The sequence below is a fragment of the Typha latifolia genome, chromosome 12 (genome assembly GCF_019914945.1).
Source record: "Typha latifolia isolate L0001 chromosome 12, TyphaL0001v2, whole genome shotgun sequence".
Lineage (NCBI taxonomy): Eukaryota > Viridiplantae > Streptophyta > Magnoliopsida > Poales > Typhaceae > Typha > Typha latifolia.
In genome coordinates, this window is record NC_133097.1 from 5,015,226 (window position 1) to 5,087,314 (window position 72,089).

The window sequence follows — 72,089 nt, forward strand, 5'->3', positions numbered from 1 at the left end:
TGACTCAAAATAAATAAATTAAAAAATAAACTTATAGATTACAGAATGTAAAATCTGTTTAGTCGAATTTAGTGTTAAACACTATCTTCTTAAAACTAATTCGCCCTCCACCAATTGCTTCTAGAACAGACATGGGTCTCCCAAGAATACAATGACGCCTTGCACTCGAAAGGAATCAGCCATTCGAATGCCTTGTTGAACTTAAATTGTGTTGTACTCTCTCAAATACAAACCAATGACTCGAGCAAGATTTGAAAAGGATTGAACCAAATCGTATGTATCACAAATGCAGAAATATGGACACACCACTTCGGGTTCAACCAAAAATTAAATTTGGACTTGACTCGTGCGCACGAACCGAGCCGAGCCGGACCGGGTGGCGCGCGCATGTGTTAAATTATATAATAACATTTACCCACAAAATAGGTACCCCTTATGGGGCCCAAAGCCCATAAGAAGTTTGTCATTTATATACCATACTAACATTTCTCAAATATCCAGTATGGTACTAAACTCACTTGTTTTTATTTTTCATTGTCATGATATATATTTTAGAGCCAATTTTTATTCACATCTCTTTATGGATTTGACTAAGTGAATAGATAACAATAAAATATTCTCTAAGGTAAATTAATTCTACCATTAAACTATCATTAATAATGTGTGAACCCCCACTTAAAACTTTGCTCAAAATTAATAAAAATTTATGTCAAATACATAAATTTTCAACAATCCCCCACATGAATGAATTGGCTGTAAATACATATGAAATGCAGACTTGATTGAGAGTACAACAAAAAGTTACTACATCAGGATAGGTAGCTTTTGGCTTTGAACCTTCCATAGTGAAATATTATCAGATTTATTTGCTAACCAGTGAACATGATGTCTTGAACTATTTAACTTTTATATAAACCAAGACAAAAATACCCATACAACTTCTTTTCAATACAATCATTTTTGTATGTTGTGCCCATTTTGGCTCTGGACCTGCCTGATAATTCTTTGAGTGCTCTAGAGATTTAGCCTAACTATAAAAATGTATCTATGGAATCCACAAATATATCTATAGAATCCACAAATATATCCATAGAATTCATAAATATATATGGAATCCAAAGATAAATTTTTACATAAACTAAAGATGATAAAAATAGTTTTGTATTTCAAAAAGAAAAAGAAAAGGGGGGATAGCATTTCTCTTCTGCATGTCTATGGAGTCCGACTTGGGCGGAATGGGGGACCCAGGCAGGACCCTAGCTTTATTGCGAGCCAAAACACCAAGAAAGAAGAAAAATGGAAATACAGGTGCCAAAGAAGAATGAGAAGAAGCCAAAAAAAAAAAACAAAGAAGAATGAGAAGAAGCTCAAAAAAAAACCTGGGGAAGAAAGCGTCGAAAGCGGGAAGGGAAGGTTTCCCCTCCCCGAACCCCTCCCCTTCCGATTTTTTCAGAACAAGTCCGAGTCAAATAGCAATGATTCACTTCGCTTCTCCAGTCGCGAGAAGGCGAGGTGGCGCCCGTCTAGGCCCAAGACCAACCAACAACACAAATAAAGACCGTACCATTTGGGTACTTAAATATTTACGGAAGCTATAATTATATCTATGGAATTTACAAATATTATCTTAGTGTGTCTCTATGGTTATGCATTTTACTATCAAATTGTAGGTCATAGTGGTTCTCTTCAGGGGTGTTATAGTCATTCTACTGAAAAATTGGGTAAAACTGTCATGGTTTATGGTGCAAATTGCCCCCAAAGATAATCTAGTTTATTTAATAATTAGAGAGAAACGGAACAAAATTATTATAAATATTTATATTTGTTTTGGAATTCTATCGGATCCCTGTTTCAAGAATTTTTATTGCAATATAGGAAGGGAGGAAATACTGTTTAACTTTTTCTCGTCATTGGCTTTACCTTTAGCAGTACTAACAAAAATAATGCTCTTCTTCGGTGGAGATGAACAATGGATAATGTGTGAGAGGACTACAATGGAAGTTATTTAGAAGCGATGTGGAAAAGGAGGAGGAAAAAGAAGTAAACCATTTTATGTACTTATTCTAGTACTTATTGCCCCTTTAGAAAAAGACAGCCATCATTAAATATAAAGCAACTCTCTCTTCACTCTCAGAGGTAAGGCAACGATACTTTGTGAGATGAGAAAGGTTTTTGGATACTTTTACAAAGGAAAAGAAAAAAATTGTGTGAACTTAGTAGAAGTAAGAGAATTTATATGCCATCACCTGGGATTTTATGTTCTCTTCTCATAAGAAAAGGTAAGATGAATCTATATGTTAAAGACTTCTGTTTGGTTGCTATAAAATAGAGAAAGAAAGTATTCATTTTTTAGAGCTTTTCTACTTTTAATCTTTGGTTGCAAAATATAAATTAAAAAACTGACTTACTTATCTACTAAAAACCATTTCATTTTCTCTTTTTGACTTCTTTTCTTAAAAGTTGGTTGGCAACCTTACAAAATTCTGATCTTAAACGACATTTACAAAGAGTCCAGAAAATGAATATTTGGCTTAATGCCTTCGATTGTATGTGCTGCAGCAGCTGATTACATACTAATGTCTTTGATTGCACTTCTGGCTTAAGACAGAAGCAAGTTAGGAGAACAAACATGAAGCATAGCCCTTCTATTACTTGACCATTGAAGCAAGCACGCGAGATATTGAAGAGGATGTTTACCATCGTTTGCTAAGACCATGAAAGAAGCGATGCTTCTTTCTCCTAGAGTGCTTCTGGTATACTCTTGACAAGATGTGTGGCAAAAAATAAACCTGCATCCACAAAGGATAGGAGTCAGACAAGACTTTGAGATCTATCATCCTGGTCAGATAATAAAAGCATAGTTGCTATTTATTCTGCATAAATACAAGAATAATAGATTTCAGCTGAAGTTTACTTTATAAGAAAATGTGGCAATGCAAATTTCTAAAAGACAGAAAGAAATACGAAATACTAAAGGATACATAAATGAAGTTGGTTTTAAGTTTTTAACAGAAATGACACTAGCTTATATTAGTAATTCTTCCAGTAGTTATTTCTTATAGTTCCAATGATACACTTTGATTTATCAAGCTTAAGTATCAGGTTTTGATAGATCTTTTTATCCTTTCTACATCTTCCTGTCTGCATCTTACGGAGAACATGGTACTTAGTGGGCTGGAACATGCTTAGCAAATCCTTTATTATGTTAGGAGTACTAAGAGAATAGTCTCGAGCTATATTTCTACGGTCTTTACTTTAGAAATAAGATCAATTCTAGAATTGGTATCCTCATTGTTATTCTTAAAATAAGGTTTTTATTTCAAGAATAATTATTCATCTGTTCACTTGTATTCTAGAATAAAGACATAATAATTGTTTTTAATGTGATATAAAGTAAAGAAAAGATAAGTAAAATGTGTTTTATTTTTTATAAAATTACTATAAATATATTTTGATTTGATATAAAGTAGATTGATACAATAGATATCAAGAGTAAATTAGTAACTGAGTTAATATTTGTATGTGGTATAAGATATAATTTTGACGAATAGTATTTGTATTCTAGAATAATATTATTATAATATTTAGCTGTTATTCTAGAATAAGAAAAAAAAAATTCTTAAACTACTTTTCGGCAACAAGTTTTGGAGACAAGTTGAAAATGCATATTTTAATATAATGAGAAATATGAGTACTATTAAAGACTATTTCAAACAAAGTTTATTTTAGACCATGGAATTTTGACCTCTCTTTGTTTCCCTTTTAAGCATAGGATACAATTCAGCTCTTAGATAGTTTTTTTCTTGCTGAGGGATTGCATTAGGGAGTGGTTTAAATTCACGAAAGTAGGATTCTCTGGCTGAGGTGTTCGAACACCCCTTCCAGGCATTCAGATGGCCCCAATCTAGCATTTAGGCTATCTCAGGGCAACGCATTCGAATTCCACTACCAGGCATTCAGACGCCCTTGCCAAGCAAACGAATGCCCCGACCCGAGAGCCAGTCAAGGGTTTGGACGTTTAAATACTCGGAGAGGCCATTTGAATTCCCACAACGAGTTTATTTCGTATTAGATTTCTTTAGGGTCTTTAGGACATGTGGCTAGCCTATAAATATGTGTATAGGCATCCTCCATCTCTCTTAGTCTCTCAAACTCTCTTTCTCACTTAATACTCTAGACTCTTTCTTAGTTCCCCTTTATCTAATTGTTCCCCTCAATCCTCAAGGTCAGCCTACTCACAAACTCCATTAACTTACTTTTGCAATTTGCCTTAAAAACTACTAAATAACCATTATCCAGTGTTATCATCTATCAAATCACATTCTTTGCCTAAACCACTATCACCGGCGCTTTGTTCTTCTCATCAATTTAGCTTACTCGCACGCCCTATTGTGCCACTTACTCACACACCCAGCTCGCTCGTGCCCGGCCCGGTTTGGACTAGGCTAAGCTCGGCCTGGACCCGATTTGGGCCTGGCCCGGCCTAAGCCCAAACTACCAACGGGCGACACGGGCCAACCCTTTGCCAGCCCGTTAGGCCCGCTCGTTCGGCCCGCTTGCCCGTTTAGCCCGCCTGTTCGGCCCGCTGCTACAGTGAAAAATAATGAGAAATTTTGTACACTGTACCATTTTATAATTTTTTTAGCCTATCTCTCCCATCACAATTCAGCCCAAGTACAAGTATTGTTTAAATTTTTTAGCTCACCTCCCATCACATATCAGCCCATGTACTATTTAATTTTTTTTAATATACTTTTTTTTAAACAGAGAATAACAAAAATATTTAAAAAATATATGTAACGGTAAATTAGCAAAATATGACCTCCACTTTTTTTACCAATTTACCCTTTTAACAGAAATAAACAACTATTTTATAGGGGTATTTTGGTAATTTTAACTTTACTCATGCTTATAAATAGATGATAAATTTTCTAAATTCATCACACATTCTCAAATTTTCTAATCTCTCAAGCTCTTTTCAAATTAAAGATTTCAAGTTTTTTAGTATTCAAAGTAGCAAATTCTCTCCAATATGGATTCCTTTGATAATCATATAGAATCACAATTAGAGGGCAGAGATTCAATTAATCCTACACTCGCATCTCAACCTCAACCTGAACTAGAAACTCTAACTTCGGCTTCATCATCAGGCAGTTCTAAAAGATTAAAGTCCGTAGTTTAGAAGTATTTCAAAAGAATTGAAACGAAAGATGGCCAAGGTAATGTTATAGATTGTAGAGCTAAATATTTTTAATGTAATCATGATTTTTCTGCATTAACTAAAAATAACACTACTCACCTAATAAGGCATATTAAAGACAAGCATAAAAAATGTCAACTTGATATTGGTCAAATGTTGCTTAATTAAGATGCTTACGAAAATATTTCTAAATTTTCAATGAAATTATGAAAATGCTCGTAAAGAAATAGTTAAATATATTATTCGTAGAAATAAACCTTTTGCTATGGGTGATGATCCGGAACTTGAAGGTTGTTTACAAAGAGGTTTTAATCCGACTTTTAAAAGAATTTTTCGTCATACAATTAGAAGAGATGTTTTAAAATATTTTGCTGAAGAAAAAGAAAAATTAATTTTAGATTTTGAAAAATTAAAATCTAGAATTTCTTTTACTAGTAATATTTTGACTTCATGCCAACGTTGGTCTTTTATGTGTATAACCGCACATTTTATTGATGATAATTGAAAAATACAAAAACAAATAATTTCTTTTTAAAAGCTTGATGAGAGTCATACTGGTGAATATCTTTCTCGTACTATTATTTAAGAGTTAACAAGTTATAATATCCAAAATAAGATTTTTTCTCTCACTCTTGATAATGCATCTAATAATGATTCCATAATTTCTAATCTTCGATGTTTTCTTCAATTATTACATAATAGATGCATATGTCATATTATAAATTTAATTATACAAAGTGGTCTAAAAGAAATAACTGAGCTAATTTATAAAATTAGAGAAATTATACATCATATCATTTTTAATGATAAAAGAGCTAGAACATTTGCAAATATGTATAAATGGTGTGGATTAAAAGCTAAAAAACTTCAATAAGATCTACAACATAGATAGAACTCTACTTATGAAATGTTAGAATTAGTACTTGAATATCTATAATTTCTTATGTTTCTTTAGATATTAATAATGAACTAGAATGTCCTACTGATTTAGAATGGGAAAATACAAAAAAAATAAAATATTTTTAAAAATATTTTTTGATGCTACTAATATGTTATCAAGCTCTTATTCTCCTACAATTATAATTGTTGGCATGCAACTTGTTAATATTGTTCAACTTTTTATTGCTTTTAAAAATGATCGGACTTTACATAATGTTTTACAAAAAATGGAAACTAAATATGCTAAATATTTTGAACCTTTTCTTTTACTTATTGGTTTTGGCATTTTATTAGAACCTCAACTTAAAGAGACCGGCCTTTTCGATATTTTCAATGGTTTATATGAAGATAAACAAGATGACTATGTTTCTCGTGCAATAACTATTAAAAGTTATTTTGAAAGGCTTTTTAATGATTATTCTATTATATATGATTCTTCTTCGTCTACACCTTCATCTTCTGTTATTTCTCCTGAATGTGTAGTACTAAGAAGTATTGCTTGCCCGACTTAAAATGAGGAAAACTTCATCAACGTCGAGGGGAATCACTGAGCTTTAAGCATATTACAATCATTTTGTAAGTGAGGATGAAATAGATACATACTTTAGTATGGTGGACGGCAAATGAGATGAGATTTTCAATTGTTGCTACCATGGCTCGTGATATATTGACCGTTCCTATGTCTACTGTACCTTTAGAATCTACTTTCAGTACAAGTGGGCGATTGATTGATCAATATAGATCATATTTGGAAAAAGAAGCAATTGAAGCACTGATGTGCCTACAAAATTGGTATGTTGTCGAATCTATATCGCAAATGGACGACCATTTTGCAATAAAAAATATAGAATTTGAGTTTTTAGATCTCAATGACTAATGTAATTTTATTTTATTTTTTACAATTAATGGATGGATTATGCAAATGATAGATATGTGGTTAGGTGCCAACCTAGTTGGGATGTGCTCATTCTATAGTGATGCAAAAAAACTCCTCCTAATTTTAGTGTAACTATTTGTTTAATTATAAAAATATTTCTATTTACTCATTTGTTTAACTATTTATTTTTTAAATCTGCTCATTTATTTTTATTTATTTTAATTCTAATTTTTCATTTACTTTATTTACAACGCGTTCTCTGTATGTGCGAACGCCTGTTTTTGCGTTCGAATAGCCTGAATGCATTCTCTGTATGTGTGAACTCCTGAGAGCGCGTTCGAACGCGGTGCGAACATGGTGTGAACACGGTGTGAACGCAGTCGGCCAACTGGCTGTGTAAATTTGGGTGAATAATAATAATGGTAAAATATAGGGTGTTTTTTATAAAACTCTTAAAAAATCCCTCCAAGTGGCCGACAGCCCAAGTAAAAAAAATGGCCAAGTGGGCAGTGGCCAACTGGCAATAGCTGGCCACCACCCACAATGGCACAACTCCACAAGTGACAAGACCACAACTCTCCAATCTCCATGACTCCATCTGCCCAAGCTACCTTGGATGGTTGGACACTTGTCAGCGAACCGCCGCCGCTCGGCGCGCTCAACCGTAGCGAAGAACTCCTCGATCTCGGCCTCAGGCGGCGCCATCCCGGCGGTCGATTCCAGATCGGCCCATTTGTCCCTTAGAGCACTCGTCGGTGTCGTCTCTTCCAGTCGATATACCACAATGGCGGCTCTTCCAGCAGCACCTCGCAGGAGGCATTGCTCGAGCAGCGCGAGATCCGGCCGTGATCTACGGTGAAGCGTCGCCGACCGCCAAAATTCTGCTCCATTCTCGTCGTCCATGGCTTCATCAGGACACTACGACTCCGGAGTTGGAGATAGGAGATCTGGAGCTCTGCCGCTACCCCCGCCTTTCGGCCACGAGATCTCGCCCCCTCCACCGCCGCCAAAGCCAGCGTCCTGGCTCTTGTTCGATATCTCACGAGTCGCTGAAAATCTTAATCGGTAGAGCCCGACCCGGCCAGCCCGATATCTCACAAGCCGATGAGTGATAACGGGCTAGACTATTTTAGCCCGGCCCAGCCCGAGTGATTGGTGGGTCTGGCCGTGGACAAATACTTAAGCCCGGTTAGGCCCGGCCCGCCCGATGATCACGTCTAACACTAGTTGATCACTCATAAACTCTAAATTTAATGTTGAGACGATTCCGACCCTAACACGGTTCTTATCAGCATAGCTAGAAATTTGGCTTAAACATGCTTTGATAAATCTATGTTTTTCCTATTGAAGCTTTTTATTTCAAGGGCATAAGACTATTTCTCATCACTTTAATTTTCTAAATTCTGGGGCTAGGAATTGATTGACATTACATTTGTTAAATACTCTAAACTTAGTACTTCAAAGAAAGAAAATATGGAAAAAAACAAATGTAACGTTATGCCATAGGTACCCTTCTTAGGTACTCTAAACTTCCGAGGGAGCTAAGTCACATTTGACCTCCTAGATGGGTTCATCTCCTAGTGAGAAGTCTGTAGACACCTTTGGTTAGTGCCTTCGTGGCCAAGATAGAGAAATTGTGCACCACCATGGCTGTTGGCCATGGATGGTGTGCTTCTCGTCGTCGATCACCTTGGCCAAAATCCTTCCACCTCGTGTAGGTTACTCAGGTCATGTGGGATTTTATCGCGGGTCTCGCCCTCAAGCTAGCATTGGTAGAGATCGTGGCCTTTCCTTGATTCCTATCATCTTCGAGTTCTTTGATTTTTTTTTTTTTTTTTTTTTTGCATTGTAGAACATTTTGATGTCAGTGGTTTGGATTGCTAGCAGTAGAGACACTCAATAACCACCTCCCCTGACTTGCTCTACTTTTTTCCCCTCCATTGCTTGCCTCTCCTTCGAAGGAGAAGAAAGCGGTATAGGTTGGGCAAAATCCATGTGTTTGTGTGGGTTGGGTTTAAGGCCCAATCCACATTCCCTTCTTTTCGGGTTTGTGTTACGAGCTGGCCTATAGCTCAGTCTTGATCTTATAGGCTGCGGGTTAGTTGTAGCCTAGCCTAGCCCATTAATTTTAATTCTAGAAATTTTGTTTATTGTTAAATTAAGATCATATAACTCAAAATCGGTTGATCCGAATTGGGATTGGTCATAGTTGATCCCGATCCAGACCCAAATCTCAGTAGTATTGGCTAAAACTAAATTTTTTAATATTCAGGTCAAATCTAAAATGTATCTAACTTAGAAGACATTAATAATTGATGTTCTTCAACTTTTTTTCCCAAATTTTTAATTTTTACCCTCTATCTCTTAAATACACTCTCCTCTCACCCCTTATACTTCACCGAGCTCAATCCGCGATTTTCCTGGTGATCCTCTTCAGTTATTCCACACTTTGGTGAACTCGGGTGATTTTTATTCTTTTCTTATTTCTCTATTTCCTCTTTCCCACCCACTTTTTAATTCTTCTTTTCTTACTGCTATAGAACAACAGTGAAAAGATTTTTCTTTTTCACTATTGTTCTGCAGTAGTAATTTACAAATATAAAAATTTGTCAAATTCAATTCAAAATTCATTATACTTTTGAGTGAGTTTTTTCTTTAGTTTTTAGGTTTCATATGTAATTATTATTTTCTTATTTTTCTATTAATGTTTTATAATTTTTTCGAATTTAATTAGTATTTTTAAAAATATTTAAAATTTATGTAGTTAAAAATAGTCTAATTCGATACAATCGATACAGCTGATACGTATTGTTTTTTTTTAACATCCAATTTTTGGAACCTTAATTTTATTGATAAAAGTGATTATTTTTACTTAGATTATTGATTTGAGTTATTCTGCGTAGACCATAGGTAAGTGGATTCATTCATGTTTTCCTCGTCTTGCATTTCATAGTTAACATATATATGCCATCATATTATCTTTGCTCAATTAGTGAGCTAAAATTGTTAGCTCATAAAGCTTTTTTTCACATTTTTTTGTTGATGATCCGAATGGCAAATGTACGTGGTGCACTGGAACATTTTGCCTCCACTTAAAAGTTTAATTTTCCCTTTGGTAGCATTAGTTGTTTTAGTATTATTTTGGAAGACATTGATTGCCTAGTATTAGACTTCTATCTTACCCTTGGAAGTTTTTATTATTAATCGACTTTGAGTCCTTTCATTTATAGACTTTGAAAAGTAAACATTGACTTCATGTCTCTCAAGTTTTATTAGAGTATATGGTCGGTCATGATTCCAAATTTGGGTAATGATAGTGCCATTTGGTTTGACATAAGGCATGCATTTTTCATCCAAGAGATCGAAAGTTCAAGCCTCAGAAAGAGTCTCGAAATAAGATGGTAAGGCTACGCACATCTCCTCTCACAGGACCCTAACTTGTATATTGAAATGCCCTGTTTATTCAATAGAGTTTAGGCCTCATATTTGCAATTTAATATTGATTTTATTGTATACTTGGCACATTATTTCAACTGATCAGTTTTATTTAATGTCCTACCAGCACTAAGAACTATATAGTTTCACCAGATTCATGCATCAGTTGATGCATAATAAATGTATCAGCCAATATAGTGCACTAGCTGATGCAGACAACCAACCGCATCACTAGCAAATACAGCCTTTATCTTTTCAATTTACTAATTCACAAGCCTCATGTGGAATTGCTACTACATAAACTACAAGAATTGAAATCAACAGGAATATGTGACCTTGAGACACCCGCTGATAACTATTTATAGTGGTTTTCTGGGAAAATTGCTAGGCAATATCTCTAGTTGTTAGGAAGCTCATAAAAACAGATAATAGATAAGAATTATACAAAAGATGAGCTTTTATAATAAGAAGTTTTAGACAACTCAAACATATAAAGGGGAAACATTTTTCTCTTCATTTTTACCAAGTATATATTTGTCCAAAGGACCTCGGCAAGTATTGTAACCTTTTAGTTGTCACATGATTGCATAAAATTTGCTAAAAACATATTCAATGTGAAGTACATCATGAAAATTTTGGCAAATGTAGAAGCTTCTCTTGCTTAATAGTTCTTATCCAAAGAACATTTTTGACGAATTAAAAGGCAGAAACTAATTTCCACTTAACCATAGAACACGAGTTACCTTGGAGTTATTACGAATCCCATGAACTGAAAGTGCAGAATCATCATCAATCAACTTTTCGTTATGGTGAGCCAGGCAATAGTTAGCCCAAACATGCCTCCTGCAAAGAGTTTGATTTGCAATGTGATGATTATATAATGAAATGAGAGAAGTATCACTTATTATTTCAGCCATATACCTAAAAAAACAATAACAGAATAACAATTACATAATATACATAATGTACTTGCTGTTCTGAAACAGCTCCATACTCTAGGTGAGAACTTATTTCCACGTATTATAGCATGGCGGTGGCATCTTTTGACTTTTTCCAGGAAGACGAAGCTAATATCATTATTCCATTGAATGGAAGAAAAGAATAAAAATGAGAAAATAGAAACATGAAGCCTTCCCTCTAAAGGACTAATTAGCCATTAATACTAAAACTGTAACACCCGTGTATAAAAAAATAAAAAAAATTAGCGCTAACTGCTAGCGCACGCGCTAGGCGCGTGTGCTGACTGTTTCTCCTTCTCCTCCACCTCTCGCAGGTTATGGGAGAGAGTACGCCGGAGTGGAGCTAACTCCACTCCGCTCTCCTCTCCTCCTCATCCCTATTTAAATCTCTTTCCCCTCGAGCTTTTCTACTTTTCGCAACATCTCTCTCTCGCTCTTCCACCGCTTTCTCTCTTCTCCTTCGAGCCGCCGAAGCCTTCGTCGCGGACAGCGGGTTACCGGAGCGCCGACAGCCAACCAAAATCCCCTCAACTCAATTTACGGGTTAGCCTCTATCTCCCATTTAGTTTAATTTGAATTTTGCCTAGTAAATCATAATTAATTATGAGTATATTCATTACTTCCTTCGCCGGAGAAATTCGCCGACCGGCAACTTCGAGTCGACTATCCACCAGTCCAAGAGGTTTTCCTGTTTCAGCCCCTTGCCATGGGTACTCAATTTGGGTACCCACGGGGCGTGAGGGAGGCGATGCCATGTCGCCTCCCACCGTCGGGTTAATTGGACTCAGGCGGCCACCACCGCCGGTGGTGGCCTCGCTCGTCAGCCTCGATTGACTCACCTCTTCACATGAAAGAGGTGGGTACTCGAGATGAGGGCATTGAGCCCATCTTTTACTGCACTGGGGAGCTCCATGGCCGCCGGCCATGGAGTTCCTCAACTCTCACCAACGGCCACATTGGTCGATGGTTCAAGCTCACCTGCAACCCAAGTCGACCTCGTCGACTTGGGGAGCCAATGGTGCTAGGCTGCCGACGACGGGGATCACCGGCGGCAGCACCACTTCTCTTTTTTTTTTCTTCTCCTCTGTTTTCTTCTCTAGGAAGGAAACGATGAGAAGGGGTGGGAGTTGGCCCAACCCCCACCGCATCCTCATCTAGGCTGTGGGGTGGGCCGTAGCCCATGCCCACAAACCTTTTCTAAGGCCTCGGTGGACTGGGCTCCACCACCTTAGACTCTTGTGGGCGCAGCCCACCTCCTCACCTCATTGGACTAGGCTCTTAAGCCCAGTCCACCACCTTAGACTCTTGTGGGCTGCGGTAGGCCCACCTCCTCACCTCATTGGACTGGGCTCGGGAGCCCAGTCCACCACCTTAGAGTCTTGTGGGCTGCGATAGGCCCGCACCGCAGCCCACCTTCTCACCTTGCTGGACTGGGCCCTTGAGTCCAGTCCAACACCCCTTAGAACTTGGTGGGCTGCGATAGGCAGCCCACCTCCTCACCCTGATGGATTGGGCTCTTAAGCCCAGTCCACCACCTCTAGTCTAGTGGGTTGTAGGTAGAACAGCAGCCCACTTTCTCACCTAAGCAATGCTGGGCCTTAAGCCCAATCCACCACCTCTAGTCTAGTGGGTTGTAGGTGGGACAGCAGCCCACTTTCTCACCTAAGCAATGCTGGGCCTTAAGCCCAGCCCAACTTTTGGACCATAGACTAATTATTATTAGTCTTTTATTTTCTTAACTTTTGTTAGCTACATTTATTGCATTTATTTTATGCTCTCAACCATGTTATTAATAAAATTAGGATCAATACATAATTAAAATAGGTATTTGAATTTATTAATCTTTTCAATTATCTTTGACACTTGCAAATGTGAATGACTCTAATTTTACCATAAATGACCATTTTTAAATTAATACAAAATAATATATTCGGACCTAGAGAATCAAACTTAATTTATACAAGGTAGTTAGTCCTATAAGTTCATCACTCTTATGTTTATTTTATCTATAAATTATTAGACCCATTACTTTGCGGGGAGAATCTCAAAATTCAGGAGGGACCGACTGATTATGAGAGACGGATTCCAGAGATATTCCAAGCAAGTAGAATCCTATATTAGCCTACGAATAATGTATACTTATGTCATTTCGTACCTGCATTAATTACATGCCATTTCTTACTTGCAATAATTATATGTTATTTCTTATTTGTATTAATTACATGTCAATTCTTACCCGCATTATTTACTACTTATTGCACATGTATGATAGGCTCCATGCATTGTTTATAGTACATTGTACATTGATGATCATGAAATAATAAATAATAGAAGTCATGGCACCACGTGCATGTATCATTGTTAGACAAGTCCCAACTAAGTAGTGCCCCCCTCACTCACTCAACCTGAAGTTAAGGGTAGAGTGTATTATATAGTATTATATTAGCGGTCTACACCTAAGGTCGTTAGCTGGTAGAGCATTCAGGTGATTACACTACCCTAGTTGGAGACTAGTCTAGTATGATATTAGTAAGGATGATTACACTACCCTCACTCACTCTATCGAGCTGTGTGCTCTTAACCGTCGTATGCGATGATTCTGCTCTGTGCGATGATTCAGCTACAAGTAATAAATTTGTTGTGTGCAATGATTTATTAGAGCGATGTTGATGGACCTTCGACTGGGGTCCTTAGTCTGATGGCCACAGACAACCGGTCATATGCAGCGTCGCCAGGCATGTATGGACGATAATACCGCTAGATGACTAGTCCCCCTCGATGCTATGTTGCTTTGTGAGACATGTCATTAGTGACTCGATTTTTGTGACGATATTTATGTAATTAAGCTATGATGATGAAAGTTATACTGTACACATTCCGTTGATATGTTTATGGATTTGCATTCCTATTTATCATGTAATATAATATTCATAGATTACCATTGGGTTATACTTGCTGGGCCCCGTGCTCACCGCCATTTTGGTAGAAATATTTCAGAGTTAATTATGGAGGACACGGACATCGAGGAGTAGCAGATTCATTTCCCTATTTAGCATTGTTTATTCTATTATTTCTAGTTGGACTTAGCCCCTGTGAGAGTTTTTATGTTTAAAATTTGTGTATGGACTTATATTCCTAGAGACTTGTTGAGGCCATTAATAATTATAACTTTGGATTATTTGTTGGATTATTGTGGTATTTCTAAACTTATCCAGATACTTTATGAGAATATTTCACTAACAGGTCACGTGAGAATCACGTGGGACTCTCCATGTGAGGAACACGTGATTTTTGGAAATGAGTGTTTCAAAAACCAACTTGAAGATACCAATGACTGAAGCCCTTCCTTGTAGCTTAAAGAATTATCAGCTATTAGAAAACATAAATGCAGGAGTTCCCAATGTATGTATTCTTTTAATTTTTAATCATGGAAAACAGTACTTTCTATTCTTTTTAGTAGGCCACCAAATTGATGTCAACATGGAACTGTGTCCACCATCTTGCAGTTTACAGTTCATAAGGTACTCATGTTAATAAAACCTTTTATAATAGGAAAAAAAAAAGTTCTGTCTTAGAGGTACTTCACTGAAAGTTTGGCATTTAAGAAAGCTGCATTACCAGTACAGAATGTGGCAGGGCTACCTACCACACTAAGTAATGATCTCTTTAAGAAAAATATATATTTAATTTCAATGAACATTCACACTAGTTACTATTGTTTAAGAGACACACAAAGACAAGTTCACAAAATGGGTAGTGCAGAGTATTTAGAAGAAGGATAAATGATAAATCTATGGCACAAAACAGATGCTTCCGCATGACTCAGGCATGGCCTTTTCATTCATCCTTCAAATAGCAAATCAAACTATTCTAGAAAAGCATTCATTTTGTAATTGTCCCAGGGATTTTATCCATTGACAATCACAAACACTGTTCCAATACATATTACGTTTTTGCAAAGAAAAAAGGAAGAAATTTAGAAGAACTAAATATATTTCACCACTTATACTTTGGGTGAAAATTACTTTTATCTCCCCAACTTTATTGTATATCACTATGCCTTTCTGTACTTTTAACTAAATTGCAAATACAAACGTCATTAATAGAGCTTAGAAAATGACTTAAATAACTCTACTTTTGTTAAATAAATATGTACTCGAACAAAAAGTTCAAGGTAGCTTATTGATACAAAATAAAAGTTTAGGGTATAAAAGTGATTTTTGTTAAAAAAAAAGAGAGGCACGAACAACGTTAACTCTGGATAGAAACCTAACAGTTTTAACTTAATTAAAAGTGCATGGAGGCATAATGATACAAAACAAAATTCATAGATATAAAGTGATTTTCATCAAAAGTACTTGGTAAAACATAGTAGTACACACTATAAAAGATATGAAATGGTAGAGTTGCAGTACCATGAAATGTGGCGATGACCCATTTGTGCTTGCTCAATCTCATTTATTCTCTTCCTAACAGCTAATTTCAAATCCTTAACTGTAGCAGAGTTCAGTACTGCAACATCTTCAGCAAACAAGAAGATAAAGGTAAATTAAATGAAGCAAATCCTGTCCACTACTCAAGATCCAAATTGGCAAGCTAGCGTTATGAGATTGGATAATTATGAAGATAACATGATGAATAAATTCTTCTACTTTAACAACGATAATATACACACTATTTCCATCAAGGATGATCTAAAAATTTAAATTACAAGAAAAGAAGAGGTAATAAAACTGAATTTTTTCTGTCAGCATCTACTGCTGACATGTAATGTGTATTAATTTATGGTTACAGCTATAACCTTAAGATCAGAGCATGATTATTATAACCATGTGATTATAAGACTAATTACAATTTTCTTATTGGATATGCTTTTACATATCCTAGACCGTTGGCACCAAGGATTTAAGTGCCAAGGCATGAGGGCATGTTTTATAATCCTGCTGGAATGGTGGCAAGTTTGGAGACCGACCTCAGTTTCAAAGTTAGGGAATCAATGAAATATGGTGAAGCCCATGGAAGTTGGTTAAGGTAATTAAAGGAGGTCTGGTGCCACCGACTCCCTTTCCACCTCTCTTTGTCTTTATGAGCCCAAAATAGATTTAGTGATCCATCTAGTTGTTTACGACCAAAAATGAGCTCATGCTTGATGTGGTTTGATTTGTACCTGCTGCCTTTAAATGCTTCAAACCTCCAAAGCAGAAAAGAATGCCAAAATCTAGCTTTGAGAACATGCAGCAATATAGGGTAGTTGACAGTCACCATGATTTGAGAACACACAGCTATAAGGTTTTCTCTGTGTTTTAGGGCACAACTCCCTATTTGTGTCTACACATTGTGAGCACAGAACATTTAGAAGTCACTTACTATACACTGGGAAATGATATCCACAGCATGGCATTTTTACACTTAGAGAAACAAACGTCTTGCTTATATTAGCTAGAAAGTAAGAAGCTAACATGTTTCTCACAATGTCAAGGATTCTTATAAAGTCCTATAGAAAACTCCTCTATGCAACTCCGTATGGCATTTAATAACTCCGTGCTTTCTAACCTACAATTATAGAGTATTGGGCACTTAATCTATGATACGATTCGGATCTGATCGGATCAAATCACAGGAACATTGAGCTCGATGAATTTAGTCTATTTATCTTTTAATTAATTCATGATGTAAGCCCTTAAAATAAGTCTAGTTATGTCATGTAAGCTTTTAAGACAAATCTAGTTATGTCATGTAAGCCCTTAAGGCAAGTATAGTTAAGTCATGTAAGCCATTAAGGCAAATCCAATTAAGTCATATAAGCTTTTAAAATAAGTCCTAGTTTGAGCCATATAAGGCTTTAAAACTAGTCTGAGTAAGACTCATTGTATCTGACCTCTATATATAAAGGGGCTGAGCTTCTTTGTTTAGGCATCCAAACATCCAATGAAGAATTAAGAATCATATTTTAACCTTAGATTATCTTAGGAGTAAGACTAAGATAATCTAGGAGTAGAAGTAAATTAATTAAAGTCGTTTATTTTCCTAGGAGTAAATCTAACTTAAAATCATAATTCTACCTCCAACCCATAGCCACCATCACCTTCACGACCCACCCTACCTTACGGGTTCAACACCGTCCTTGGTAGTTCACCACCCTTCGGCGACTACCACAACGTTGAATAATAACCAATCTCTCTAATTTTGACCTTCCTCTACTGTTTTTATTTTATTTTTTCACATTCGACCTCAAAATCACGTGAAACCAAAGCCATTAGATCCGTGACCTCCGAGGCTTCCCTCTATTAAAATATCATAATTTTCTTATATCCAAATATGGTTTGTAACAATCTAGTGTATCTAAATTATTTTATCTTACTATTGAAATACATGAGTATGCAATTATGACACAAGTACATGATATTTGTTGATTGACTCTGCCTTACAATTCAACAGGACTGCTAGCTTCATTTTGTCCCCTAACTCCTTCCCTTTCTGTCGACAAAGTATATGTATTAGTAGTTGTTTAGTACATATCTGCAGAGACTCTGTCTTGTCTCATATTACAAGGCTATCATCTAAATGTCCTTGCACTTGAAATTTTGCCATTTTATACGATATAATATAGCTCGTGTTGGGAAGGAAAGACCAAAAATAAGGAGAGAGGAAAAAATATTAAGAAAAACTATGATACCTCTTGATTTGCTGGAACACATTGCAGTAATTAAAAAGGAAAGAGGAGAGGTACCCATAGAGCCAACCTAAAGAGTTATAACTAAGGCTCGGTTGATATTGTTATAAATACAAGTGCTTACTGCTGCTGGTTGGTGGCCAGAAAGAACCTATAAGCCAAATAAGATATCCTTCGTAGAAAATGATTCCTTAGTCTCAAAATCTATGACTCAATTATATCCGCATCAACACTTTGCACAAAGTACATCTTAAAAGTACACATCTAGGTCGACTTACAAATTCTAAATGGTTAACTAGCCTAAATACAATTTTCAGTCATCAAGGAGTAATTTACCATTTGGAACTTATCATGGAAACCTCTAGCTCCCGTTCATTTCAGGAATAATAAAAATCCTTATTCCATAATATAACTTCTTATTCCAGAATAACAGCTAAACATCACAATAGTCATACTCCAGAATATAAACACTATTTATCAAAATTACATCTTATACCACACACTAACCAAATTACCAATTTACCCTTGATTTGACTACAACCTCTTTAAACATCTTATCATAATTCATTACTCCTCTCTTCTCTCTCTTAAACATCTTATCAACATTCTATCATAATTTATCACTCCTCTCTACTCTTTTTTTTTTTTATCATATATTTTTATTATTTTATACTAAATAAATAAAATTTAATTTAAACAGCATAAATGTCAATAATTTAATATTTCATAAAAATAAACACATTTTAAAAAGTATTACTATTATTAAATATTATTTTTGTAAATATAAATATTATAAAATTCTTAATAATTTAGTATTTAATTGATATAATAATAATTTTATATATTATCTTATTATTAAAGTAATTTTTATATGTACTAATAACATTTATAATACAATATTAATAAACTAATATTTTATCAAATTAAATATTAACTCATAGATAAAATAATATATTTACTATTTAAACAATGTATTAATCTGATTAAATAATAAAAAAAAATAGAAATTTAGGAAAATTTATATAATATTATTAATAATCTCATGTTTTAAGCTAAAATAAAACATATGAAAGTATAAATATTTTAATATTATTAATAATCTCATTTTGTAAAGATTATTAAAAAATATATGTTCCATGTAAAATAAAATTTTAATATATTTTACTATTAAATATAATAATATTTAAAATATAACATATTATTTTCAACTAGAAAATATGTAGGTTAAATATAATAAAAGACTAATATAAATAAACTAATAATGCATTACATACTTACTAGCACACAATACATAGGTATGCTCCCACCAGAGTAATGGGTGCTAGTAGATAGGTAAAGCATGGTAATGATTGATATTGCTTACCAAAATATAATGTATTACATACGTACCAGCACATAATGCATAGATACGCTTCCACAATAGTAATGGGCGTTAGTAGATAGATAAAGTATGCTAATGATTGATATTGTTTGCCAAAATATAATGCATTACATATATACTAGCACATAATGCATAGGTATACTCCCACCATAGTAATAGGCGTTAGTAGATAAGTAAAGCATAATAATGATTGATATTGTTTGCCAAAAAATATGTATTACATTCGTACTAGCACACAATGCATAGGTATACTCCTAACATAGTAATGTGTGCTAGTAGATAAGTAAAGTATAGTAATAAATAATATTGTTTGTCAAAAGATAATGCATTACATACATACTGTCACACAATGCATATATATGCTCCCACTATAGTAATACGCGCTGGTAGGTGCGTAAAGCATGATAATGCAATATTTCATGTATGCATTGCATATTTATAATATTATAAGCTTCTCTCTCTCTCTATCCCATCAATTTATTTTAAATCAAATCTAAGGGTATTATAGTAATTTTTTCCATCATTTTATTCACTTTATATCACATCAAAAATAATTATTATACCCTTATTCCATAATACAGGTAATCATAGGAATAGCTATTCCTAGAATACAACCATTATTTTAGGAATAACAAATCAAGTTTTGTTATTCCTATTCCTATTTATCCTAGATGAGAGCAAGGCCCCAAGGAATAATGAGTCGACTACATAAAAATTTTGGTTATTCTAAGAGAATCAGAGGTACTAACATAACTAGGACCGGCAATAAGCTACTAGGCTCACAAGTACTCCATCCCGGCTTGTTTCTGGCTGACTTGAGATCAGTCATTTGTTAAATGAGCCAAGCTTGAGCTGGCCATGGCTCCCTCAAGCTTGGTTCGAATTAGCTTGTTTATGTAAACGTATATGTACTGAATATATAAAGACATGATATAAAATGTCATAATGTTAACAAGTAATCTTATAGCATAGTTGGCAAGGTGCCTCCTTTACTCATGCAGGACCTTGGTCTGAAACCCTGTAGCAATGAATAACAGAAGTTTCAAATTTTGATGTGCATCTCTTTAGTCCCACATCAGGAAGTATAAAATAAGTTAACATACTTTACTGAAGAAACTATATTAAAAGATTAACTGTTTTAATCATATTTGGAATTGCAATGGTGATATCATTGTAATCGACGAACATCAAGCTGAATAGAACATACCAAATGAGGTGTTGTCCAACTTAACAACAGATATTTTCATTGCACTTCCTAGCTCCAAGTTGATCAGAGTGTCAACATCTGCAAGCGAGGGCTTCTTGGGAACATCTGACAGTATTGGATCGTCGAGGAGGACAGAAAGCATGGACTGCAACCTAGCCTTCTTGGCAGTGCTAGTGTTGTAATTAGCAATTTCCTCACTTTTGGAGCTTGATTCCATCTCAGTAGTGAATGATTGCTTCTTCTGGTTAGTAATTCATTAGATAACATTCACTGGGAGCTGCACATAAGAGAAAGTCTTACTAGTAAATAACATATTGAGAAGAAACTTACTGATAGTGATTTGAAGATCATAACAATGTTATATAGCTAATCTCCCCATTGAGATCATTACATTAATGATAATGTCAACCAAATCAGCAATCAATACATGATAGATACACTTCATACCTTATGACATGGAATCACATTTAAATGCAAAATGACATATATTAAGAAGGCAATGCTGAAGTCTGTTGGATTTAGAGACAGAAGGATCTAAACGGAGACTTGTGAGTTATGAATTGATCTCGGCAGACATGTAATACTACTTCAACGACTACGTAGTAGAGTTGAACTACTCCCAGATAGGACTAAGAGGAGAAGAAGTCCATGTACAAATTTAGGGAAAACGTACGCATTTGGCACTCTGTATATATGTATATATAAACATACAGCAAAGAATTTAAAGCTGGATGACCCCTTGCACATATGAGGATATGATTCTCCAGTGTATTTTTAAATGGAAGAATAGAAATGCAAAAAAATTGGGAATCATCAGGAAATAGCGAAGGACCATTCAGATTTATCTTGTACATTTCCAAAGAAGCTACCGATGAGTTTAAGTACAAATTATCCATTTTCATGCATATATTGTCAGGAATTTCTAGAATAATGTTGTCTGACTCTGATAAAAAAAAATCATAAGCTATCTCAGTAAAAGTCTCGACAGCATATGCAATCTAGCATTTTTAATACATAAAAAATAAAGAATTATATATGATATATAATATACTCTATAGTACATATAATTCTTTTTATTAGTCATAAACTAATTTATGTATAAACGTAGTAAACAAATAACATTCTCACAACAATAAGTAATTAACTAATTACTAAATAATAATTGCTAATTAGCAATCTAGCATAGCTGAGAGAGAAATATGGAAAATTTTCACTTAAGGGTACTGAAACCAAAGGTCTAAACGGAACGACAGTGATTAGTGCATGAACACATTATTTCTTAATTCGTAGTTCTTACAGTACAAAGCTATTTCAGATAACTTGGAGTCGAAATTAATAGTTAATAGCTCTTGTCAGATACGACGAAGGAATGAAACCAGAATGTGAGAGAGGGAGAGTGGCTGTCCACTGGAGGAGAGAGAGTACCGTCGTCCGAGCCGCCGCCGCCCGTCGCGACGCTCGAGAGGAAGCAGAAGAGGAAGAGGAAGACGAGTTGAGTTGAATGAGGAAGATGGCTCGAGTTGGAAGAGGAAGGGTTAGGGCTCAGGCATTTTGGGTGGGAACTTTTCTCTTCTTTTTTCTTTTTAAGGGAATTCTACGTAATTGCAACATAAAACTTTCAAAATATCATAATCGTTGCATTCTTCAAAATATCATAGATGCCACCCGAAAATAACTGTGTTTTTTTTTTTCAAAATATTATTTCATTAGTAAATCTAATTAATCATGATTGAAACCAACAAAAAAAATATACCCTTGCATAATTGTTTAAAACGGTCTCAAATTTATCTAATATTTTACCTAATATCATAGTACAATAATAAAAAATATTTTATGCGAGACAAAAATCATTGGTACTATAATTTAAACTTTAAAAAAATGGTGTTTTAGTTATCTATAGGTGTTTGTTAACTTTAATAATAGTTTGTTATGAATATTTTATTAAAAACTAACTATAATGATAATTTTGAAAGAGTAAAAGATTTTAGTAGTAATTATGATATTTTAGAAAATATAACGACAATTATGATAGTTTGAAGGGTAAGTTTCAAGTTACCCTAAGTAATTTTGCCTAAAATCAAACTCTTCATTTTGCTACCTCATACAGTTTAGAATAATGTGCAACTATTCTATTTTGATATAATATAGTTTTTTTTTTTAGACTGTGTTTATGCTCCTATTTGGGCGGAGGTAGGATGTCTATGTATTATATGATATAGATAAGTGTGAGAAGAGTGTTTATGATTGGCAAACTTGCCATGCAAAGTATATTGCTATATAGGAGTAGCCTGGTGTCAAATTAGTGGATGCAGCACCTATGGTAGCAGGTATGGGTTACAGTGATCCCTATATGAATTAGTAGTATAGGGGAATCACATGACTTTCTATTTCTATCCATAGTACAACTATTGAGGTTGCGATATGTTATGTTTTATTTCTATTCATCATTTTCCTTTTAAAAAAATAACTTTTACTAATCTGCTATATATATATATATATATATATATATGTTCTATTTTTATTAGATATTTATTATACTGGTAAGAATACATTAACGGTATAGAGTAATAGTGATGGTGAAGCATCGACAAGGACAATACGGGAATATGTGTCTTGACATATATACTTAGGCATCACACAACTAACTCTTATGGTGCATCAGTCATCACCACCTCCTTCAGTGCATTAGACATCATTTGTCTTGCATTGCTGCGGCCATCACAACCTCCCCTGGCGGATGACATTGTGCTAACATATGAGGCACCATATCCAGTAGCTGTGTTAGTACTATTACGTGATCAAGGTAGAGGCAGAGTGAGAATAAGAGGGAAAGCAAGAGGTCATGAAGCAGTACCACCCCCGGTAGTTGTAACGACGACAACAACATATGCTGAGGGATAGATAGGTCTTTATGAACTCTTGAATTTTTAATACATGGTGGCTAGTACGTTTTGATGTAAATACATACATTCTATTGGTTTTAGTGCTTGAATGTATATAGAGATAATTTTATTTAGACTCTTTGTATCACCTATTTCCACACACACGAGTAAACTTACTATTAAAAATTTCTAATCTCCCTAACATCGTTAATAAAAAATTAAAAATATAGTAATACCCTTCTACTTATGATGGGAGGCTTATAAGGGGTAATAAAATATTTTTTTATTTTTGTGAATTATATATTGGACTTATAATAGGTTCTGATGTGTGCTCACTGCTCCTACTTTGGCATGTTCAATGAGCCTTCCTTTTGATTGTCTGCATCAACCTCAACAAAAAAGATCTTGCCAGGTACCACCCAGCTGATCTCCCCCTTGACCTCGCTGACCTAGCCTTCATCCATCTTTACTCCAATAATTTTTGCATCATCATCCTAGACACCTTCCATCATGCATTTTCTTTCTATGCCTAAGATGGCCATTTAGGTTAGTATCCTCCCACATAGATGGTTTTGTGGTGAACTTCTGTTCTACTTGTGCTTGTTGGAAAATGAATACGTAATAAGCAAACAAAGAACCTAACCAAACTTTTCGCCTTGATTCCATCTCCAAATCTAAGCAACTGTTTAACCTATAATATTGAAATTAGAAGCAGGAAAATGGTAGCCATGGGTACCACCAACGTTGAAGGATTGGGTTCTTCTCTCCCTGTCACGCAATATTTTAGAGCTACCTCTCAGCACCTAGACATTCAAAAACTACTCCTTTAAATCTCTAATGTTTTATTTTATTTTTTTGCAACTTTGTTATTAGTTTCATAAGAACCTAAGTGGCTATAAGAAAACCACTTACAAGGAACTAGTTTTAGGTGGTAAATTCACTTGTTAAGTGATATGAACATTAAATTCTACTTATTATTTGGATAATTATGCAAAACTAAGACATGGATATTGTCTGCTTTGCTTTGCAATATGTGAGGAACTTTGAGAGAGATTGGCTTCGAACCGGCCTCAATGTGATTGAATTTATGTTGTCGACCATTCTGGCGATCAATGACAACAACTTGATTGAGATCTTCTTTAGAGCATTAAAGTAAGCAAACTAGCAAAATGGCTTAGCTCTCACTTCTCAATTCTGGTGTCCGTGAAGCTTTGGTTTATAATATTTTGAATAATTCAAGATTATTAAACCATAAAGGTTTTGATTCATATCATAATTCGTGTTTTAGATAAAGAACCCGACCAAGCTCTTCTCCTTAACTTGTCAAAATAAGGAAGGGCCTCAAGCTCCTCCATGAACTCGACCCGAGCAATAATCGCTTCATTAGTGCTTTACCCTGTGTCATCCTTGTCTTGCCCTCCCTCCTCTACTTTGATCTTCTCTTTAATAACTTTCAAGGGTCCATCCCTCCGGGCCTCTTCACTAACTTGCTTGATGCCTTCTTCCTTAACTCTCACAATCTATTTCACCCAATCCCTTATAATGTCAGCAACTTTTTGGCCTCCATCATCTTCCTTGCAAACATCTTATGGATGAAAAGCATAACGACGAACTAACATAAAGGAGATTTGTGAAACTTTCAATAATTAGGTGTTCTATGGTACCAAATAGGAATTCAAGGTATATATTGAAATAGACAATAGTTCAAAGAGTCCAGCTAGAATTATTCGATACATATATTATTTGATAAACAACGAAAAAAAATGTAGTCGAATTTGGTTGTTATGATGGTCAATGAAATTTTGTTTGGTTTATTTAGTTTAATGAAACTTTGTTTAGGTTTCTTGATTTTGTTGTTTAAGTGAAATTTGTTGGTTTGGTTAGTTTAGTGACATTATGATTAATTACAAAATCTTTTATAAGGTTTGTTTGGTTTTTGTTATCAAACTTAGTGAAAATTTGTTGTTTTAGTAGGTCTGATCCTAACTTTGTTAGGGTTTCGGCCATGGCTTCCTTCCCTCTCCTAAAAGGCACTTTCTCATCAGCTCCTTCTTCCTCTCTCTCTCCTAGCCGAGGGAGGAGGATTTTCCTCCCTTATTAAGAGGTTATCTCTACTCCAACTCCTCTTCTCTTCCCCTATTTCACGTTTCTTCCACATTGTTTCCAATAGCTCCACCACTCTCCTTTCCCTCTCCTCCTCTGTGCTTATCAACTTTATCCTTCACCCTTCACCTTCTCCCTCCACATTTTGCTTGACTAGAGGTTTGGCTCGGACCACTACACCATCTCCCTTGTTGTTGTTACGTTTCGTCAGCACTAGTCGAGCATCAAGCAAATCCTATTCCTCTAGGTCGACTTGCTCTCTTTAGGTTTGAGGTTTTTGTTAAAGTTTTTATTAGCTCCTTTCCATCGACAGTGGTTGAGTTCTCCCCTAATCTCACAGCTTAGGAGATTGGTCAGAGTTTTACTTTGGCTTCTTAACTTGGTTTTGGAGTCGATCAAGATCAGATGGGGACTAGTTTGGCCCAGCCTTATTGGTGTCGGTTTGGCTTGGCTTAGGTTAAGTTATGGTTTTTTTGGTCTGCCTTGAGCTCGCGCCCTTTTCACTTGTTCCTCCCATTACTATTGTAGGTGGTGGTCATTGATATTCGATGCTCTACCTCTTTCACCAGGTATTGTTTTGTGGGAGTTTTTATTTTATTTTTCATTGTCTAGCCTTTGGTGCTAGGCTTTTAGAATAGTTGGTTTATTTTCTTTCCCATTGTAGGTTGGTGAACTTTGATTTTCAACCTTAGGTGCTTCATAGGGCCGTGTCTTAGATTGGCGAATCACAATGGAGTCTAAGGATGACTTGAGACCCTTTGCTCTATGAACCCTTTAAGGTTGTACTTCTTTTATTGTCCTATAGTTCTCTTAGACTTAATGCTTACTTTACTTAGAGTGCTGCTTAGTATAGGCTAATTTTGGAGCTTATGTTAAAGAATCATCACTCTATTCCCCTCATTTGTATATTAGGTTGCATTTGTAATCTCTGAATGTTAACAAAATGTTCTTACCCATGGGCTTTCTCTCAAAATAAAGAGCCTTCAATTTATATTCTTATCTATTTAGTTAGTATATGATAAAAATTTTTATTATCCATCCAATTCGTCTCTAAATTTATATTCGAACCAAAAATTTTAATTTGGAGGTGAGTTGAGCCCTATCTAATCCATATCGGATCAATTTTCATCCCTAATTATACTTCTTATTGCTATGTTGTTTGAAAACAAAAGCTGGAGACTAGTATTGAAATGTTGAATTATCTCAGGTTGCAATGGAGAAAACTCTTATAGCTCAACCAAGTTGATGAGATTCACCCTCCCGTTTCCCCGCACCTCCAAGAAACCCACTTTATTTGTCATGGCCTTAGCGAGAGAAGAGAAGCAACGTTTGGGAAGAAGACGATGGTTTTTGCAAATAAATTTGTATCAGCGATGCGAGGGACTATTTTTTTCATTTTAGCCATGTATCAGTCGAGTTGTTTCCAAGAGACCCTTAAGTCATCTCATGCTGAGCATGTGAGATGGTTAGGGTCCGATTGGTGGTCGTTCTAAGGAGAAAAGGGGATCTGAGTATATACATTAGAAAACCCCATTTCAATTGCAACTAAAAAGTTAATGGAGATTAGCTTCCTATTTCAGCTCGGAGAAGGGGCAAACTTTCAATCCATCTTCTGTTAGGCTAATTGCGAGTGAAATCGAGTGCAATTTTGCCAATTAGAACATCATTCTCTATCCTAGCAATCCCAATTGCTACACTTGGTATTAGAGCAGATAATTCATCATCTGCTGCGTGAGGAGCTTCTAGCAAGATGGCCTAAGTGACCAAATTGGCGACAATGGCGAAGCTATCCCGCAGCAACGAGCAAAGGATCCATGATCTAGCCCACGCGCCCACACAACACGCACGGCGCACGCGATAGGTCGGGCGGGGCCCATCACGCACAGATACACCCCTGTGCACACATAATCCATCACAAAATAAATTATGACATCACCAAGATAAATTAGTTAACATATGAATATCCAAGTCCACAACAACCATACTAGGCAGCTATATAATATGGCAAGATCCTCACAAGCTACGACAAACTATCAAGATACAACTTAAAATCACTAAAATATGAGTACACCATAATTCGACCTATATTATACAAATCATCGTCTAATATAATAAAGTACAAATATTAAAAAATAGTATAACTCAACTTTTATATAAACTATCATCTATACCGCCTCGCATCTATAGCTCACCTCATCATCGCTCTAAATATCTTCTCAGAATATCTCAAGTCGCTATCACATACCATATATCTAAGGGGGTTAGAAAAGAAATAAAGAGAGTTATGAGCAAAAGACTTAGTAAATAGACCTTACCTCGAATTAGTGATGTCAAACAAAGAGTAAATCATGTACTAGATAATATGAATCAGAAAGAAGCATCATGCTATGGCTCATATAAACAAGTCCTCAATAATCTCAGATTTATAGTAGATATCATATTATAACTAATCAAGAATACAACTCTCGACAATATATAAATAAATCTCTATGTCATACTATCTTTGTATTACTCTTAAATATAACATATATGATGCATGCCAACTATGACCATATCATGATATCAAATGCAATGATATCTAAAACATGATAACTACTCAATAATTATATGTAATTCTCAGTATCACAATCATCACCGATATCTCGGTATAATATCATCATATTAGACCCACTATGCACAGTCAACACCTAGTACCTAATCTTATAATCCAGCCCGAAGGCTCAAATCATACTCTGCCAATTGTTAAGGGTACCTCAATCATATAATCATACCCTACCAACTGTTAAGGGTATCATCATCATTCAGACCCGAATACCCAACTAGCTAATAGAAACCATATGAGGATAACTCACCACATATACCCTAGCGAACGGCATATATCTGAATGTCTTCTGCTTACACAGACTACTGACCTCGGACATAAGGTCACAGGATCACGACTATATTGAGCAATCAATCATTTCTAAACACGCCCTAACCCTCGCACCCACTTGAAAATCCTCATGCTTTCTACCAACTATCATATCAATCAGATTTAATAATTTCCTTCTAAATGATAAATCATATGTATTTTATCCATTACTATAACAAGTCATGCGTATTAGGAATTTAGGTGGTAAGAGTTAAAAGAAGTATATAATGCAATGAAATTACCAATGATGCATGTATCACATACATACTCATGCTAGAGATTATCTCAACATATAGTCATCTTTAATCATCTCTATATATCACCATCATACTCATCTAAAATCAGTCTTATTAAATACATGATAAAATATGATCGACTGAAATCATCTATAATTATGTTGGAGGCTAAAATATGCATATATATAATTATATAATAAATCCTAATTTGAGAAAGACGTTCAGAAAATAAGACTACTCACCATCTGATCAGAAGACCCAACACACATATCCCTCACATCTATAAATCAACTGTCATTCATCACTAGTAAAGTCCCTAGGGTCTCAAATAAGGGGTTTCGGAGTTCAAAAATATTTTAGTAACATAAAGTTAGTCATTTATCCGATTATAATCCATTCGAATAAAATATAATATTTTATTAGGTTTTAAAATTAATTAGATTCATATGATAAATTTAATTGTGATAATATTAATATGCTATTACCATAATTTATATTTATTTAATAAAAATCCTAGTTTGCTAATTATAGAATAAGTAATAAGTATATAGTAATTTATCTATTTTTTGTTAACCAACAACGATTATATATATGATTTAATAAAAATATAATTATAAAAATAATATTATTCATAAGTATTTTGTAATACCTACTCTTATTTAATTAATCATAAATTATACGCAAAATAGTCATTATCCAATTATACAAAAATAATATGCAAGCTTAATATTCCATTTTATACAAAGTAGTAGACAATAATAAGGTACTAAAATTAGTTGTATAAAATATAAATATAAATATAAATATAAATATAAATATAAATATAAAATTATTATTAATAAGACTACATGTATTAATCTAATAGATAATAAAAATTTATATGCAAATATTTATAATTATAGTTAATAAGACTACATGTATTAATTATACTAAAATGCTTAGCTAATAATTATACTAGTGAGTGTAAATTATCTAAAACTAATTTACCTTAATTTTTGAAAAAAAATATAATTAATAAAAAAATAACAAGAGGGAGCAACCTTCTCTTGCTACAGTGTTGGGCCGACTATAGTGCTGAGCCGAGCCTAGCACTATTACAGAAGAGGAAGAGAAACCAAAGAAGAAGAAGAGAAGAGAAAAAGAAAGAGAAGGGAAGGGAAGGGAGGGGAGGGGACCGAGCTAGCGGGGAGGTGCTCGACCGCTACTAGCCATACAGTGGCCGACCGCCGGCTACTCGGTTCCGGCGAACCTAAGAGAGAAAGAAAGGGAAAGAAAGAGAGAGAGAGAGGAGGAGAGAAAGAGAGAGAGAGGGATGAGGCACATTGGCATCAGTGGAGGTGACGATGGTAGAGAGAGAGAGTGTGTGTGTTTGAGAGAGAGGAGAGTGAGAGAGAGACCAAAAGAGTGAGAGGGAAGAGAAGAAAGAGAGGGAGAGAGAGAGGCAGTGGGGAGGGAGGCCACAACTGCAGCGGCGGGGCTCGTCGCACTAGCTGGCCGCATCTGATTAGCTGTGGCAATGGCAGTGGGGCATGTGGCAACCTCCACGCAAGCTGCTCATGCAGCTGCATGGGTACAAGGCCGGCCACAGTATGGTCGACCATGTCGTGCCCATAAAATTTTTAATTAATTAATTTTTTAAGGTTGGGTTGTTACACAATTTTAAGTTCATTCTAATTCTATGAAGGAGTCGATGGAATAATTTCAGTCATAAGTATGCTCGCAAATCGAGGCTCTATTTAGGGGACTCAACGAACTACATTTTAGGGAGAATGAGGGTGAAGCCAAGGTTACCTCACAATTCCAATCTGTGACTGCTTAGAAATTTTCATACAACTATCCACTATAGAGAGGGGACAGTGCTGATTAGAAAGGGCATTTTTGTCTAAAGGCAATTCAGAGTGGAGCTAGCATAGTAGTTCAAATATCCAAGGTAGACTTGCCACATTTTGATGGAGTCCAAGGGCATGGTGCAGGAAATGCAGACGATTTTTCATGTTCACTACAATTCCAGAGGACCAAAGGGTACCTATATGCTTCCCTCTATTTGGAGAACAAGGCTGAAGCGTGGTTCCATGATTGCTAAGGATCCAAGGACATATTAGTATGGGAAGAGTTTGAGGAGGATCTATATCTAAGGTTTGATGATTTGGGATATGACAACGTTTTAGGAAAAGTAGACAGGAAAGCTTGGTTACTGCTTATCAAGAGTGTTTTGAGGAGTTGAAGTCACTAATGCTGATTAAGAATAGATTCTTCACCGAAGACCATTTCATCCAAAGCTTCATCAGCAGACTCCAGGAGGATATCAAGCCTATGGTACATATGCTACACATTCAAACATTCAGCATGCAGTTTTTATTGCTAAAACTCAAGTATCAAGGCCAAGAGAGTGGTAAATGTTAGTTCTACCTATACTCGACCGTTTGCACCTTCTTATGGTCCAACCATTGGCAGCCTAAGTGCCTATACTAGCACTCACTCCAACCCGAAGAGCTCCACAGCCCCTCCCCTCGCATCAGCCCCATCCGTAGGGACAACTACTATTAAGGAATCCATACAAGGACAACAAAGGTCAAACTTGGCATATCCGCCTATTCAAAAACTCTCTTATGCTGAGATGAAAGTGAGAAGGGATAAATGCTTATGCTATAATTGTGATGAAGTATACAAGGAAGGGCATCATTGTGCTAAGCAATAATTATTCATGATTAACTTGTAGGAAGAGGACATAGAAGAGGAAGATGAGGCAGAAATTGTTATGTTGGATGTGGGATACAAGCTGAATCTAAAATGGAAATCTATTATATGCCTTGGAAGGAATCTCTTCACCTAGCACTATATGAATCCAGGGGTATCTTAATAAAAGAAAGCTTTGCATATTAATCGATAGTGGAAGCACACATAGCTTTATATATCCACATGCCATGCAAGAAGATCATGGTGGTTTTGAAACTACTACACCACTTTATGTCATGGTGGCTAATGGGCAAAGGATAGTGAGTGCCTCAAAATGCTCTAACCTATTGTGGACCATGCAAGGGCATCAATTCCAAACCGATATGAGGGTTCTCCAGTTAGGTGGATGTGATATGATCCTAGGAGTGGATTGGATGAAGCATTATAGCTCTATTGTCTTTGATATTATCACACTCAAACTCTCTTTCCATAAGGATGGACAAGAAATCACACTTGTAGGTACTCAATCGGAGTCAACATGTTAACTAGCTTCAAAAGCATCAGTCCACAAATTACTCAAGAAGGGACATTATGCCTTCCTCGCACAGATCTACTCATTAGGCGTTGAGGCCCAATTTGTTGCTCCTCAAGTTACACAGCCCTTTAAAACATTTTTAGCTCACTACAATAATGTATTTTCAGAGCCAAACCAATTCCTTTTGCTTAGGTCCCAAGATCACCATATTCACTTGAAAGCTAATGCAACTCCACCCAATTTGAGGCCCTACTGAGTTCTTTTTGCTCAAAAAGCTGTTGTGGAAGAAATTGTGCAAGAAATGTTGAGAAATCGAGTGATACAACCAAGTCATAGCCCATTCTCGTCTCGTATACTCTTGGTCAAAAAGAAGGATGGTAGTTAGAGGATATGTGTAGATTATCAAAAACTCAATGATCTCACCATCAAGGATAAGTATCCTATTCCAATTATAGAAGAGATACTAGATGAATTGCATGGGGCTAAAATTTTCTCAAAGTTGAACTTGAGGTCAGGGTACCACCAAATCAGAATCCACCCACAAGACATTGAAAAAATGGCTTTCCGAACTCATTTCGACCATTATGTGTTTCGAGTCATGTCATTTGGACTTTGTAATACCTTGGCGACCTTCAAGTCACTCATGATTCATGGACTCTCCCTTTCAGCCATTACTCAGGAGGTTTGTATTAGTATTCCTCGATGACATTTTGATATATAGCCCTGCATTAGAATCTCATTTACATCATCTTGAGCAAGTTCTAAAAATATGAAGGATAACTCATTCTTTGCCAAACTTTCCAAGTGTGTTATAGTAGTAAAAAAGATTGAATACCTTGAGCATATTATATTGGAACATGGAGTAGCGGCGAGTCCTCTTAAAATACAATGCATGCTTAATTGGCAAATTCCAAGGATATTGAAGCAATTGAGGGGTTTCCTAGGACTCATTGGCTATTATAAAAAGTTTGTAAATGACTATGGGCTAATTGCTAAGTCTCTAATCGATCTTTTAAAGAAAGACTCCTTCCTGTAGACTGAAGGTGTTGAAAAGACATTCCAAATTCTCAAATTTGCTATAGTCAACACACCCATCCTCGCCCTCCCAGATTTTTCAAAACAATTTGAATTAGAAAGCTAGTGGAGTCGGTGTGGGGGCTATTTTACAACAATTGGGACATACTATAGCCTATTTTAGTATGGCATTAGGACCAAAATGTAGGTCTTATTTAGTCTACAAAAGAGAGCTCTTTGCTATTGTTATAGTCATTACAAGGTGGAAGATGCACTTTGGAAGGTACTCACTTTGTGATACAAACGGACCACCATAGTATCAAGTATTTCTTGGAACAAAAATTGCACACATCCTTGCAACAAAAATGACTCTCTAAAGTGCTCTGGTTCGACTATGAGTTGCGTTACAAGCAAAGCAAATTGAATAAGGCCGCTGATGCCCTCTCGCGACTACCCGAGCTATCTAGCTCCTTGTCCACTATCACTAGTGCCACTCTAGGATGGTTAGAGGAACTTTCTAGTTCGTATTTGCAAGACCCTCTTGCATCCGAACTACTCCCTAAATTGGCTATCACAAGCACTCATGACGCTTATACATTATCTCAAGGAGTAATCAAGTTCCATGGTAGGATTTATATTGGGGCTGAATCAAATACTTGCATACAAGTTATTAAAGCTCTCCATGCCTCTCTTATGGGTGAACATTCAGGTATACAAGCTACAAATCAAAGGGTGAAGCAGTTCTTTTATTGGCTTAAAATGAAACAACAAATCATTGACTATATTCAGCGGTGTGACATTTGCCAAAGGCATAAGCATACAAATATACATCCGAACGGTTTGCTACAACCTTTGCCAATTTCAACTCAACTTTGGGTTGATATTTCTATGAATTTTATCGAAGGGCTGCCAAAATCTTAGGGTAAGAAAGTCATTTGGGTTGTGGTAGATAGATTATGTAAATATGCCCACTTTATAGCATTAGCTCATTCATTCACAGCTCCACAAGTGGCAAAATTTTCAATTGGTATATTTATTGATTACATGGATTGCCCTCCACCATTGTTAGTGACAGGGGATCTATTTTTCAAAATAAATTTTGGAAGGAGCTATTCTGTCGATTAGGCACTTCATTGCATTTCAGTACCGCCTATCACCCACAATCCAACGGCCAAAAGAAGCGAGTGAATGCTTGCCTTGAATCTTACTTGTGCTACATAACTAGCTCCAAACCAAAAAAAAAAATGTGCTCACTAGTGGTCATTGGCTAAATGGTGGTATAACATAAATTTCCATAGTAGTTTGAACTCTACACTTGAGACCAGAATTGCGGATAGACACAGAACAGAGAAGCAAAACCAAAGCGGTGATTGAGTTTACCTTAAGCTACAACCTTATAGATAGTCCACTATGCAGATCAGACCGAATTTCAAGTTGGCAGCAAGGTACTATGGACCATATCAAATAGTGGAGAAGGTTGGAGAAGTTGCCTATCGTCTTCGGTTACCGTCGGAGTCCAAATTAATGCGAAGCCGAATCACTACACTTATCCTTACTGTCACGGACTAAGTCTTTGCGATAGACAAAGACCGCGCGGCACTCAATTTTCAAGTAGCAAAGTTAAGTCAGCCGTTCACTTCACAAGCGATGCACCTGTTTTGGATTGCGACAAAGCAAAGACAAACAAAATACAATGTATGGCAAACAAGTTTACGATTCTCTATTAGTTGGAAAAGAAGTTACAAGACATGCCAACGACAAAAAATTAAAGGGGCAAGATAGCCATCGAGGACAAAATGAACACCATTGAACCAGTGGCACTTCGGTTGCGAAGCTGGCTCACTTAATGCTTCTCGATAGTTCTTCTATATTACTAAGTATGAGCATCCCCAATTCTGCAACCTAGGGGGTTCAAAGGTCTTGTAGGGCATTACGTTTTGAAAGTAAGCCCCGTTTGGGTTTTGGCCCATAAGTTTTATAGGCATGTGTGGGAAAAAACCCAAACTAGTGTTGCGACGACACTAATATTGCGATCCCAAGGTTGCTTCGCAAGGAGCTCTTGAAGGAAACCAAAAGACACCCAAAAACATACAAAAGACATGGGGTTGGCATCCCATTTACATACTCAAAAAGCGAAAAATACAATAGGACTGACATTGCAAACAAAACAGTCCTAACAGACTCCCCCACTTAGACTCTCGGCGTCCTCGTCGAGGTGATCTTCGGCTGCTACCAAGTGATGTTTGTCTTCATCTTGACGTGCTCGCCAAGTTCTTCTTCCGGTAGGCTTGAACTTTGTCTTCTTCATGTCGCAGAGATTCTTCAAGTTCCCAACTTGCTTCAGACATTGGAAGATTCTTCCATTTGACCAAGTATTCGGTCTCCGTTGCTCCATTGGGTAGAGTTCGCACTCTGTCCGCTAAGATGGTGTCAACCTGCCTTTCAAGCGACGCCGTTGTGGGGTTTGGCCGGCTTGACACATTGCGAGAAAGGTCTTCGCGATCGGCATGATACGGTTTGAGGCAACTCACATGGAAAACCGGATAGATTTTAAGCCAAGCGGGGAGTTGCACTCGGTAGGACACATTGCCTACTTTGTTGATGACAGGAAAGGGGCCTTCATATTTGCGAGCAAGTCCTTTGTGCACCTTGCGAAAGAACTTGAGCGATGCCGGTTGAAGCTTGACCAGCACCAAATCGCCTTTCTTAAAGTCTCGCGGCCTTCTATTCTTGTCCGCCCACTTCTTCATCTTTTGTGCTGCCTTCTCAAGATAGGCTTTGGCAATCTCCACATTCCGATGCCACTCTTTGGCAAGGTGATATGCCGAAGGGCTGCTGCCTGTGTAACCCACCACCAAGGTATGCGGTGTGGAAGGTTGTTGTCCCATGATAACTTCGAAGGGACTTTTGTTGGATGCAGAGCTCCGCTGCAAGTTGTACGAGAATTGGGCAATGTCAAGTAGCTTGACCTAATCTCGCTGATTGGCACTAACAAAGTGCCGCAAGTATTGCTCAAGAAGAGCATTTATTCTCTCCGTTTGGCCATCAGTTTGGGGATGAAGGCTTGTGGAGAAGAAGAGTTTTGACCCCAAGAGTTTGAACAACTCCGTCCAAAATCAACCCAAGAACCGAGGATCCCTATCGCTCACGATATTTTGTGGAACTCCCCAATACTTGGCCACATGCCTTAGGAACAAACGAGCTGCTTCATTAGCGGTGCAATGCAGCGGAGCTGGTATGAAAGTCGCATACTTTGAGAACCGATCCACTACCACCAACACTGAGCCAATGTCCCCGACCTTTGGCAAGCTCGAAATGAAGTCCAAAGAGACACTTTCCCATGGCCGCTCAGGAACGGGGAGTGGTTCCAACAACCCACAAGGCTTCGCGCGCTCCACCTTGTCTTGTTGGCAAATGAGACAAGTGCGCATGTACTCTTCGACGTCTTCCCCCATCTTTGGCCAATAATACGCTCTTTCCACAAGAGCCAAGGTCCGATGTATGCCCGGATGACCTGCCCACAAGGTGTCATGACACTCTTTGAGCAGTTCTCTTCGCAAATTGTTCGCCCGTGGCACGTACACGCGATTTCCTTTTGTCATGATGAGTCCCTCTTGGACCCAAAACCATCGCGTCTTGCCTTCATCTACAAGCTTCTTGAGGGACTCTGCCATCGGATCACTTTGCATCCCCTCGCGAATCTTCTTCAAAAGCGACGCTTGCACTTGGCTTATACTCTCGTTTGCCACCGCTTTGAGAGTAGCCAATTCTGCCTTGCGGCTTAAGGCATCTGCAACTTGATTTGTTCGACCTGGTTTATATTCCAAAACCATGTTGAATTCCGCCAAGAAGTCTTGCCATCTTGCTTGCTTTGGAGAGAGCTTCTTTTGAGTTTGAAAGTAACTCAAAGGCCACATTGTCGGTCTTCACAACAAAGCGAGACCCAAGGAGATAATGCCTCCAAACACGAAGGCAATGTACGACCGCCGTCATCTCCTTTTCATGCACCGTATACCTCCGCTCCGTATCATTCAACTTGCGGCTTTCATAGGCAACCGGATGTCCTTCTTGCATAAGAACTCCTCCGATGGCATAATTCAACGCATCCGTGTGAACTTCAAACGGAATGGAGTAGTTCGACAACTACAATACGGGTTCCTCCATCACCGCTCTCTTCAAATCAGCAAAGGCCTCTTGACATTTGCTAGACCACTCCCATGAGCGGTCCTTCTTTAGCAAATCAGTCAGCGGCGCAGCCCTCCGCGAGTAGCTTGCGATGAACCGCCGATAATAGTTGACAAGCCCCAAAAATGAGCGAAGTTCTGTTACCTTCGAAGGGGCTTGCCAATCATAAATGGCACGAACTTTCTCCTTGTCCATGCGAATGTGTCATCCGCCAACTTGGTGTCCAAGGAACATGATTTCCTCTTGTGCAAAATAGCACTTCTCCTTCTTCACAAAGAGGGAGTGTTCCCTTAGCACTTTGAAGATGGCTTTGAGATGTTGGATGTGCTCTTCCAACGTCTTGCTGTACACCACGATATCGTCGAGGTAGACCACCATGAACTTGTCAAGATACTCATGGAACAACTGGTTCATGAGTGTACAGAAGGTTGCAGGGGCATTCGTCAAACCGAATGGCATCACCAAGAATTCGAATGCGCCATAACGTGTCACACACATTGTCTTTGCTTCATCGCCTTCCGCAACTCTGACTTGCCAATACCCCGACTACAAGTCCAATTTGGAGAAGTACCGCGCTCCTCCAAGTTGATCAAACAAGTCCGCAATGAGAGGGATTGGGTACTTGTTTTTTATCGTCACTTTGTTCAAGGCGCGATAGTCTACACATAGTCGTAGACTTCCATCATGCTTCTTTTGAAATAGCACCGGCGCCCCAAACGGTGCCTTTGAGCTACGGATCAACCCGCCTTTAAGCAACTCATCAAGTTGCTTCCGAAGTTCCGCCAACTTCGGAGGAGACATGCGATATGGTGCACGGGCTAGAGGCTTTGTCCCTGGCTCCAACTCGATCTTGTGATCCACCGCTCGCCGAGGAGGCAAGGTCTTTGGCAATTCGGGCGGCATGACATCCCCAAACTCCTTCAAAACCCTTGCGACCCCAAAAGGAATTGGGCCATTCTCCAAAGGATCCGCCTCAAGCTTCAAGGCCGCCAAGAAGGTTTGCTCCCCCTTCTTGACACCCTTCTTCAGCTAAAGTGCTGAAAGTTGCTTTGTCTCCTTTGTCGTTGTCTTCGCCACCGGGACGACACAAGGGGACTCATCCCCCATCATGCAAAGAGCATTCAAAAACGGCATTGGCACTCCTCTCGCCGTTTGCAGAAATTCCATCCCAAGAATGACTTGGAAGTCATCCAAAGGAACCGCCATGAAATTGGCCTTGCCCTTCCAAGACCCAACCGCAACATGTACGTCCTTCGCTTGCCCGGCGATTGGTTGAGACTTCGAATTCACCGCCTTCATTTGACTTGAGTCCTTTGAAAGGAGCAACCCAAGTCGTTGTGCTTCATGGTCCGCTATGAAGTTATGAGTGGCACCAGTGTCAACCAACGCCTTCGTCGACTTTCCATTGAGCTCAATGTCGACGAACATTAGCTCATTAGGCTTTCGGTTCTTTGAAGGCAAAGACTTCCGCTTCTCCCCCACTTGAGCCTTGAGTGCATTTAGAAGCCGCAATGCCCCCATGCGAGGGCCCTCCGTCGACTTCTCATCGTCGCTATCCGAACTTTGCTCTTGGGCTTGCACTGCATTGAGCGACTTCCTTTGCGGGCAATTCTTCACAAAATGCGGCCCTCCGCATAGGAAACACCCCTTCTCGGGACTCTTGCTCGGTTTCGCACCCTTTTGCCAAGATCCCTTCTTCTCGCTTTGCATCACCCCTTTGCCTTTCGGCCTTTGGGGCTTTGCATTGCTCATCGAAGGTTTCTTCTTTGGATTTTCAGGGGTTGAATAATCCGTCAAGCACTCCGCCGCAGCTTGGGCCGCCGCTAAGTCAGGAATGTCCCGACGTCGCAACTATGTTTGTGCCCAAGGCTTCAAGCCTTCCAAGAAGTGAAAAAGCTTGTCCTTCTCCGACATGTCTCGAATGTCCAACATGAGCGTCGAGAATTGCTTGACATATTCTCAAATCGACCCCGTCTGTGTGAGATGTCGCAAACTCCGTCTTGCGATGAACTCCACATTTTCAGGAAGGAACTGCACCTTCAGCTCCCTTTTCAGATCCTCCCAAGTATTGATGTTGCAGCGGCCACCTTGGATGTCCTCATAACGAGTCCGCCACCACAGCTTGGCATCCCCGTCGAGGTACATCATTGCGAAGGTGACTTTGGTTTCTTCCGAGTCCGGTCGCACCACCCGAAAGTATTGCTCAACATCGAAGAGAAAGTTCTCCAACTCTTTGGCATCTCTTACGCCCTTGTAGCAGTGCGGTTCTGGCACTCTGACCCTTCCAGAATGTCCCTCTGTGTGCGCGGCAGGTTGCACGGTGCTCATGGCTCTCGTGAGTACCGTCACCCTTGCGGAGTGGTCCGCTAGCTGCTCCTTGAGGTGTTGGACAGCTTCCTTGGTGTTGTCTCGCAACGTCTCGACCTCGTCGTCGATGTGCTGCTGATACGCCTCCAAGCGATCCACCCTATCGCCGAGAGTGTATATTTGAGCAACACTGGCACTTAGTTGCGAGATGTGTCTCTCCATATCATCAAGCCGCTCTCTGTTACTTCGATGCCTTTCAGAATCGCTCAGATGTGGCTCCTTAATCAGCACCGCTGGTCCTTTGCCCAAATCTGCTGTATTTGCCGCTTGACTTGTCTCCCCGCCTTGCTTATGGCGCCCCATTTTCGCAAGGATGTTGCTCTTGTCGACCCGCTCTGAAACCACTTGTCACGGACTAAGTCTTTGCGATAGACAAAGACCGCGCAACACTCAACTTTCAAGTAGCAAAGTTAAGTCAGCCGTTCGCTTCACAAGCGATGCACCTGTTTTGGATTGCGACAAAGCAAAGACAAGCAAAATACAATGTATGGCAAACAAGTTTACGATTCTCTATTAGTTGGAAAAGAAGTTACAAGACATGCCAATGACAAGAAATTAAAGGGGCAGGATAGCTATCGAGGGCAAAATGAACACCATTGAACCAGTGGCACTTCGGTTGCGAAGCTGGCTCACTTAATGCTTCTCGATAGTTCTCCTATATTACTAAGTATGAGCATCCCCAATTCTGCAACCCAGGGGGGTTCAAAGGTCTTGTGGGGCGTTACGTTTTGAAAGTAAGCCTCGTTTGGATTTTGGCCCATGAGTTTTATAGGCACGTGCGGGGAAAAACCCAAACTAGTGTTGCGACGACACTAATATTGCGATCCCAAGGTTGCTTCGCAAGGAGCTATTGAAGGAAATTAAAAGACACCAAAAAATATACAAAAGACATGGGGTTGGCATCCCATTTACATACTCAAAAAGTGAAAAATATAATAGACTGCGAACAAAACAGTCATAACATTGCGCTCTCAAGGCCTGCTCTGGCTCTGGAGAGCTCGCTGTCGGTCGCCAAGTTCACGCTATAGTTGGCTAGCTTGGGCTCGACTCGAACCTCGTCGTGGGTAATACATTAATTACAATGTATTCTCTGTGTGCATGCTCGGGTGATGCTTTCAGGGTATTTGGAGAAATGTCGCATCGCGATTCAGTGTCATAGAATGCAATGATTGCTGGGTTTGCTCATGGAGGGCTTTTAGACCGTGCGATTGAGGTCTGCAAGGAGATGGTGACAGTTGGGAGACCAAAGCCTGATGCAGGAACTATGGCAACCATTTTGCCAGCCACGGAGAATACGGCATCGGAAAATATCACATTTATAAAGAAAGTCTTTGATGATATGCCTAAGAAAGGTTTAATCTCTTGGAATGCTATGATATGCGTGGAGGAAGCTTATGGTTTCATCATAAGGATGCCCGTTGAGCCATACGAGAGAGTTTGGGGAGCTCTGCTAGGTGCTTGTCAGGTTCATTCTGATATGGAAATTGGGTTGATTGCTGCAGATAATTTGTTTAAATTGGTTCCTACTCAATCAGGATATTATGTTCTTTTATCCAATATTTATGCAAAAGCAGGAAGATGGGGAGAAGTCATGTCAGTGAGGAGGGTAATGCTGAGCAAAGGCATCAAGAAAGTACCAGGTTGTAGTAATGTCAAGTTAGGAAATAGGGTCCATACATTTCATATGTAGGTGACACATCGCATCCGCAGTCTGAAAAGATATATGAGAAACTGGAGGCTTTATTTGGAAGAATGAAGGATTTGGGGTCTGTTGCTGCTACTGATGATGTTGAGGAGGAAGACAAGGAAGGCCACCTTTCGGTGCACAGTGAAAAGCTGGCTATTGCATTTGTTCTTATAAACACCAGGCCAGGGACACCTATAAGGATAGCAATGAACCTCAGGATGTGTGGAGACTGCCATCATGCTGCCAAACTCATTTCGATCGACCATCACTGAGAGGGAGATTATTCTTAAGGACACTAATAGATTTCACCATATTGAACATGGGGTTTGCTCATGCGGAGATTAGGAACAATAAGCTATAACATCTTGCAACATCATGTTTTGTTGGTCAATTTATGTTGTTCTTGGTGCAGAACATTCAGTACCATTTCACAAAAGTTCCAAGCATCATAATGATTATTATTGTGATTCTTCTGCTCATTGAAGATGATTAATATGCATTTGTTGCAAAAGAGAAGTTAGAGAAGGATGCATTACATAGCTAGTAATTTTTTATCTCCAGATGTCTTTAGGATTTAGATCCCTCTGACGTGTAGGTATAGATGAAGAGCAGCCACGGATATTCCTGTAACTATATTGTCCGTGTATGTATTCTTCTTAGAAAGGCTTGTGTGCTGAGATGTCCAGAGGTAGTAACTGGAAGATTTTCAACATTTTTAAGCTTAATTACTTTGGTTTATTCTGTCATTTGGTTGTTAATTGTAGAAAAGCAACTTGGTCTTCGCACTCAGCTCTATCCAATACTCATTTGTCAGAGAAGCCTGACCTTTGAGCAATCAAATGATGGCAGAGCAGTATACATTATTCATACAACTATCTTTGTCATTTAGAACTGCAAGATGTATATGTTTAATTTGTTGCATGAGGGTAGGAAGATAATTTCAAACTTCGCAGTTGGTTGTAAAATTTGACAGTTTCAGGGCTCTTATATGCAAATTATACCATTTGGATAGGAAATAATTCTTGAAAAGTGCAGAAGGAAAAGGTGATTGAGATTAAAAAGAGCTGATAATAGAGGCTTTTGCAATTTAATTGTATTTTATTTTTTATTTTAACATATAAAACTAAGTGCATATATATTTTTTATAATAGATGCACATTTAATTATAATAGAGCATATATAATTTATATATGCAGTGCAGCAAAATGGGATAAAATAGTGCTTACTTACTACTCATATTGATATGATATATTCAATTGCAAGTAGAAGTTACTACTCGAATGACTCTTTGTCAACGGATGACCAAGAGAAATAACATTCGTTCCATGGAACATTTTTCATTTGATTTTAAACCTTAAATGCTTTCAAAAGTAGATAAGCTCACTTTGTTTATAAAAGTGGCAAATACATGTCTCGCTTCCTAAAACTACAACATTTGATTTGGGATGATTAATTTTCATGCCTGATATAATTTCAAACAGAGAATCTTTTATTTATGGGGAATTGCTTCAATAGCTATTCTTCCCATGCATTACAATATAATATATATTCTATATATGTGGTAATTATAGACGTTTATACATTAGAACACATAAACTTGCTGTCGTTTTTAAATTATAGTGGACTTTTGATTATACTGGAAGACTAATATGATCTAATATAGCATTGTTGAATATACTGGAAATTGTTGAATAATTATTAGTAATAATGCTGGTTTATTCAGGCCTGGATTACACCCAAAATGATAATTGGATTATAAAACAGCACATCTCAATATTGGCTCAAACACTTGCCAACCATTGATTAGGTTTATGTTCTTGTAGTAAGAAGGAATGACTTGGTTGGATACGTCGTATAGCGGTGGACCTAGTTTTCGCCATATATATTTGATAAATATACTTTTAGATATTCATGAGACACTTTTTAGATATAAGATTTATCTATATTATAAAGTTTATGATATAAATTATCTGTTGTAGGAATTTCCTACATATCTATAGGAATAAAATGCAACAATCACAATTAGTGCATCCGATAAAATTAATATTAATGCAACATATTTGTCTATGCCATCTACTATAATTAGGTAATAGTAGTTAGTTATTTATTATCGTAATATTAAATTGTATTATCACGTATTAGTATTATTATTTTTTACTTTGCGGTAGCGTGTATATTTTATTTTTTTCTCTTATAAATAATTCATGCATATATGTACATTTATATTATAAGTCTAGAAAAATATTTTTATTAAATGTATTAATAATATATAATACTTCTATTTATTTATTTTACCCTGTTATAAACATATTGTGTCTTATTTCTTTAAGATTTGTCATATTTTTGTGTTCATATTGTGTTGTATTCATGTCTTATGCTTCTTAGATTGCTTATAATGATCAATGATGCTCCAGCGAATGCTTCTCAAGGAAAACCTGTGTACAAGTATTGATGCCACATTTTAGATTCCATGTGATAAGATATAAAGATATCTGGCCATATTTTGTGTGTTGAGAGAGAGAGAGAGTAGCATGAGTGATATCATTATCATCTTGGGGGGTGGGGGAGGTGTTGGAAGGAAGACTTGGGATTGAAGACAGAGACTTTAATCATAGCAGAAGAGGTGTAATCATCCCCCTGTAATTGCGAGCAAGAGGTTCTCTTTAGCAGCAGCTCCATCTTTCCATGGTATAGAAATCAAAACACAAATGGAGCCATCCTCTCATGCAGTAAGTTTGAGCATTGCTATAAGTTCTTTCATGGCCAATTTAGTAACATATACCTTTTTCCTTTCTTTCTTTTATTTTGACTCAGATATAACTCTCTCTGTCTATTCCAAAGTTTGGAAATTGTCTTTTAACTGAGTTTGTTTGTTTCTTCAGTTGTCATTATGTAGACCTTGGGATTTGAATATTACAATCATGACAAGCTACATGCCCATTTAGCATAATGCCAACAATCTTCTCTCTTCCTCACTACATGCCTATGTTTGTGCTTCTTTGTGCAGGAACTATTGTGATGACTTCATTGCCAATGACAATGAACTCCTCTTAAGCCAAGGAGAGTTCAGCCCACTAGTTGTCCAGGACAACCTGTTTCTTTAGTAGATAAAGCTTGAGTTACTGAAAAAGGTCGCACAAGATGAATAAATATGATATCACTTGTAACTTATTTCACATTATTGGGCCTTCTGATGCATGGAAATGTAGGAACATTAAATTTTAATTTGATACTTCTCATCAACTCATGCATGGAAATGCATGGCTTCACTTCTCCCGAATAGTTACTTTTGGAGGACACTCTCATGTGCATTCAGTCCAGCATCTTGTTGTGTCCTTGATTTGTGTAATTTTCAAGATTATCTTGATTGTTACATCTGTTCCTCAATCTAGTCTTGTCCTTGTGTGGGCCAAGTTTAAAAGATCAAGAACTGGCTTTTATCAAATTCTTGGAGAATCTAGAAAAGAAAAAACTCAACAATTCTCTCTTCTTACTTTATGTTTGAATGATAATTAAATTGTGTTGGGGCAGTTCTAAGATACAAGAAGTAGCTGTGTTGACAAGAAACTTTGCTGTATTAAACTTCTATGTCAGTATAGTTGCATCTGATTATAAATATCTACATTACCTGCAATGCTGTGACAGAAAGAGTACAAAAGGCTCCTGATCAGAATAAGCACTGTCCAATGATGATGCTCTTTCCTGGTTAAATGCACTTGAAGTTCTTTTTCCATTCGTATCGAGTTACATTGTTTTTGTCATTTTATAGTCTTGATAGGTCATGTTCTACTTCAAGACACAAATAAAAAAAAGCTTTACCCAGGAATCATAACCTTTTTCTGAAGTCCGATTAATTAGTGAAAAAAATCCCTAGACACAAGTATGTATATAAATACTAGGCAATAATATCACTCGTTTGCTTAAGTAAAAGTCCGAAGAAATATTAAAAATAAAAGCAAAGATGAACGCCAAGATTTTAACGTGGAAAAATTCAAAGGGAAAAAAAACCAGGATCCAAACTCGGATCAAAACCAATCACTAGGATAATAGCAGTTACAAAACTGACTCACAAAATAACTCGTTAATCCAAACGACTTTGTTCCTCTCAGTCTTGCTCGCTAGAACCCATGATTCACTGCTTCTCGTGATTGATGTCCAACCTCAGTAACCCTCGAGATTGATCTTTCGTCTATATTCCTCAAGGTCTCACCGTAGAAAGGGGTATTTCGGTTTGGGAAGAACGGCAAGCTGAGCCCTCGATATATAGGCCCTATGAGATCTTGGCACAGATAGGACCGGTTGCTTACTGGGTGGATTTGCCATCAGAGCAATCTCAAATTCGTAATGTATTCCATGTGTCGGTGTTGAGGAAGTAACTGTATGACCCGTCATATGTTTTGAGGGAAGAACCTATCCAGCTGAGAAAGGATTTGTCCTATGAGAAGCAACCAGTACGAATCATTGATAGATGTGTGAAGACGCTCCGAAGAAGAGTCGTACATCTAAAAATACATTTAGAATATTTTGTACACAATTGCCAACAATTAAAAACCTAACAATCTCCCCATTTAGCAATTTGTGACAAAAATATCTAGATTACAAGATATTACAAGGAATTCACAATGAGCATTCAACAAGTTTAGAATATTTAGTACATCAATCCCTGCAAATAAAAATATACCGATCCAAGATCAAGTGAAAATAACTAGAAGTGAAAAAAATAATTCAAACAAGTTCACAAGTTCTCAAGCAAGCACAAGTTCACATAATCTTCAAGTAAACACAAGTTCACACGATTTTCAAGCAAAGTTATTAGCCAGTAAACTTAAACTAGTAAACTCCCCCTACACTAGTAAACTCTAAACTCACTCTGAACATCTAAACTCTCTCCCTTTTTGACACAAATTCCAAAGACTAAGAACTAGGAGGAAACTGACGATGAAGAATCGACAACACAGAGTCGAGCACGGTCCCCTGACGAGCTTGCTCAGCTCGTAAATCATTCACGACCGAATGTAGGTCCTGCACCTGAGTGCTAAGCTGATCAAAATGGTTAGAGAACTGTGGTAACTCCCCCTCAGGATGAGATGAATCATCGTCAGAACTGTCGAGGTGTGATGGACGTCCAGCGGCAGAAGAGGAGGATGGCTTGAGAGAAGACGACTGATCATGAGCTTGACTCCGCTTCAGTGTTATCCGATCCAACAATTTTTGAGCAGTAAGCGAAGATTCTGAGGCATCCACTCGCACCCCACTCTGAGTGCACAAATTGGTAATAAAAATACCAAATGGCAACCCTTCACGAGGCGCTTCTTTCTGTGCAGCTGTCAAAATGGAATCATATATTACAGCAGCCAAATCAATAGAAATTCTCGACACATCGCATGAAGGAGGAAGGCATGATCCGGACTAATACTTGAATGTCGAGTCTTAGGTGTGACGTTGTAAAGACAAAACAGGTGAAGCATGCGAGCCACTGACGTCAGTTTCGCATGAGGCATCATGTTTCTTTTCCAACGTTCCCCTTTGATTAACACAGTACCAGCATAGTCTTTAACATCAGGAAGTGGATCGAAGATGGATAACTGGAACTCGCCATTAGGAAGTTGGAGTTCAGCACGAATGACGTCAGAGTCCAAATATATCGAAACCCCACGGACTGTAGAACGTATACAACGTTCCAAAATAGTAGCATTGCTAAAAAATTCCTTGACAACCTCCACATATGCTGTCTCGTTTATCCGACACACGGACAACCATCCTCGCTCAGTAAATATCTATTCGATCCCCAAGACGGAAAAATCAGAAATGACCACTGGCCGTTCACAAATAACAGGTTGAGTGCCAAAATTATGTTTATATCACCCTGCAGCCGTAGATGTAGAAAACTTGGGAGCCGAAGATGGTAATGAAGGCGGCCTTGGTTTCTTGGTAACGAAGATGGTAACAAATAACAGGTTTTTTAGGCATTCTAGAGAAGGAAACAAGTCGCAAGATTCAACACATGCCCAAAGCATACAAAAAATAACAAGAAATCCAAAAAATTCTAGAAACCATGAAGACCCTAAGTGAAATCCATCTTCCACTTGAAAACGCTAAGTTATCACGTTCAATCGCACAAGAAACATCAAGATATGAACTTTAACGTGATCAAAACTTGAAAACGCACGAAATCAATTAAGATCAAGAGACTCAATTGAATAAAAAATAAGAAAATTGATCGATGATCATACCTCGCAAAAAGTGAAGAACTATCCTCTAAAAAGGTTTGAAGTGAAAATTTTGATGAAAATAACCAAGATCTTGAAGATTTGAGAGGGAGAAAATGAAGGGTTTCTAGGGTTTGGAAGATGGAAGATGAAAACCCTTGGGTTCAGACGCATTATATAAAGAACCCTCGAGTGCGTTCGAACGCACCAGTCTGCGCGTTTGAACGCGCCAGTCACCGCGTTCGAATTCAAAATTTTGTGTTCGAACGCCCCTTTTTTTTAAGTAAAAATTCTAAGAAAATAAATAAATAAATCTTTTTGGAGATGCACTTCTAGAAATTCAAAATAGATTCAAAACATAGAATATGACAATCAAATGAAATAAGTCATACACAGATCAATCAAATCATCAAAGACATATTATAATCAATTCTAATGCATCACTCAAAATTAAATTAATCTTGATTGATCATAACAATATGTATATACAAGTTGAGCATAGATAACATGAAACATTCTTCTTAAATAAACTTTTCTATTTAAACAATGATACAACACAGTAGTCAAACCGACTTAGTATTTAAATTTGCACTTTTCGACTTATTCTCCATAACAGAATAGGAATTTTTCCTGTAATTTTTTTTATACTAAAACCATATAGGTGTAATGATGGCTTTCACACATGAGTAGGCAGCCCTTTTCTTATAGTACATATCAAACAATGTGCAAGAAGATATTCACATATATTTAAAAAAAAATTATTTAATTTGCAAGCAATGTACTGAGTCAAACTGGACTCTAAACAAGATGACTTTCACACTAACTCATTGTAGCCATTTTCATTGATTTTTTATAAACACATTTTCAATAACTAAGCATGAGGTCAAACTGTGTAAATCAAAGTCAATAGTGAGCTATTTAAAAAAAAATAATTTCACGATGTCATGCTCACTCAAGAATATACACACGTTATGAGTGCATTAAATTTAGTTTAATTATCATAGAAGTCGAGAGAGTGAATAAATAAAAAATAATACAATATACTACAAGATGACAAAATTGACTATAATAACTCATAATCAAGAGAAAAATCATATTTATATGTCAAGAGTAAATTATTAAATCTAGGAGTTCATCAAATTTTTTATTTTTTTATTTTTTTATAACAAAAACTCTTGATAAATCTGAAACTAAAACCAAAGAGAAAATTTCAGAGTAAAAGAAAACGTAAAAAGAAACGAAATGAAATAAAAAAACACGTAAACCAAAACACAAAAAATTAGTCCAAAGCACAAATCCCTAAAGAAGTACGAAGATACTCAAATCTCTGTAAATCCAAGGGTTTTGTAAACAAATCTCCTAACTGTTTCTCCATCTCAACATGTTCTAGTGCTATTATTTTGTCTTCAACTAACTCTGAAAAACCCCTAGACACAAGTATGTATTTAAATACTAGGCAATAATATCACTCGTTTGCTTAAATAAAAGTCCGTAGAAATATTAAGAACGAAAGCAGAGATGAACGCCAAGATTTTAACGTGGAAAAACCCAAACGGGAAAAAACCACGGATCCAAACTCGGATCAAAATCAATCACTAGAATAGTAGCAGTTACAAGACTGACTCACAAAATAACCCGTCGATCCAAACGACTTTGTTCCTCTCAGTCTTGCTCGCTAGAACTCACGATTCACTGCTTCTCGTGATTGATGTCCAACCTCAGTAACCCTCGAGATTGATATTTCGTCTAGATAGCCCTTAAGACGAAAGATTAACTTTTATAGATGAGTGAAACCTTGTTAGTTGAAGAACCGATGTAGCCTCAAGAAGTCTCCTTCAATAATACTTTTTCAACCACCCTAGAGATAAGGCATCACAATATATATGATCTCCAAGATAGAGCCAAATCGAAGTCTTATCCGTACTCACGAAAGTCCAATTTTTTCAAACTTCGTTGGTGCGTTCGAACGCGGCCTGGGTGCGTTTGAACGGCATGACTTGATCTCAGGTGCGTTCGAATGGGCCCGAGTGCATTCGAACGCGACAACTTGAATTCTTCAGGTTGCGTTCGAATGCGTTTGTGAACGCAGCTCTCGGTCTGTGTCAACGCAATACCCGCGTTCGAACGCGTTTGTGAATGCGGTGTGAACTCAACAGCTTTTTTTCAATAATTTTGCAATTCTTCACACCAGAGATATTCTAGACTTGTATAAAGCTCATATATATGTAAAAATACACTTAGAATATTTTGTACACAATTGCCAATAATTAAAAACCTAACAATCTCCCCCCTTTGGCAATTTGTGACAAAACATCTAGATTACAAGATATTATAAAGAATTCAAAATGAGCATTCAACAAGTCTAGTACTTTTAGCATATCAATCCCTGCAAATAAAAATATACCAAACCAAGATCAAGTGAAAATAACTTGAAATGAATAACAATATAAACACATGTTATCAAGCAAGCAGTTCACAAGTACTCAAGCAAACAAAGTTCACAGGTATTCACGCAAAGGTATTTAAGCAGTAAACATAAACTAGTAAACTCCCCCTATGCTATTACTCCCCCTACACTAGTAAACTCCTAAACTCCAAACACACGTCTAAACTTACACTCACTCTCCCCCTTTTTGACACAAATGCTAAAGACTAGGAACTCGGAGGGAACTGACGATGAAGAATCGACAACACGGAGTCGAGAACGGTCCCCTGACGAGCTTGCTAAGCTGATCGAAACGGTCAGAGAACTGTGGTAACTCCCCCTTAGTGTGAGATGAGTCATCGTCCGAACTATCACCAGAAATGTCGAGGTGTGATGAATGTCCAGCGGCAGAAGAGGACGGCTTGAGAGGAGACGACTGATCATGAGCTTGACTCCACTTAAGAATAATCCGATCCAACGGTTTTTGCGAAGTAAGGGAAGGTTTCAAGGCATCCACTCGCACCCCACTCTGAGTGCACAAATTGGTAATAAATATGCTAAACGGCAACCGTTCACGTGGCATTTCTTTCTGTGCAGCTGTTAGAATGGAATTGTAGATCACCGCAGCTAAATCAACAGAAACTCCCGACAACATCGCATGAAGGAGGAAGGCACGATAAGGACTAATACTAGAATGGTGAGTCTTGGGGGTGACGTTGTACAGACAAAGCAGGTGAAGCATGCGAGCCACTGATGTCAGTTTTGCATGAGGCATCATATTGCCCTTCCAACGTTCCCCTTTGATTAACACAGTATCAGCAAATTCGTTGACATCAGGTAGTGGAGCAAACGATGGATACTGAAACTCACCATCAGGAAGTTGGAGTTCTACACGAATAACATCGGAGTCCAAGTAGATCGAAACCCCACGGACAGTAGAACGTATACAACGTTCTAAAACCGTGGCATTACTGAAAAATTCCCTAACCACTTCCACATACGCAGTCCCGCTCATCCGACACACGGATAATCATCCTCTCTCAGTAAAGATCTGTTCGATCCCCAAGGCAGAAAAATCAGAAATGACCACGGGCCGTTCACAAATAACATGTCGAGTGCCAAAATTGTGTTTGTATCGCCCTGCAGTCGTAGATGTAGAAAACTTGGGAGCCGAAGTAGGTGAGGAAGGCGACCTAGGTTTCTTGGAAACTGTAGCTTTTCTAGACATTCTTGAGAAAGAAACAAGATGCAAGATTCAATACATGCCCAAAGCAAACAAAAAGATAGCAAGAAATCCAAAAAAAATTCAAGAAACCATGAAGGCCCTAAATGAAATCCATCATCCACTTGAAAACGCTAATATATCACGTTCAATCATACAAGAAACATTAAGATAGTAACTTTAACGTGATCAAAACTCGAAAATGCACGAAATCAATCAAGATCAAGAGACTTAATTGAATAAAAAAATAGGAAAATTGATGGATGATCATACCTCGCAAAAGTGAAGAAAAATTAAGAAATTCGACCGAAAGATGCTAGATCCGGAGGAGAACTACCCTCTAAAAGGGTTTGTAGTGAGAAATTTGATGAAAAAGACCAAGATCTTGAAGATTTGAGAGGGAGAAAATGAAGGGTTTCTAGGGTTTGGAAGATTGAAGATGAAAACCCTTGGGTTCAGACGCAATATATAAAGAATCCTCGAGTGCGTTCGAACGCACCAGTTTGTGCGTTCGAACGCGCTAGTCACCGCGTTCGAACTCAAAAATTTGCGTTCGAATGCTCTTTCTTTTAAAGTAAAAAATCTAAGAAAAAATCAAAAAATCTTTTTGGAGATACACTTCTAGAAATTCAAAATAGATTCAAGACATAGAATATGACAATCGAATGAAATAGGTCATACACAGTGTCACGACCCAAAATAGGAATCATGACTGGCCATGCATCTCAATATGCTTGAGATGCACGAAGCCTTACCAATACTCTCTACGTATACGATGACAAGATAAATAAATAAAATGAGAATGTGCTTTATTAAAATTTTATTACTAAATGCAATTAAAATAAAAACAATGTTAATGTTTTTGAGTCTCTAAAATAAAATAAAATAAATATTCTAATCTAAAGCACAAAATCTAAAATAGCGGAAGGGTAAATAGGTGAATCCTAAGTGGAGGTGGAATCCGGGTACATCACGCTCAGTCGCCCCGCTGTCTATTACCTGAAATAAATAAACAAATACAAAAAAAACAATAGAACTCGTGAGCCAACAACTATAGCTCAGTGAGCGGAATCTACTCGAACCAAATAAATTTTAAAACATATTAATGCTGAATAAATTAAACTAAAAGTAACAATATCCATCATAATATGCAATAGGCATGCTCTCTACATAATAACAATGATAACAATAGAGAAATGTCACAACTTGTAACCTTGCACGTTTTCAACATATTAACATCTTTTTGATATTTATACTATCATATGTCTCAATGGGTCTAAACCCTGTGGATCCACATCAACTAGAAGTCACCTCGAGATGACGCTCGGGACTTTTCTTCATAGCTGATCCGGTTAGGGTCATCAGAGGGTATCACCCTGTGATCAACACACTCTGTCTTTTCCTCTAACCGTTGAGAGAAGTTAGAGTCACCTAGGAAATTTTCTCATACTTCCTAGGACTGTTCCCTAACCCCGCCAGAGTAACCTAAGAAAGTCACCGCAGTGATCTAATTTAGGACTTTCCCCTGGACTTCCAGATAGACTTGAGTCACCACGGAAAAATCGCAAACGATTTATACCGGGACTGTTCTCTAAGTCGTATCAATACTAGTCTTATTTTTCTTTTCACAATTTTTCAATATTTGCACGAAGTATGGTGATGCACTGAATATAATAATTAAATACACACAGGAAATAAAACAATTAAATTTTCGCACGTACAGATGAAATAAATAGATTTGCACACAGAAATTGTAACAATTTAATTTTTACATATAAGGGTGAAATAAATAATTTGCACACAGAAAATTTACATGGTCTGACAAAAATACGAAATATAATAAAATAAATATGTGAGTGAACCCACTCACCTGAGTCTAGGCAAGACAACTAAAAATCTCAAATATCTAGCCCACGTACTAAAAATCACCACCTTAAATAATAAACAACAATAACATTTTTAATTAAAATAATTATTAAAAATGTTTATACAATTTAACCTAAGAATAATTAAATTGGGCTAAAATGAGCCCAAAACAATTGGGCTGGGCTGCAGTTGGCTCGCAGCCCACCCAAATAAATTCTTAAATGGATTGGGCCAAGGCCCAATCCAAATAGATAATGGAACCGGGTCGGGTTCCTTGGATTCGGATCCAACCCGACCTGAATCCAACACTAAAAGGGAGAAGATCAGACTCGGGCAACCCGAGTCTGTCTTCCCCAAACCGAAGAGAGAGAGAGAAAAAGAGAGGAAAAGAGAGAGAAGGAAGAAGAGAAGGAGGAAGGCGCCGGCGACTGCCACGGCGAAGGTTCGCCGGCCGCACCCCCGGCGTCTCAACACCCATACGGTGCCGCCGTCCTCGCGAGGTGGAGGAGAACCCGCGAACGGCGGTCGATCCCATGACCAACGGCGACCGGAGCCACGAGGGCTCCAACGGTGTCTGCCCACGGCACGAGGCCAACGGCAAGGCGCTTCCAGAGGTAGCGGCTGCGACTCGAAGCCACCGGCCGGCCAGATTTGCCGACGAGGCCGAAAACACCCCAAATTAGGTATTTCGAATTTACTTATTTAATTTTAAATTAAACTAGAAGGATGAGAGAGGGCTCACCGGGGAGGAGTGTGGTGGGTCCAATTTCCTCCGGCGACGCTCCGGCTGGCCGATTCCACAGCGACGACTCCGACGGTGAGGAAGAAGCGACAGAAAGGAGGAAGGAGAGAGAGAAGAAGGCTGGGGGTTATCAGTATTAAGCAGAGAGAGAGAGAGAGATTAGGGTTTAATTTATAGTTTAGATGAGGATCAAATCTAATCCGATCCGGATTAGATGAAATCCCTTTTTTCCCGCTGCGCACTGGAGAGGGAGAGGGGAGGGGCTGCACGTGCAGAGCACGTGCACCCTCCTCTCTCAACCCAAATTTTTTTTTCCTGGTCCTAACACACAAATCAATCAAATCATCAAAAGTATATTATAATCAATTCTAATGCATCACTCAAAATTAAATTAATCTTGATTGATCATAACAATATGCATATGCAAGATGAGCATAGATAACATGAAACATTCTTCTTAAATAAACTTTCCTATTTAAACAATGATACAACACAATAGTCAAACCAACTTAGTATTTAAATTTGCACTTTTCGACTTATTCTCTATAACCAAACAGGAAATTTTTCCTGTATTATTTTTTTATACATAAACCATATAGGTGAAATGATGGCTTTCACACATGAATAGGTAACCCTTTTCTTGTAGTACATATCAAACAATGTGCAATAAGATATTCACAAATATAAAAAAAAATTATTTAATTTGCAAGTAATGTACTGAGTCAAACTGGACTCTAAACAAGATGGCTTTCACACTAACTTATTGTAGCCATTTTCATTGATCTTTTATGAACACATTTGTGATGACTAAGCATGAGGTCAAACTGTGCAAATCAACGTCAATAGTGAGCTATTTAAAAAAAGTTTTATGATGTCATGCTCACTCAAGAATATACACACGTTATGAGTGCATTAAATTTAGTTTAATTATCATAAAATTCGAGAGAGTGAATAATTATCATTAAACAAGCAAAGATTGTTTCCAATATAAAAACATCCACCTGAGGTACTTTTTTTATCATCACATGAACCTGCCCAATCAGAATCCGTGTATCCCGATATGATAGCACCCGAGTCATAAGTAAACCAGATACCTAAGTCAACTGTGCCACCGACATATTTTACGATACGTTTCACAGCAAACAAATGTGTCTCCTTAGGTTCAGACTAAAACCTAGCACACACACCAACACTAAATGCAATGTCATGTCTACTAGCAGTTAAGTACAAAAGACTACCAATCATGCTCCTATATAGTGTCTGATCAACACTTTTTTCTGAAATATCCTTACCTAGTTTGGTAGTTGTACTCATAGAAGTTCTAGCATGTTTTGCATTTTCTAAACCGAATTTAGTCACAAGATCCTTAGCATACTTTGTTTGAGCGATAAATATCCCTCTTTCCAATTAAGTAATTTGAAGTCCCAAAAAGAACTTCAACTCACCCATCATGCTCATCTCAAAATGACTATGCATGAGATCTGCAAACTCCTTAGCTAACGATTGACTCGTTGCCCCGAAAACAATACCATCCACATATATTTGTGCCACAACTAAACTCTTGTTCGACCGTCTAATGAACAATGTCTTGTCCACTCCCCCTCGAGTGAACCCCGCATCCACTAAAAAAGTGGTCAACTTCTCATACCAAGCTCTTGGAGCTTGTTTTAGCCCGTAGAGAGCCTTTTTCAGTTTAAACACATGAGAAGGAAATTTTTGATATTCGAACCCTTTCGGTTGTTCCACATAAACATCTTCATTCAGAGTACTATTCAAGAACGCACTTTTAACATCCATTTGAAATAATTTAAATTTTAAGTGACAAGCAATAGCAAGCAGTATACGAATAGATTCTAATTTAGCAAAATGAGCAAATGCCTCATCAAAATCTATACCCTCAACTTGAGTATATCCCTGTGCTACGAGTCTAGCTTTATTTTGAACTATATTGCCATGTTCATCACTTTTATTTTTATAAATCCATTTTGTTCCAAAGACGTTCACATTCTTAGGTCTAGGAACTAAATATCAAACATCATTCCTAGAAAATTGCTCTAATTTCTCATGCATATCATTAACCCAAGAATCGTCTAACAATGCTTCTTTCACATTTTTAAGTTCAAAAGAAGATGTATAACAAGTAAATGATACCTCACTTTGGATTTATCGTCTTGTCTTAATTGGTTCATTCACGTCTCCGATCACTTGTGACAGTGGATGATTTAATTTCACTCTGGCAAATGGTTCCGGTACGTTGCAGTCATCTTTGTTCATTTCAACTTTGTCCTCGTCCTGATTCTCAATTTCCAGATCAAGCTCCTTTCCTATTTCTTCGTCATATGTATCTGCAGAAACAGAAATAGGAGTAGCTTCAGTTAAATCAGTCGTGGATTCATCTATCATAATATTAGCAGATTCCATAACAGTAGAAGTGTCAAGATTAAATACTCTGTAGGCTCTGCTATTATTCGAATACCCTAAGAAGATGCCTTCGTTACTTCTAGTGTCAAATTTAGTCAAATATTCTCGATCACGTAAGATATAGCATTTACTACCAAAAACTCGAAAATATTTAACACTAGGTTTCTTACCTTTCCAGATTTCATATGCAGTCATTTTTGTACCTGGTCTTAGATAAACACGATTTATCACATGTACTGCTGTATTAACCGCCTCTGCCTAAAACCTTTGAGTAACCTTTTTAGCGTGAAGCATAACCCTAGCCATTTCCTGCACAACTCAGTTCTTTCTTTCCACAATCTCGTTCTGTTGTGGAGTTATAGGAGCTGAAAACTCATGTTGAATACCAAGAGAATCGCAAAATATAGAAAAATTTTCATTTTCAAATTCTCTACCATGATCAGAACGAATCCTAACTAGGGTTATAGATTTTCCATTCTACAATTTTAAGCATAGTGATTTAAAAACTTCAAAGGTTTCAAACTTCTCACGTAGAAAGGCAACCCAGATATATCTGGAGTAATCATCGACCATTAAGAATATATAGCGTTTACCTCCAAGACATTCTGTTTTTGTTGGACCCATCAAGTCCATGTGAACTAATTGAAGCACACGGTCGGTGGTAGCTGCATTTACCTTCTTGTGTGAGATCCGAATTTGTTTTCCAATTTGACACGAACTGCACACTCTTTTTGACATTTCTTTCATCTTAGGTATTCCTCTTACCACTTCTTATTTGGACAGAGTAAATTGTGATTCACATGTCCAAGACGTTGATGCCAAAGATCTGCAATGTCGAAAGAGGCACTGTTACATTTTAGTTTATGTGACGTTCCAACAACATAGCAATTATCAGATGTTCTAGATCCATAACATATAATATTACCACCATGATCTAGAATAATACAATAATTTTTAGAGAATTTTACCTCATAATCTTTATCACAAAATTGACTGATGCTCAGAAGATTTACTTTCAAGTCCTTAATATAAAGAACATTTTCAAGAATAGGAACCTCTGGAGAACTTACCTTTCCTTTACCTATTATCTTGGATGAATTATCATCTCCGAATGTCACAACTCCACTTTCATGTTTTTCAAGATTAGAAAATAACGACTTGTCACTCGACATATGTCTTAAATAGCCACTGTCTAAATACCACAAATTAGAATTTAAAGCTTTCAAGGCTGTATGCACAACATAACATTTCAAATCACTTTTCTTGACCGATATGGCATTTGTTTTTATCCCATAAATGAAAGCAGTTCTAGGTTTTTACAAAAAATTACAATGAGGTCGAATATGCCCTAGAATGCCGCAATGATAGCATGTCGGAACAAACCATTTTCTACTCACCTTTTGTCGAGGAGTGTGACTAAAGTTTACCCTTGGCGCCGTTGACAATTCACCAGTTTGTAGATTCACCTTCAGTTTAGAAGCATTCATCCAAGATTGCTTTGTAAATATGGTTGATGACTTCAGATATTCTTCCTTTTGTATACCTGTAGAAACAAAGACAGTTTTATTATTATTTGAATTACTAGTGTATCCAACACCATACCTGTCTTTTCCAGATATCTGAGCCTTTAGAATCTCGTCAAGTTTGTTCTTCCCTTTTAGAAATGTCACTTCCTTATTCAGTTGCTCTAGTTCAATTTCATCAGCCTTCATTTTAATTTTTGCATTGTCAAGTTGTTCAGAAAGGTCTTTGACACGTTCAAGTTCCAATTTGTACTTCTCCTCAAATTGAATTCTTTTTAGTTCGATTACCTTGAGTCGTTGAAGTAGTCTAAGATTGCTTTTCTTGAGTTTAAATGACTCTAGGTACAGGTCATTATATGCCTTTTGAATTTCAGATTCATCTTCCTCAGCTAGTAACATATCCTAATCATCTGTACTATCAGTATCAACAACAGAATCAATATTAAGTAGAGAAGAGGCAAAAGCTACAAAGTTTTCTTCGTCTTTTCCAGAATCATCATCAAATTCATCTGAGTCATCCCAAGTAACTTTCATAGCTTTACCCTTCTTCTTAAGGCGATTAGGGCATTCTTATGCTATGTGTCCAAAACCAGAACATTCAAAACATCGAACTTTATTCTCAGAATTCTTATTTTTCTGTTTGACACCGTTGTTGCTCACACCTGTGTTCGAACTCGCAGTATTCTTCTTTTTCACAAAGGCTTTGCTTTTCTCAAGTTTTTCAGCATTCAACTTGTTTGGCTTCCGAAAGAATTTATTAAACTTTTTGACAAATATGGCCAACATTTCAACATCTAAATCACCTTCATCATCATACTACGCTATATTTTGTTCAACTGTGGATAGGGCAATCCCTTTGGACTTCCTCGGTTTTGAAAGACTGGACTCAAATGTTTGTAGATTTTCTACCAATTGTTAAACTTTCATAGAATCGATGTCCTTACTTTCGCCTGAAACCTCTCTGGAAGAGACCTAAGGATCTTACGAACAATTATGTTTTCAGGAATTTTCTCTCCTAGGTTGAAATTAGAGTTGACTATATCACTCAGCTTTGCATAAAACTCATCAAATGTCTCATTCTCCTCCATACGTAGAGTTTCAAAACTAGTAGTCAACCTCTGAAGTTTAGAAAGTTTTACAGCCATAGTTCCTTCATGAGTAGTTTCTAAGATCGTCCAAGCTTCTTTTGCTATCTCACAAGTAGAAATTTTTCTAAATTCTTCCGAGGAAACATGACTAAAAATTGCATTTATTGCCTTGTTATTTCATCCAACTTTTTCATAGTCTGACCTATCCCATGACTCAATCGGTTTATCAGCAAGTTTATCATTCACCATGTACATTGGTGGACTCCAACCGTTCACAACAGCAAACCATACTCGTTCATCTATAGACTTCAAGTAAACTCTCATCCTAGCTTTCCAATATCCATAATTTGATCTATCTAGGATAGGAGGTCTAATAGATGATGGTCCATCTCTATGAAAATCCATGCCTATCTGATCTCTCTCAAAGGGTGAGAGAACCTGCTCTGATACCAATTGAAAAACCCCTAGACACAAGTATGTATCTAAATACTAGGTAATGATTTCACTCGTTCGCTTAAATAAAAGTTCGTAGAAATATTAAGAACGAAAGCAGAGATGAACGCCAAGATTTTAACGTGGAAAAACCCAAACGGGAAAAAACCACGGATCCAAACTCGGATCAAAACTAATCATTATAATAGTAGCAGTTACAAGACTGACTCACAAAATAACTCGTCGATCCAAACAATTTTGTTCCTCTCAGTCTTGCTCGCTAGAACCCACGATTCACTATTTCTCGTGATTGAAGTCCAACCTCAGTAACCCTCGAGATTGATCTTTCATCTAGATAGCCCTTAAGACGAAAGATTAACTTTTGTAGATGAGTGGAACCTTGTTAGTTGAAGAACCGATGTAGCCTCAAGAAGTCTCCTTCAATAATGCTTCTTCAACCACCCTAGAGATAGGGCATCACAATCCTCATATATGATCTCCAAGATAGAGTCAAATCCAAGTCTTATCTGTACTCACGAAAGTCCAATTTTTTCAAACTTCGTTGGTGCATTCGAACATGGCCCGGGTGCATTCGAACGGCATGACTTGATCTCAGGTGCGTTCGAACGGGCTTGAGTGCGTTCGAACACGACAACTTGAATTCTTCAGGTTGCGTTCGAACGTGTTTGTGAACGCAGCTCTCGGTCTGTGTGAACGCAGTACCCGCGTTCGAACGCGTTTGTGAACGCGGTGTGAATTCAACAGCTTTTCTCCAATAATTTTGCAATTCTTCAAACCAAAGATATTCTAGACTTGTATAAAGCTCATATACATGTAAAAATATACTTAGAATATTTTGTACACAATTGCCAATAATTAAAAATCTAACAAACTCGCATATAAAATGATGTCGGATATCAATATGTTTTGTACGCGAATGTTGAACAGGATTTTTTAATATATTAATAGCACTCATGTTGTCACAATAAAGCACCATAGTATCTTGTTCAATGCCGTAATTTTTGACCATCTATTTCATCCATAGTAACTGAGAACAACAATTTTCCGCTGCAATGTACTTGGCCTCTGAAGTAGATAAAGATATCGAGTTTTATTTCTTACTGTGCCAAGCAACCAGATTATTTCCAATATAAAAACATCCTCCTGAGGTACTTTTCCTATCATCACATGAACCTGCCCAATCAGAATCCGTGTATCCCGATATGATAGCACCCGAGTCATAAGTAAACCAGATACCTAAATCAACTGTGCCACCGACATATTTTATGATACGTTTCACAGCAAACAAATGTGTCTCCTTAGGTTCAGACTAAAACCTAGCACACACACCGATGCTAAATGCAATGTCTAGTCTATTAGCAGTTAAGTACAAAAGACTACCAATCATGCTCCTATATAGTGTCTGATCAACGCTTTTTCCTGAAATATCCTTACCTAGTTTGGTAGTTGTACTCATAGAAGTTCTAGCATGTTTTGCATTATCTAAACCAGTCACAAGATACTTAACATACTTGGTTTGAGAGATAAATATCCTTTTTTCTAATTAAATAATTTGAAGTCCCCAAAAGAACTTCAACTTACCCATCATGCTCATCTCAAAATGACTGTGCATGAGATCTGCAAACTCCTTAGCTAAAGATTGACTCGTTGCCCCGAAGACAATGTCATCCACATATATTTGTGCCACAACTAAACACTTGTTTACACGTCTAATGAACAATGTCTTGTCCACTCCCCCTCGAGTGAACCCCGCATCCACTAAGAAAGTGGTCAACTTCTCATACCACACTCTTGGAGCTTGTTTTAGCCCGTAGAGGGCCTTTTTCAATTTAAACACATGAGAAGAAAATTTATGATCTTCGAACCCCTTAGGTTGTTCCACATAAACATCTTCATTCAGAGTACCATTCAAGAACACGCTTTTAACATCATCAAAATCTATACCCTCAACCTGAGTATATCCCTGTGCTACTAGTCTAGCTTTATTTTGAACTATATTGCTATGTTCATCATTTTTATTCTTGTATATCCATTTTGTTCCAATGACGTTCACATTCTTAGGTCTAGGAACTAAATACCAAACATCATTCCTAGAAAATTGCTCTAATTCCTCATGCATATCATTAACCCAAGAATCGTCTAACAATGCTTCCTTTATATTTTTAGGTTCAAAAGAAGATGTATAACAAGTAAATGATACCTCACTTTGGATTTATCGCATTGTCTTAATTGATTTATTCACGTCTCCGATCACTTGTGACAGTGGATGATTTAATTTCACTTTGATAGATAGTTCTGGTACATTGCAGTCATCTTTGGCGTCTTGAGTCAAGAAAGTCATCCGATTGCACTCTTTAGCGAGAAGTTAAATGAAGCACCACAAAAGTATGTCCACTTATAATAGGAAATTTTATGCAGTAGTCCAGACTCTTAAATATCGACGGCATTATCTATTACCTAGAGAGTTTTTTTATATATTTCGATCATCAGGCTTTGAGATGTTTAAATTTACAAAAGAAATTAGGACCTAGACATATTTAGTGGGTAGAATTTATTCAAGAATATACTTTTGTTCTTAAACATTGTGTAGGTGTTGAGAACAAACCTGCTGATGCTCTTAGTAGAGTAGTGGCCATCTTGTATATACGGTTGGATTTGATAATACTAAAGATGAGTATGTTGATTGCTCTAATTTTTCGAGAGGTATTTGATGCATTATCGAGTGACTTTGTATTGCACGAGGATTTTTTTTTTCTAATTTCGTGGGAGTCGTTTGTGTATTCTAATGTCATCCCTAAGAGAATTTATTTTTTGGGAGTTACATGTTGGTGGAGCATTAGACCTTTTGGAGCGAGATAAGACTATTTTGATAGGTGATGATAGATTCTACTGGATTAATTTAAGACAATGTCGTTTTTATTAACTAGCAAAAGGTAGAAAATAGAACACTGGATTGTATACTCCGTTACCTATATTGCACACACTTAGTGTGATCTTAGTATAGATTTTGTTTTAGAATTGTTATGCAGTCTTCAGAAGCATGATTCAGTTATGATTGTGGTCGACCCAGTCTTTTAAGACGGCGCATTTTATTCCATGCATGAATGATGCCTCTTATGTGGCAAAATTATTTGTTAGAGAAGTGGTATGTTTACGTGGATTATCAAAATCCAAGGTCACTGATAGGGAAATATTGAACGCTAAGCTACAACTTTCATCTGCATAACATCCTCAGATAGATGGATAGATGTCATTAATAGGAGTTTGGGAGATCTTCTTAGATGTCTTATTGGTGATCACCTTACTACTTAGGATCATATTTTACCTATGGCTAAATTTGCATATAATAGTTATGTTAATCATTCTAGTAATTGTAGTCCATTTGAGGTTGTCACAAGATATAATCCTAAAAAGCTAATATATTTGATTGCATTACCTCCTGAGTCTACGACTAGCGAGTCTGCTGAGTCTTTTCCATGGCATTTGCATGATTTTTGTTCTGAGTAATGTAAATTATAAGACTGTAGCAGATATGCATGGTAGATTCTAAGAATTTTAGGAAGGTGATATGGTGATCATTTGCGTCCAATCTAAATGATTCCAAAAGGGCTGTGAAAAAACTTCATGTTAAGAATGTTAATCCACTCAAAGTTATCAAAAAGATCAATGCCAATGCCTATGTCTTAGATTTACGTGCAGATGTGGGAATCAGTTCTACATTCAACATTGAAAACCTTACAACTTCCCATGAAGCCCCAGGTTGAGCCGATCTCATCTCCTTTGAAATCTACTAACAATATACCAGTTTCTTCCATGGCAACACCTCCACCATTTCCTAAGAGGAGAAAAGAAGAGAATGAAAGAATACTAGAGGATCACATTGTTTCTACTCACACAAGTGGCCATGATAGAGAACTTCAACAACTAGATCCAGATCTCTTTGAGTTTTACTATAGCCGTCATTCGCTGTAGTCGAATTTTTCCAAAACTGGGAGAGTTGATGGAGATCAAGATGATTTTTGCACTTATGTGCATCATCTGAAGAAAAATCGAAGTCTTTGAATGTGCGACGATGAACTTATCATATAAAACAATGGCTAGGATGCAACTATTTCATTTATGTTGATCAACTTAAATCCTTAATTGAAATCAATTGAGACCTAGAATTATTAGGTTTCATTTTGTTGTTGGGTCAAGTCAGTTTTCTTTTAGACTTGATTTAGAGTTATATTATGTTTAGTTCTAATTTATTTATAACAAGACATATAGGTTAAGGGTAAACTAGTCATAATAGAAATTACAATTCCAATTTTAGAAAATCAAACCCTACTTATACATGACATTATTATTGATCTTGAAATAAAGAGGAGATAACAAAGATTTCTCCAATTTCTTCGTGTGAAATGTGGAATAAAGAGGTTACCCTCCGGAGTGAATCGAGTAATCTCTTTTCTCATTCTTCTTGCTCTTCCTTGTTCTTTGAGGTTCAATATTATAGCATTGTAATGCAGGGTGAATATCAAAACACCGAGAACCTACTAAGTGCTCGACGTATGGATTTAAAAATAGATCTTAAGGAATTAATCAAAAAAGGATATTGAATACACCATAGTAACTTTTCTGGCTTCTAAGGAATATTATTATATAGTTACTTTACTATTATATTATTTTTTTTATTAATGAATTTTGTTTTCCTTCTATCTATACATCTTATAATTTGCATCCCATGTAGTGTAAGCTTTAGGTTATTCTCTCTGCGTATCATAGTTTCATTGTCTATTTATTTGAGTGTGCATTTAATTCATTTTCATGAGAGGTCCAACTCCTAGGTTGTTCTACATCAGTATTCCAATGGTTTTCAATCCTCATTAACAGGTCTAACGCGCAACAAGAAGTGTCTTAATTTTTTTTCTAATTAACTGTCATGTCATAACCTTTTATTAAAAATGTATGTATGTATAACACAATAGCTTTGTTTATACTTTTAATACAAATTATGATTGATCCAATATATTTTAGTTGTAAAATGTGGTCGATTTAATTTTAATAATAATTATTTTTTCTATTGAAAATATTTTTTATTGACAGATTGTTTTGCTACTCTACATCTATAGCGGTAGATATCATTCACCACTATAGGTAATAAATCAATATTAACATCTACAATGGCAGTCTTTTTTTTTGTGCCATTGTCTATCTATATCGGCATTTATCATCCACCGCTGTAAGTAAATAATCGGCCATTATAACAGCTACAGCTATATTGTGGAGAAATTGTTCTTAATCACCTTTGTAGTGCTATAGAAAGGGGTTTTATTGGCACATATTTGTTACCACTATAGGGCTATATCAATAAATTTCTAGCCTATAGCATCAAATATTTGCCGCTGCTATAAGCTAAATTTCTTATATTGTCATATATGAGTCAAGAACTCAGATTTATACATTGATAGATGTAGTTTTCTATTTCCGAGAAATCATTCATAGATTGATTGCACACCATAACATATTGGGTTATAGTTGGATATGGATTAGGTTTCTAGTAACCCTTGGGTGCCTTAGTTTGAACTTTTCTTTTTCTTCATCATTATCATAATGTCAGTACACTAAACTTTGATCCTCAAATAGATGAAACACTAATATAAATCATTAGTCTCAAACACTATGCCCATAAGCTTTAGATTGATTTTGTTTTTAGGATGTCTCAAAGCTTCTTTTTTTTTTCACTAGCTGGTCAGAAGAAGATCATATGTAATCAATTGACTAATTTTGACTTAGGATTCCATTGTTTTCCTTTGTCATCTGATCACCATCAAAGTATAAAATACTACCATTACTATTATCTTCTTTTTCCTTAGTTAAATGCTTTATTTTAAGAACCACCCAAGTATATAGTTATAATATTAAAAAGAGCAATGCCTAGATACCATACATAGGATGTAAATTTAAGGCTAGATATAGGTTGGGCAAAGAGTCTAACTCTCACTAAATGCAAAATCACTTAGAACCCACTAATTTTAGCCAACATACTAAGTCACTTAGTTTAACATTTAAGTCATGTGTGTCGCTAAGCTATTGCTGTAAGCTAAACGTCGTCGAGCTAAATGCTGCCGAGACATTTTTCAAACCGCCACATTACTTGTTAGAAATATTAATATTTCTATGCTTTTATTTTAAAATAAATAATTTTGTTTAGATAAGGAATATTTTCATGATTAGAATTAATTATTAGTTATCTAACTAGCATTTCTTTAATTGCATATTTTGATCTTTTAACTACTATAACTATATTTTAGTTATCTAACTACTAGCACGTTTTGGTTGGTGTCTTTTTATTTTCTATAAATAAAAGATGGTGCTATTGTTTTAGATATTCAAAAAACCGTAGTGCTTGCTATTACAATTAACTCTTGTTTAGATCAATGTTCAATTTTGTAAGTTGCACCTTGATTCATAACAATTTTGTATCCTAAGAACTTATTGCCTTTGTAATTTTCAACCGCAACAAGTGGACGACAAATTTGTTCAAAAGATAGATATACATTTGTCTAACTATTGCAAGAGCCTAGCCATTTGATTTTATTCATTCTCTACTTTTCAATTTTCTCCAACATTGCCGAGCTATTTCTCTAAACTACGGCTCCACACATCCATCAACCTACTTTTGAAAATTATTGATGACTAAGGCTTTTTAAGCATGGAGATATAAAAAAAAATAATTCTACAGTTTTTATCTCTGAAGAGGTATAAAGTCAGCACTAATATTCCAAGATACCCCAAGCATTATTCAATACTTTAATCTCCAGATTTGGTCACTTAAGGAATCTCTAGAGAAGAAGGGGAATTGGGACCATGATTCCATATCTTAATAAAGGAACCAAAAGGAGAGTTTGTTGTCCTCTCACAATCACTCCATAACCAAGAGACTAACTACTTGCTCAAAGGCATAGAGACTGCCTCCTAACTTGACATTGGAAGGCATCCACTGAGGAGTTAAATGATATAAGAAGCAAGGCTTATAATTTGCCAAGGTTATCAATGCACATAAACACTAAAACTTGCCTTAGAATGATAAAAATAATTGCTAGGGTCCCCTGAGGAAGCTCAGCTTATTGATCTAATTTGTTGAAATGTAGCTTTCATTTCAATTGCTGAGATCCCAACCAACATATCATTGGCGTTAGATTAGGTGATTATATTTGGAAAATGGAGTGGATTTTCTGCAAACCAAGTTGTTGAAATTCTTGTTTAGGTGAGTTAGATTAAGCAAGTTTAGATTTCTTCGAACTTTAACCCTCTTGTAGTTCTAATCTATGTGAATATAATAGTGGGTTGGAAGGTTTGCGATGTCCAAAATTTAAAAGAGTTCTACTAAAGAGAAAATCTATAATCCCAAACTAGTTGCTGTAAGTCAAGATTAAAGTTGAAAGGGGTAATGGAATCCTATTAACTTCCTCCAAAGGCCAGCTAGCTCAAGATGGGAGTTGGGGCTAGGGAGAGAGTTTTAAAGTTAAAAGATTATATGGTTGCATTCTCGCCAAATTTTCTACTAAATGATAAAAGATGAGAAACTCCCAAGGATGGAAAGGCAGAGAGAAGAAAGGAGGATCCTGGCTGCCTGACCAGAAATCATGCCTCGAGTTGATGATCGGAGAGAAACCGAGCTTTATAATGAAGTTGTTAAGAATCGTCATTGTATAGGTGCAATGAAAGAAAATGCATTCCACCGATTTGATTTCCTCGTCACAAAGAGCACAAGAGAGAGGTTCGGAGAAGCCTTTTTAAAAGAAAAGAAAAAAAAAATACTAGATTAGATCTAGTATGAAGCTTGTCTAGCCAATTTAATCACAATTTTTTTTTTCTTTTTCTAAGTTTTGATGGAAGATGAGAGCGCCAAATCTTAGGGTAACGCATCTTAGATGGTAGAAATTTAGAAGATAATAGTGAGATTTAGTTGAGAAAGTATCACTATCGTTGAACCTCCATTTGATTTTCTTCTACATTGACATCTTGGATCAAGTTTATGATCTTTAGGAGCTCTTGAATCAGATATTCTAATCTCTAAAAATAAGGGATATAATTATGGTCAACAATGGTGGAATCCAAATTCCTAGCCATACAAGTTGCTCTTGTGGTGTGCCCTACTTTAAATTACTCCTATGTAGCTTACAATTACTTTTTCTCAGGAAGCTCTTAGCTTATACTAAGTAAAGCATATCCAAGGGTTTAAGAGTTCTTTAATTAGGTCTAAACAAGTAATTCTATCATAATAAAGTGGTAACACTGAGTGATATGCTTTACATATAATGAAAAGAAATTAGTAGGTGAACTTGCAGAGAATCCACTCCTGCATAGTGATTGACATGCCCAAACAAAATACAAGAATATAAAAAGGCAAAGATTTAGATTAGTTTGTTCCTCTCTTTTCAGTATATTCTAAACAATTGCATGGCAGTGTTTGTGGAAAAGTAAGTGAATGAGATCATACTATTGATGTTGATGCAACATAGTGTTGTTCTGAAGCATGCATGGCTCAGTTATTTCCTGACATCATAATTGAAGAATAGAATTTCATTCAAAAGAAAAATACCACAAGGGAAATTATGACAAAGAGATTATTGATGAAAATAATCCATCAAGGACAAAGGGAATAACCTTAGAGTAGGTATGTGTCAACATTATAAAATTCTTGTAAGCTTCTTAGCCATTGAACAGCAATGAATGTGCAATGTTACATACATTCAGTTGATTGGATCATAAAAGCCAACCAATTTATTGCTTAGGTTTTTAGATAACCAGTTGATCAAAAAGTTTACCTATTGGATAACAAATGATAATTAACATACATCTAAGAAGTCCTCATCTGCTTCCTCTTATACAATGCATAATTGTTATGAGCCAGTTCTATAATGTTCTCTTTGTAGGAAAATTGTTTAACAGGTGATATATTAGGATTTTTTTTTATTCTTTTTGGCTCTAGTTTGAGCGAATTTGGAGATTGGAATAAGAAGTTATCACCAAAAAAATGAGGGAAGATCAGAATCGGACTGAAATGGATTATCTAATGTTGCGACAGCCATCTGAGGGTGACAAACAATCATAGGATGGTGGAAGTCGGCTGTATGGTAGGGTGGCTCGTGGAGAAAGTTGGTAATTAGGGTTTGGAGATGGGGCTAGGGTTTCTAGGCTAGATATACTCCTAGAAAAGTAAACGACTACGTCAAAAGATAAAGCAAGATAGATAATTAGTTAAACTCAATATTCATTCCCAATGAAAAAAAAACCAACGACTTCTCCTGTTTATAGAAATAGAGTCATAACATGTCAGATCCAATTCACCTTATTGAGCTTACATTTGCGGATTATCCACTTTAATTTACTTTAAAAATAATAAGCAAAAATCATCGAGTCGACTTAACTCGACTCAACTTAATTAACTCAACCCTCGTGGTTACATCATAATAATAATGTAGATAAATTAAGTGAAGCTATGCACAGGGGGTGTAAGCTTGATTTAGACTACTTTGAATCAAGATGAGCACGAGAAGAAGCTTGAGTCAAATAAAGCTTCTAAGAAGAGTAGATATGAATTTTGAAATCTTTGATCTAATGGTACTAAACTTACATATACTTCCATTTCGAGCTTTATCAAGTTGAGCTTCAATCTTGGCTAGCTTTAAAATTAATTTCAACCCTATTTAGCCTCCCCTGTCACTTCAGAAATAAATTTTTATTCTAAAATGACTACTAAATATTATAATAGCCATATTCTAATATAGAAATCCTATTCATCAAAATCACATCTAATTATACACTAACTCAATTACCAATTTACCTTTAATATATATAATCAATCTACTTTATATCAAATGAAAGAATATTTTATCTTAATTTAATAAAAAAATAAATATTTTTCATCTTTTTTTCACTTTATAATTATTACGCTCTTATTCTATAATATAATAAGTGAATATATAAATAATTATTCCTAAAATAAGTTCTTTATTTTGTTAATAATAAATAATAACTACTATTTTTGTTGCCAACTCTATTCCCTAAGTGAAAGAAGCCTAATAAATGAAAGGAATCAAGCACAGTCTTAGATTATTCTGACTATTCTCATATTTTATATATGTGAGAATATATATAAAAATCCTTGAACTGTGTACTAGCTATATACTGTACCAACTTGGTCCCCTAAAAACAATAATTGTACTCTGAGCTGCAACTCTAGAACCCCACCTCCAAATATATATATATATATATATAAAATAAAGATTCATATCCATGCAATGTAATGCAATGCAATGAAAGACTCACAGATGAATCCACCGACACTCCAAGAAAGTATCAAGAACTGTAAGAGGATGGAGGTACAATCCTACAACTGAGCAGCAAAAGCACATAAACATGGAGCTTGTTTCATGTACTTGGGATCTCCTGTACCAACCCATTTGCATGTTAATCTAAGAAGGTGACAGCCAAAAAGTGAAGAATCCATGTGGTTTGTATGGCCATAGAATCATCTTTCTTGTTTCAAATTTATTAGGGTTACGAATTTTTCATGTGCACTCTCTGAATTTTATTTTACCACATAGATCTCTGGACGAAAGAATATTTTTAGTTTAAAAAATTATATTTATTGTTTTACTTCTTCCTATTTGTTAAGGATTTATGTAGATATATTTTTTTAGCGGTTTTATATGGATAATATTTAAGAGGTGCAGAAAACTTGTAATAGTGCAGATAGACTAATTGTAATTATCTCATTTTCGAAGTTCAAAGGCTTTACTGTCTCAATTTCATTAGGATAAATTATCACCGTTCTTCGTATACACCTCTCAACTTTTCTTTTTTCTATATCACATAAATTCTTTGTTCAGCGAGTCTATATAATTACTTCTTTTTTTTCCTTAGTTGAGGGGTTATATAGATATTTCTATTTGTTTTGATTTATGGTCTATGAAGCAGCACTCACCGGTAATTCCAATCACAGTGACCAGTACTTGTGATTAATTTTTCAAAATATTATACAATTTCAACCATTAGATTGTCATAAACTATTGAAAAAGTTGCAAACCTCAAAAGATGCCAATCTAAAAAGATACAAATTAAAACTACAAGAACTTATGTATCATTCAATCCAAGTGATGGATGCCAAATGAGCATTTAAAGTGTGCAGATTGCACAACACTCCTGCATTTAGGGATGGTCAGGTTGAATAGGTGGGTGAGAGGAAACTATCTCCATCCTATTTGGTTGAAACATCACCATAGTGTACTCTAATCGGAAGAAGACTGACCATGTGAAGTAGTGAAGTGCTCCTTAGGCCACCATGATGTCCTTTTTAACATCTACACCAATTGGATTAACTTGGATTGGTCCCATTTGGGATGCCATCCTGGAAAATTTTAAAGCTATTATTGCCACTGGGATTTGGATGATTTGGAAAGCCAGGAAGAAATTATATTATCGAAGTTGAAGTTCATATATTATCGCCCGGCTTGCCTCACGGATGGCTAACGAGTATTTTGATTGCAAGATGGGCAAAATAACAGCGAAGAGAAGACATGATGCCTCCTAAGATCCTCTTGATGGTCGAGCAAGAGTAGGGATAAGTGGCCAGAGATACTGTCGGTAACCATTCTTTTCCTTTTTGGTACATATTATTAACTCATTAAATTATTAAAAATCTCATTCCTCGACCGTGTTAATGAAAGATATCAAATTACTATTTTATGCTTAACTTTACTTTTTTTCTTAAAAAAAAAATTAATCATGTGATACTCGTATAATGACTTATCCGATCTTTCCATAGTTAAGAGAATCAATATGCCATGAACAAAATTTGAGGGGGATTATTTAAGTCATAAAAAGGTTGACATGTTACATCCGATTGTTAAACTAGTCGTATTCATGTTTATTATCTCAACCTATTTAGATTCAACTTATTTATGATCTAGTGACCCATTAATTAAAAGATAATATGATTATGACTCAAATAATTTATTTATCAGTTGAATAACTAGTTTATAATTAAAATAAATTTATAATTTGAACACATTCATATATCCCATTTATTAAATAGATAGATCCTGTCCAAATTTGCTTGAATTTTTTTCAACACTACCCAAATGCCAACCCTAACTAGTGATCTAAGAGAATAATATTATTTTATTTTGATGATTTTCGACCACTACATGTGCTCTCAAAAGAAGACTATTGTAAAGTTATTAAATAATATTAGAGTAGTTTATTGATCTAGTTGGGGGGTTTCTCAACTTAGAATCAATGCATATTTTCTATATTAATCCTTGGTTGTTAGTGACCATATACTATTTCTTTGGTTGTCCATTTGTTCAACATGAGGTCCTACAAATTGGACTACTTGCTCTTAGGTCCTCAACAAATATTCTAAGGTATTTTTTATTATTATTATCATTAAGAACATTGTGCGAGATAGATGAGTTACAAACTTATTTATTTAGAGTGTCCTTCTAGTATATCAAATAGATAATTTTATTTAGTAAAATTCACTAACTCGAAAAGCCATTTTTAGTACCGCTAGTAAATTACAGGATTTTTATAGAAAAATTTATACGTATCTAAATCACTCGCACAAAAAGCGACTTATAGCATTAAAAGTATACTGATGATTTAATGTTGTATTCACGTAGGTTAGAACTCAATAATGAGTTTTTGAGTGAATGAGTTTGTAATTAACTTGATTATGTACATTGGTTGGTGTGCTGAGACTTAGAATAGTCAAAAACTCTTAATTTGTATGCTAAATTTATACATAATTATCTTATTAAGGAATTGCATATTTTATATCCTTTTACTATTCCTTTTATAATCACTTTTAAAACTTTA

At 36.6% G+C, this 72,089-nt stretch overlaps 3 protein-coding genes across 3 annotated transcripts; 1 reads left to right on the forward strand and 2 right to left on the reverse strand.

Moving 5' to 3' along the window:
- Positions 1 to 2,430: 2,430 nt before the first annotated feature.
- Positions 2,431 to 22,295, reverse strand: LOC140798481 (U11/U12 small nuclear ribonucleoprotein 25 kDa protein). The gene is made up of 5 exons (XM_073152323.1): positions 22,097 to 22,295; positions 20,672 to 20,948; positions 15,826 to 15,931; positions 11,195 to 11,294; positions 2,431 to 2,789 (listed from the first exon to the last, which is right to left on the reverse strand). The coding sequence occupies exons 2-5, from the start codon at positions 20,886 to 20,888 to the stop codon at positions 2,694 to 2,696; spliced, it is 519 nt and encodes a 172-aa protein (XP_073008424.1). The 5' UTR covers positions 20,889 to 20,948; positions 22,097 to 22,295; the 3' UTR covers positions 2,431 to 2,693.
- A 12,982-nt stretch (positions 22,296 to 35,277) lies between these two features.
- LOC140798958 (uncharacterized) lies at positions 35,278 to 35,916 on the reverse strand. Its single transcript, XM_073153050.1, has one exon. The coding sequence runs from the start codon at positions 35,914 to 35,916 to the stop codon at positions 35,278 to 35,280; it is 639 nt and encodes a 212-aa protein (XP_073009151.1).
- A 4,829-nt stretch (positions 35,917 to 40,745) lies between these two features.
- On the forward strand, positions 40,746 to 41,539 carry LOC140798963 (putative pentatricopeptide repeat-containing protein At3g49142). Its single transcript, XM_073153055.1, has 2 exons — positions 40,746 to 41,220; positions 41,271 to 41,539. Exons 1-2 carry the CDS (start codon positions 40,746 to 40,748, stop codon positions 41,537 to 41,539), a joined length of 744 nt encoding a protein of 247 aa, XP_073009156.1.
- The last annotated feature ends 30,550 nt before the right edge of the window (positions 41,540 to 72,089 follow it).

Bases quoted from the DNA above. Each gene is read 5' to 3' on its own strand.
- LOC140798963 (XM_073153055.1), top strand. From the start codon at position 40,746: ATGATTGCTGGGTTTGCTCATGGAGGGCTTTTAGACCGTGCGATTGAG. The intron at 41,221-41,270 runs GTTGTAGTAATG...TTTCATATGTAG, and splicing joins AGGCATCAAGAAAGTACCAG to GTGACACATCGCATCCGCAG.
- LOC140798958 (XM_073153050.1), bottom strand. From the start codon at position 35,916: ATGGGACAACAACCTTCCACACCGCATACCTTGGTGGTGGGTTACACA.
- LOC140798481 (XM_073152323.1), bottom strand. From the start codon at position 20,888: ATGGAATCAAGCTCCAAAAGTGAGGAAATTGCTAATTACAACACTAGC. The intron at 11,295-15,825 runs GTACTGCAACTC...AACTCTTTGCAG, and splicing joins GGTCATCGCCACATTTCATG to GAGGCATGTTTGGGCTAACT. The intron at 2,790-11,194 runs GTAACTCGTGTT...TTGTGGATGCAG, and splicing joins GGATTCGTAATAACTCCAAG to GTTTATTTTTTGCCACACAT.